At 45.0% G+C, this 71,500-nt stretch overlaps 2 protein-coding genes across 2 annotated transcripts in view; one reads left to right on the plus strand and one right to left on the minus strand.

Moving 5' to 3' along the window:
* The first annotated feature begins 13,130 nt into the window (after positions 1–13,130).
* On the plus strand, positions 13,131–43,773 carry SAXO1 (stabilizer of axonemal microtubules 1). The gene is made up of 4 exons (XM_052645277.1): positions 13,131–13,144; positions 13,834–14,013; positions 27,539–27,741; positions 42,773–43,773. The coding sequence occupies exons 1-4, from the start codon at positions 13,131–13,133 to the stop codon at positions 43,771–43,773; spliced, it is 1,398 nt and encodes a 465-aa protein (XP_052501237.1).
* Positions 43,774–64,598: 20,825 nt separating this feature from the next.
* ADAMTSL1 (ADAMTS like 1) overlaps positions 64,599–71,500 on the minus strand; it is a 1,100,541-nt gene continuing 1,093,639 nt past the window's right edge. The window contains exons 28-30 of the mRNA XM_052645042.1: positions 67,318–67,427; positions 66,331–66,551; positions 64,599–64,705 (exon numbers count right to left, since the gene is read on the minus strand). Of these exons, the coding sequence (XP_052501002.1) occupies positions 64,599–64,705; positions 66,331–66,551; positions 67,318–67,427 (438 nt within the window). The remainder of the gene's footprint in view (positions 64,706–66,330; positions 66,552–67,317; positions 67,428–71,500) is intronic.

Below are 71,500 nucleotides of genomic sequence, written 5' to 3' on the forward strand. Positions count from 1 at the left end.
GTATCTGTTCAGATTTTTTTCTGTTATTTTTGTGACTTTCTTATTGAGTTATGGGGTTATCTATCTTTATATACCCTGGCTACCAGTCCTTTGCTAGGTATCTGTTTTGCAAGTATTATTTACAAATGTGTGGCTTGCTTATTTTCATAGTTGTATCTTTTGATGAGCAGAAGCTTTTGACTTTGTCTAAATAACTCAACCAATTCCTTCCTTTATGGTTATTATTTCCTGTTAACTCAGAAATCTGCCTTCTACTCTTCAAAAGGTATTTGTCTGTGTTTTCCTCTAAGAACTTTATAATTCTAGCTTTCACATTAAGGTTTGTTGTGATCCATCTTAAATTATGTATATATGTGACTTGAGATTGGGTTCAAGAATTTGTTTTTTAAAATCAATATCTAGGCTTTGTTTACCTAGGAAGTGCCATGGAACATGGCTAAACTGCTAAAATATGAGTCTAAGCTGCTTTTTTTTTTTTTTTTTTTAACAGTTGTAAGTGGTCTGCTGGGTCAGACCACAATGGACACAGCTTAGCCACATGGAGTACTTGTTGCTTGTTCTTCTTGAGTGCCCACCATATGCTGGGCACTGAGGCATTGATAGCCAAGACTCACCTCTCAGGGTGTTGAACCAAGCAAGATGCTGCCAGCATGTGATGCGTGAATCGGGGGAGGAGCAGAGTGAACATGATCTGATCAGGGATCTGGGAAGTCCTCCTGGCAGGAGAGGTTTTTGAGCTGAAATCTGAAGGACATGAAGGGGGTTAAGTGGGAGTAGGGTCTTGGCAGTGTTTCCAGAGCTGATGGGGAGGAGATGTGCCAAGTTAGAACAGCTCAGGTGGCATCTGCCTTCCCCTGGAGGGTTGATTGTTAAAGAAATGGAAAGAGAAGGTGCCTTGGTGACTGGCATGCTTATTTCTGCTTGTCTCTTCAAGACTCTGCTGCTGCTAAGTTGCCTCAGTCGTGTCCGACTCTGTGTGACCCCACAGACAGCAGCCCACCAGGCTCCACTGTCCCTGGGATCCTCCAGGCAAGAACACTGGAGTGGGTTGCCATTTCCTTTCTCCAATGCATGAAAGTGAAAAATGAAAGTGAAGTCACTCAGTCATGTCAGACTCTTTGCAACCCCATGGACTGCAGCCTACTAGGCTCCTCCATCCATGGGATTTTCCAGGCAAGAGTACTGGAGTGGGGTGCCATTGCCTTCTCCAGTTGTTGGGGCCATTGCTGCAATGACTGCCCTACATCTCTTGTGGATACCTTAACCAGTTGTACCTCCTCCTCCTTTTTTTTTTGACTAATTTTATTAAAAAATTATTTTTAATTGGAGGATAATTGCTTTACAGTGTTGTGTTGGTTTCTGCCATACAGCAAGAATCAGCCATAGGTATGCATATGTTCTCTCTCTTGAATCTCCCTTCCACCTGCCACCCCTCTAGGTTGTCACAGAGCACTGGGTTAGAGCTCCCTGTGTTACATAGCAAATTCCCATTAGCTATCTGTTTTATTTATGGTAATGTATATATTTCAGTGCTACTCTCAATTTATCCCATCCTCTCCTCCCCCTTCTGTGTCTTAAGTCTGTTCTCTATGTATGAGTCTCTATTTCTGCCTTGTAAATAGGTTCATGAGTACCATTTTCCTAGATTCCACATATATGCATTAAAATACAATACTTGTTTTTCTCTTTCTCACTTACTTCACTCTGTATAACAGGCTCTAGGTTCCAACTGCACCTCGTTGAAGAGATTTCCTCAATTCACCTAACTTTTTTTTCCACAAAAGAAACTCTTCTTTCTTTCCTCTGCCAAGGAGGAATGGGCAAGGAGAGCCTCTGGGATCCCCCCCATGGCTCTGAATGTATTCTCTGTCACTCTCTCCAGGGTCTTGATTTCCCCATGGACCACAGGTTCTCACTGACTGCCTTCCTGCCCACTCAGTCTGATGGCTGCATATCCCAGCAGAGCTCCTCTTGTTGGTGCCTGCCACCCCACAAACCCTCTGCCTCCCACTGTGCTGAAGCAGAGTATCTTCTCCCAGAACTTCTGAGCCTCGCTACACCATGTCCTGGTTGGGCCCTTCTCCCTCGGCATCGCTAGTCCTTGGAATCAAGTTGGCTTTCTTTCTGGTTGCTGCTTTAGCACCCTCCCTAGGCTGCCCTATGGATGCTTTGAGCCTTCCGCCTCCTCTGTTTGCTTTGTCTTGATGCCTTTGTGCCTTGCATCAAGGCCTCCAGACTGGTGCTGCTCAGATTCACATCTCTCCTTTCAAATTGTCCCTTGCCTTGAACCCCACCCACCTCCCCACTGGGTGCCCTCCCCAACCTTAATCGTATCTGCCATAATCATATCTCTCCCTGCCATGCTGCCCCGCCCCCCAACTTAATCATATCTCCTTCATTATATCCAGGCTCTGGCTTCTTCAGTTGTTTTTGCTCATCAAAGAATCCCTGACGGATACTCTGTTTCTCTACCTGCAGAGAAGACCTGCTTTCACTTCTGTTACCCAGTACCCCATGATGATAATCACAGCTTACAATTCTTGTGCCTGTCTTGTGTAATTTCTAGAGCTCCTAGTGGACTTTTTTGTTGGTTTTGTCACCAGAGTTTTCAATATGGCCTCCCTGCCCTCCTCCACTTTGTCAGCAGCATCCATTCCTGGGTTCCTGCCCAGCTGCTCTGCTAAAGCTGCTTTCTAGTCACCATACGAGATTTTTCTGTGGTATTTAACTGCTAAAGATTTAAAATCCTTTATTTGGCCTGTCCCTGAATTGTCTTCTCTTTGTCAGCGTTTTCCTCCTGAACTTTGCTTTGCATCCTAAATTTGGTGTTCTTCAAAACGTTGGCCTTGTTTTCAGTCCTCTTTTCTCGTCTTGGCAACTGCTTTCATATTTGTATGCTTTGTCATTTCTAGATGTTTTCCAAAGTTTGATTCCTATATGTCACCATTTTCAACAGTTGGGGGACATTTCCACCAGAATTCTTTCCCTCTCTTTCCTCCTTTCTCATTGATAGGTTCATTCATACATTTACCCCCTACCCCCACTTCCCTAACCCAGCAACCTTGACAGACACAGTTGCCTGGCAAGATGGGCATTCTCACTCACTTGGTTGAGATGTGTAGCTTTTTAGTGTGGCTCCTAGGGAGTCACTGCTAGTTGGTGCATCAGTTGTATCTATTCATCGAATTTGTACCAGATGGCCCTGCTTTCTCTTACCAAGAATCTGGTCCCCTGAAGGATTCAGTTCAGTCACTCAGTCGTGTCCGACTCTTTGCAACCCCATGGACTACAGCACGCCAGGCCTCCCTGTCCATCACCAACTCTCGGAGTTTACTCAAACTCATGTCCATTGAGTCAGTGATGTCCTCCAATCATATTATCCTCTGTCATCCCCTTCTCCTCCTGCCTTCAATCTTTCCCAGCATCAGACTCTTCAAATGAGTCAGTTCTTCATATCAGGTGGCCAAAGTATTGGAGTTTTAGCTTCAGCATCAGTCCTTCCAATGAATATTCAGGACTAATTTCCTTTTGGATGGACTGGTTGGATCTCCTTGCAGTCCAAGGGACTCTCAAGAGCCTTCTCCAACACCACAGTTCAAAAGCGTCAGTTCTTCGGTGCTCAGCTTTCTTTATAGTCCAACTCTCACATCCATACATGACTACTGGAAAAACCATAGCTTTGACTAGATGGACCTTTGTTGGCAAAGTAATGTGTCTGCTTTTTAATATGCTATCTAGGTTGGTCATAACTTTTCTTCCAAGGAGTAAGTGTCTCTTAATTTCATGGCTGCAGTCACCATCTGCAGTGATTTTGCAGACCCCCAAAATAAAGTCTGCCACTGTTTCCATTGTTTCCTCATCTATTTGCCATGAACTGATGGAACCAGATGCCGTGATCTTAGTTTTCTGAATGTTGAGCTTTAAGCCAACTTTTTCCCTCTCCTCTTTCACTTTCATCAAGAAGCTCTTAGTTCTTCTTCACTTTCTGCCGTAAGGGTGGTGTCATCTGTATATCTGAGGTTATTGATATTTCTCCTGGCAATCTTGATTCCAGCTTGTGCTTCTTCCAGCACAGCCTTTCTCATGATGTACTCTGCATATACGTTAAATAAGCAGGGTGACAATATACAGCCTTGACATACTCCTTTTCCTATTTGGAACCGGTCTGTTGTTCCATGTCCAGTTCTAACTGTTGCTTCCTGACCTGCATACAGATTTCTCAAGAGGCAGTCAGGTGGTCTGTTATTCCCATCTCTCAGAATTTTCCAGTTTGTAGTGATCCACAGTCAGTGGCTTTGGCATAGTCAATACAGTAGAAATAGATGTTTCTCTTGCTTTTTTGATGATCTAGCAGATGTTGGCAATTTGATCTCTGGTTCCTCTGCCTTTTCTAAAACCAGCTTGAACATCTGGAAGTTCACAGTTCATGTACTGCTGAAGCCTGGCTTGGAGAAGTTTGAGCTTTACTAGCATGTGAGATTAGTGCAATTGTGCGGTAGTTTGAACATTATTTGGCATTGCCTTTCTTTGGGATTGGAATGAAATCTGACCTTTTCCAGTCCTGTGGCCACAGCTGAGTTTTCCAAATTCGCTGGCATACTGAGTGCAGCACTTTCACAGCATCATCTTCTAGGATTTGAAATAGCTCAACTGGAATTCCATCATCTCCACTATCTTAGTTCGTAGTGATACTTCCTAAGGCCCACTTGACTTCATGTTCCAGGATGTCTGGCTCTAGCTGAGTGATCATACCATCATGGGTTGTGAAGATCTTTTTTGTATAGTTGTTCTGTGTATTCTTGCCACCTCTTCTTAATATCTTCTGCTTCTGTTAGGTCCATGGAGAAGGAAATGGCAACCCACTCCAGTGTTCTTGCCTGGAGAATCCCAGGGACGGGAGAGCCTGGTGGGCTGCCGTCTATGGGAGAGTTGGACATGACTAAAGCGTCTTAGCAGCAGCAGCTGTTAGGGGTCGCACAGAGCTGGACATGACTGAAGCGTCTTAGCAGCAGCAGCTGTTAGGTCCATACCATTTCTGTCCTTTATCGAGCCCATCTTTGCATGAAATTTTCCCTTGGTATTAGTCATTACCAAAGGTTTACTTTATAATCACTGTTCAATTCCCTAACACCACAGGCAGGATAAAGGCGTGAGTAATTCAGATTTCTTCCACCACTATGTTTCTCTATAGATCTGTGTAGAAGAGGAAATGTGAGTCATCTTAAGATTGGTATGAAATACATGTATCTTCAACAGTGGTCTTATTTTTCAGTTCATAAAAGCATTTTCATTTCTCCCTTTGCCTCTGGGTATGTTATAGATATGAGAGAACAAATTTTAGAAAATATTTTAAAAGTTTATAAACAACTGCAAGTAGATACAGATGCACTTTGGTAAAAGCACTGGCTTTGTCCATGCTTGGAGGCTAACTAGGTTGGCTTTGTGAACTGTCCAGGAGAAGACCATTCAAAGATGTAGGTCCTCCTCTGAGAGGACCTGCCTCTAGGGTCTCAGAGTTCTTGTTAACTCTAGATACCTTGTTGTTGTTCAGTCGCTAACAACTGTTGTTGTTTGTCACCCTATGGACTGTAGCACGCCAGGCTTCCCTGTCCTTCACCATCTCCTGGAGTTTGCTCTACCTTGGAATCATTCTAAACCATCGGTATAGAATGAGGACTTTTTGACCTGAGATTTGGTGATGGTTGGCACCTTCCCCTCTCCTAGAACAAAGAACACATCTTCTGCTTGAAACATTTCCTCCCTTGCACAGCAGCTGTGACAGGTCACAGGCTCCCAACTACTGGGCAAGGGGGGAAATGTGCTGCAAATCCTCTAAGAGCCTGCATTTTGAGTTTTAAATCAGGTTGTAAATGGAAGTCAATGATGTGGGAGTTGATATGTGACCTGGAGCGGATATTGCTGCTGACCGGCTGTGTGACCTTGGGCAGAAGCTTGGTATGTCTAATTCTCAGTGGCCACATCTGACCGATGAAGCCAAAGGGGTTGGCTGATCTCAAGCATCCTTCTAGACCCAGTGTTCTGTGTTCTTTGTTTTCCTGGTTGTTACTGTTATTTTATGTAATGAGACTGTTTTTTAGACAGTAAAAAAAAAAAAAAAAGAGTTCTGTGGAGAGATCAGAGTCTTAAAAAGCACTTGGAATTGCATCTATTTTTGGTTTGTATTTGAAAGGTTTTGGGAAAGGGGAGTGCATTCTTTCTTGGAAGGCTGAGGGTAGCTAAGACAACAGGGAGCCAGGAAACAGAGGTGTTTGGTACAGGCTGGCATCCCACTAAGCCACACAGTAGATATGGCTGTGGTTAAGAGTACAGGCTTTGGAATCAGGCAAAAGGCCTGAGGTTCTAGTCCTGACTTTGTTACCTTCTGGCTATGTGACCTTGAGTGAGATAATCCTCAATTTTCATGTTTGTAAAATGGGGAAAATAAGAGAGCTTCCATTATGGCACTGCTGTGAGGGTTAGACAGGATGAGACGTAGAACTCTTAGCCCATGTGATGTGTAATAATTGCTCAATTAACATAGCCTATTAATCACAGAGTGCTTGCCTTAGGCTGGGCTAGACGTTTTCCTTCCAGTTATCTGCTTTAATCCACACAATCACACTAAGTAGAAGTTGTTATCCTCATACCGTAGGGGAGGAAATCAAAGTTCAGAAGAGTTAAGTAATTTTCTCATTATACAAGCAGGCAGTGGCAGAGCTAGGACTGGAAAACAGTCTTCCTTCTTCCAAAGTCCCTTTCTGCCATGCTGTCTGCACCGTGGAGTAGAGAGTCCTCCTCACTGTCCACAGGGAATCTCTTAGCAAGAGATTCTAAAAGACCACAGTAGAGGCCAGATGAGTCACTGGTACCCACCAAATGCTGACCTGCTTACAAACAGATTGGGTTCTAAAGAACTATTAGAAGTTCATTTGTTTGAAAAGTCTAAAGTTACAGCAGCTACGATTCATGACGCCTCTTTTTCTTTATTCAAACTTGAAACTTTTTATTTTGTACTGAGGTATAGCCGATTAACAATATTGTGATAGTTACAGATGGACAACGAAGGGACTCAGCCATGCATATACATGTTTCCATTCTCCCCCCAACCCCCCTCCCATCCAGGCTGTGACATAACATTGAGTAGAGTCCCCTGTGCCACGCAGGTTCTTGCCGGTTATCCACTTTGAATATCATGCTGCCTCTTGGTGGCAAGAAGAATTGCCATACTTTCTCCCTGATGAACAGCTTTGTTTGCAACCGTGAAAATTCTTAACGTCAAAATTTTTAAGTGGAGAAGCATGGAAGGCAGAGCAGACAGTAATGGGGTCCTCAAAGAGGTAGGGACACAACACCAGGCACAGAGATAGAAAGTGATGGCCTGCGGCAGAGTGCAGCGGGATCATCGGTAGCTCCCTGTGGTGGCGGCGGGGGTGGTGATGGGGTGGTAGAAGTAGCATTCATGATTGGCCCTGAAGGAAGGGGAGCATTTTGAAAGAGTGGAGGTGGGAGGAAAGAGGTTAGCTTAGGGTGCCTAAAACTGGAGATAGCTCTGTGGAGTGAGGAGATAATGAAAAAATCTGCCTATTAATTTTTCATGTCTTTTAATATATGCCTTGATTCTGTTACATGAAGGCAGGCCAGAGAGTCTAAGAGGCAGATACCCTATTTGTCAACAGAAGTATTTCTAGGCATTTGTCAGGAGAGCTTCCAGCACCCAAGTGCTTGCAGTTCTTTTGTCTGTACCTTCAGATTCTAGACCTGCCCTTCTCGGCAGGGAAGCCACCACCACATGTGGCTTGAGCCCTGGAAATGTGGTGGTCCTGATATGTGCTGTCAATGTGAGACACACATTAGATTTTGAGAATGTAGTAAGGAAGTTCAGTTCAGTTCAGTCACTCAATCATGTCCAACTCTGTGACCCCATGAACTGCAGCACACCAGGCCTTCCTGTCCATCACCAACTGCTGGAGCTTGCTCAAACTCATGTCCATCGAGTCAGTGATGCCATCCAACCATCTCATCTTCTGTCGTCTCCTTCTCCTCCCACCTTCAATTTTTCCCAGCATCAGGGTCTTTTCTAGTGAGTCAGTTCTTTGCATCAGGTGGCCAAAGTATTGGAGTTTCAGCTTCAACATCAGTCTTTCCAATGAATATTCAAAGGACTGATTTCCTTTTGGATGGACTGGTTGGATCTCCTTGCAGTCCAAGGGACTCTGTCTTCTCCAACACCACAGTTCAAAAGCATCATTTCTTTGGCACTCAGCTTTCTTTATAGTCCAACCCTCACATCCATACATGACTACTGGAAAAACCATAGCCTTGACTAGACGGACCTTTGTTGGCAAAGTAATGTCTTTGCTTTTTAATATGTTGTCTAGGTTCTCTCTCTGGCTAGGTTGCATGGTTCTCTGAGCTTCAGATTTTTCATCTGCATAGGGAGGATGTTGGATCAGATGTTTTCCATTTAAAAATTTAAAAATTCTATGATTCTAATTTGGAATCAACTGTTGTTAACAACTTTGTTTTTCTGGGTTCTGTTGAAAGGTCTCTATTGTCCCTTTACCAATGCAGAAAATATTAGGATTATTTCCTTTTATTGCTGGTCCTTTAGTAATTCTCGGAGTGGAAAAACTTCAAAGTTCTGATAGATTAAGGAGACCTTACTCTCTCTCTCTCTTCTTGGTCTGCTGGCCTATCTAGGCTTGTTTGAATGTTCTCCTGAGCTGGGCGACTGAGGTAATTGGTACAGGTATCAGAGAGCTAGAACGAAGGGTTGTGTTTCTTTGGTTCATGATTGTTAAGCCCACTTTGAAATAAACCATGCATTGTGATCCCACTCTCTGTATTTAGACACTAGGTCCATAAAAACAGAATCTGCTCTGCCTTTTCCCTTTTGGCTCTACTAATATTATTAACACAAATCAGTCGTGTCTTTGTCCATATCTTTCTCCAGTAGTTTATCCTCCTATACATTGTCCATCCAGCTCTTAAAATATCTGAAATATCAGGCTAGCTAGTTTCCAGAACACACATGTGTAAGACTTGGTTTTTATCTCTGAGGAACTCCCGATAAAGACCAATAAGGTGAAGACACAGTACTTGGGGTCTTGAGAGGGACTTTCAGTTTGGAGTGGGTACAGATGAGGAAAGAAGGTCGCTGCATGAGCACACTCAGGTGATGAAACATTGAGTTTCTGAGAGTCTTTGATATTTCAAAGTGAAACAAGGTCTTAGTTAATTAAAGAAGGTGAAAGTGAAGTCGCTCAGTCTATCTGACTCTTTGCGACCCCATGAACTGTAGCCTACCACGCTCCTCTGTCCATGGGATTTTCCAGGCAAGACTACTGTAGTGGGTTGCCTTTTCTTTTTCCAAAGGATCTTCCTGAGCCAGGGATTGAACCCTGGTCTCCTGCATTGTAGGCACACACTTTATCGTCTGAGCCACCAGGGAAGTCTTAGTTAACCTAGCAACATCTCAAATAAAATCTTCCCTGTAAATATATAAAGTCCATTTAATGGAACATCAATGCCTGGAGGCAAGTGTATTGCTATACTGAAATCCTCTCTCTTGATGCCAGTTATAATGTATTTTTTGCCATTGAATTTATTTTTCTGTAGTAATGAACCTTTACGACATGTTACAATTTGAAAAAAAACAATATGGAAAGGAGGTTATATAAAAGCAAAGTTTTACTGGTTTAAAAAGCAAGAGCACTAGAGAGGGAAAATTCTTTTAAGTCTGGAGTTAACTTAGATTCAGGCACTTGCAATAAAGTAACCCTTAATAAAATCTTGATTTTTCTCTCCAAAGTGTGGGTGAATAAAATATATCTGCAGAGATATTTTTGGGTAGCCAACACTTCTTGGCTTTTGATTTGAGGTTTGTAGGAATCCCAAAATGATAGGGTACTAATTGGCTTAAACTGAAATTTCAGATAATTGGACTGATTTTGAGCCTAGTAATGCTAACAATTTCTAACATATACTGTGGGAACTGTATTTCATAGTAAACAAAACAAAATAGAGCACTCATTTCTGTGCCTATACTGAAGAGATACTTGCAGATTCTTTACTATCTGAGCTATCAGGGAAGCCCTATTAAATACATATAAAATATAAATATGCATCTTCATATGTTAAATACCAGTAATGTACTTTTTTTTTTAATGTACAGTTTTAAAAGAGGAAACTTTTGGGACTTCCCAGGTGGTGCAGTGGGTAAGAATCTGCCTGCCAATGCAGTAGACACAAGTCTGAACCCCGATTTTGGGACGATTCCACATGCTGCAGAGCAGCTAAGCCCATGTGCCACAACTACTGAGTCTGTGAGTTGCAACTACTGATGCCTGCGTGCCTAAAGCTTGTGCTCCACAAGAAGAGTAGCCACAGCAATGAGAAGCCCTCCAACTACAGTGAAGAATAACCCTGCTCTCTGCAGCTAGAAAAAGCCAGTACAAAGCAACAAGGACCCAGTGCAGCCAAATAATTAATTAAAAGAGAAACTTTTGAATGTATTTAACACTGAAATTCAGATATTCATACTATCAGTTCAGTTCAGTCACTCAGTTGTGTCTGACTCTTTGTGACCCCATGGACTGGAGCACGCCAGGCTTTCCTGTCCATCACCAGCTCCCAGAATTTACTCAGACTCCTGTCCGTTGAGTTGGTGATGCCATCCACCAAACCATCTCATACTCTGTCATCCCCTCCTCCTCCTGCCTTCAATCTTTGCCAGCATCACGGTCTCTTCCAATGAGTCAGTTCTTCACATCAGGTGGCCAAAGTATTGGAGTTTCAGCTTCAGCATCAGTCCTTCCAATGAATATTCAGGACTAATTTTCTTTAGGATGGACTGGTTTGATTTCCTTGCAGTTCAAGGGACTCTCAAGAGTCTCCTCCAACACCGCAGTTCAAAAGCATCAGTTCTTCGGTGCTCAGCTTTCTTTATAGTCCAACTCTCACATCCATACACGACTGCTGGAAAAGCCATAGCTTTGACTATACAGACTTTTGTCAGCAAAGTAATGTTTCTGCTTTTTAATATGCTGTCTAGGTTGGTCATAGTTTTTCTTCCAGGAACTAGCATGTTTTAGAACCAATAGTACTCTTACAACAGAAGTGAAAACGTAAATATGGTAAGTTTGTACCCTCTTAAGTTACCCTTAGTAATATATTGATTTTTTTCCCCTCAGAGTGTGGGTAAATAAAATATATCTGCAGAAATATTTTTGAGTAACCAGCACTTCTTGGCTTTTGATTTGAGGTTTGAGGGAGTCCTAATCTGATAGACAAATCTACATGTGAAATAAAAATAGGGCCATTTCTAGGGATACTTGTCCATGTGCAGTTCTAGCCATATCAACAATACAGGTGTTGATCATTTTCCCTGGGGGTTGGAGGTTGAGAGGCACACAGTAGCTATAGTGATGGCAGCAATGTTTATGTAGAGGGTTGCACTTATTAACAACAGGAGCAGCATGCTAACTGTTGCCTGGAAACCAGCTTTTGGCTGGAGCAGTAATGAGTTCTCTGTATGTCTGTTTCCTTTTTCTCTGATGTGATGCCCCAGAGTACTGTGTATTTTAGTTTCTGTAATTAGAATTCAGTTCAGTTCAGTCGTTCAGTTGTGTCTGACTCTTTGCCACCCCGTGGACTGCAGCATGCCAGGCTTCCCTGTCCATCACCAGTTCCTGGAGTTTACTCAACTCACGTCCATTGAGTCGGTGATGCCATCCAACCATCTCGTCCTCTGTCGTCTCCTTCTCCTCCTACCCTCAGTCTTTCCCAGCATCAGGGTCTTTTCCAATGAGTCAGCTCTTCGCATGAGGTGGCCAAAGTACTGGAGTTTCAGCTTCATCATCAGTCCTTCCAATGAACACCCAGGACTGATCTCCTTTAGGATGGATTGGTTGGATCTCCTTGCAGTCCAAGGGATTCTCAAGAGTCTTCTCCAACACCACAGTGCAAAAACGTCAGTTCTTTGGCGCTCAGCTTTCTTTATAGTCCAGCTCTCACATCCACACGTGACTACTGGAAAAACTATAGCTTTGACTAGACAGACCTTTGTTGGCAAAGTAATGTCTCTGCTTTTTAATATGCTGTCTAGGTTGGTCATAACTTTTCTTCCAAGAAGTAAGCGTCTTTTAATTTCATGGCTGCAGGCACCATCTGCAGTGGTTTTGGAGCCCCAAAAATAGTCTGTCACTGTTTGCACTATTTCCCCACCTTTTTGCCATGAAGTGATGGGACCAGATGCCATGATCTTAGAATTGGTTTAGTATAAAAAAGTTATTAAAAAAATTTGATGTAATTTCTGGATATACATTCTGGATGTCATTTCTGATCTCTAAGTTTGGAGATCACTAATATGGAGCTTTGTTGATGTATTGGTGTCTGATGATAGAGATACCCAGCTGGTTTGTAAGGATTGTGTGTGGGTGTACAAATAATTGATATACTACTTAGCTTTGACAGCTCAAATAGCTGCCCTTTATTCACCTGTAAGTAGAATAATATGATTGTTTCTTAAGGTGCTTATGGTAATAGAATAACTCACTATAAACTGTAAATGGAAGTAATAATAAATGGAAAAACTCACTATACACTATAAATTCAAGTTATTATCTATTAGTCATCAACCTGGATAATGAGGCATAACGTTTATTTAATAATTCATTCATATGTCCAATATTTGTGTTTAAAATTTATTTGTTGTTTTTGGCTGTGCTGGGTCTTTTTGCTGTGTGGGCTTTTCTCTGGTTGGGGAGAGCGAGGCCTACTCTCTGGTTGCGGTGCATGGGCTGCTCCTGGGCTCCAGAGCATAGGCCCAGTTGTTGTGGCACATGGCCTTAGTTGCTCCACAGCATGTGGGATCTTCCCGGACCAGGGATCGAACCCATGTCTCCTGCATTGGCAGGTGATTCTTTACCACTGAGCCACCAGGGAAGCCCCAGTATTTGCTTAATAAATGTTATTTTGAGTGCCTGCTATATGGCAGGCAGGATACGAGGGGAACTAGAGATGTAGCAGTGAACAAGACAGAACATGGTGCTGAGCTTGATAGATAATAAACTCATCAACAGAAGTGCAAGTTACAGATAATAGTAAGTGATGGGAAAGTCATACCCGTGATGCGAGAAGCTCTGTGAGTGATGGGAGGGGCGGCTGGGGTGTCTTTTAGGTTAAGATGATCAACGAAGTCTAAGGAGGCAACAACTGAAATGAGACCTGAGAGAAGAAAGGAACCAGACTTTCAATGCAAAAATGTTTTCACGTAGTCAGTGGTGTATACTCAGAACTGAGGTGGTTCTGCTCTGTGTGATGCCACTTGTGTGTGAGGGTGATATTCTCAATTGACCCAGGAACCAATGAGGAAAGATAGTAACCTGGCCCTTGAGCATAGCCTTGGAGCCCCCTGTTAGGTCAGATGTTAAGCCTTTAATTGCTGGGTGGCTGGGAGGTGAAGTGGGGTCTTGGGAGGGACTGGGTTGGCACTCAGATGCCTCGGGGGCCACAACCATTTCCCTATAGTATGTGAGTGTTTCAGTATTTAAATGAGAAGCATGATGCATGTGAGGGCTGGTCATCAGCTATGCTTTGTAACTTTATGATCCAGGGAATTTTGACAATTAACCAATTGCAGTTACAGATCATTTAAAAAATTCTGGCCACTTCATATAGTTGAGTAGAGAAAAAGAAGGGTTAAACTCCTGCTTTCAGTGTTGGCTGTCATGATTCTATACTCTGGGTCACATTTTGAGTAGGTAGTGGCCTTGAATGTATTCTTCGCAAGAAGGTAACCAACCTCATGTTCCATTTTTCTTTTTTAACTAGGCGGCATCATTGTCCACACCTCCCTACCAAGATTTATGACAAAACAGAGAAACCGTGTCTTCTCTCCGAATATACCGAGAACTACCCTGTCTATCACTCTTACCTGCCCAGAGAGTCCTTCAAGCCCAAGATGGATTACCAGAGAGCGTGCACGCCGATGGAAGGCCTGACCACATCGAGGTGAGGGCACGGTGTGAATGTATGAGTGCACAGCGCTGATGGAGTAACGCACATTAACCTAATGTTCAATATTACATTAATGTGCACTGCCAATACATGCTATTAACACCTTAATGTTAATTTACTCAGAGAATCTCTGAAAGAGAATCCTGCATTTATTAGCCAGTTTAGTTTTCCCCATCACTCTTTTAGTGAGCAAGGATTCTTGCTTGGGGCTGGGGCAGGGGTGGGACCATGGGGCAGGAATTGCAAATTGACCTGCATGGAAAGGCTTAAAGTATTAAAGGGAAATAATAACTTGAAAGGGGTGAGGGCTGCTGCAGAAAAAGGAGTTTTGGGCTTTTGCACATAAGCTCTAGTTCAGCTTGGGTGGTGGTAGTGATGTTGGTAGTGATGAAAGAGAACTTGAGCGTTTTTGAAGTTATGCTATAGATTTTGAATTGAGGTCCCCTTGACCATACATCAAGAATATAAACAAAGAATATTTCCTTTTTAGTTACTCTTGACTCAGAAACTCTGATTCTTGAGGCCCAGCTCTGTACAGAGACTGAGCCCTTGTGGGTCAACGTATCAGGGCCACAGGGTTATCTGTATTGAGGGGGTGGGGACACATGGTCAATCTCAGGATTGTTCTACACATTGTGTTGCAAGGCTCTCACAGAATCAGGCTGTTGACAACTCATTGAATGACATCTGACCTGTGACTGATGACCCAGAGGAGTACCAACACCTTGGAGTTACTTGGGCGGTGTTTCAGGTTATACAGCTTAGTCCCCAGATAAGACCTGAGAGCTGGATGCCTTCTCTGCCTCTGATGATCCTCATCCCTAAGGGGCAGCATTGCTGTGCAGTAGAGATGAAATAGTCCTAGTATGATGCCCTCATATTATAGGTTTTCAAGATCTGGTAAATGTTCTTCCTATTGCATGCTGCCCCCACTTTTGCCTTGCAATTTTGTGCTCTTTTGATAAAGGTCCCAGATGGACCAGACTAAGCAGAACACCATTCCTTCTGCCTCCGAGTTTCCTCCAGGATAGGCCTGGAAACATCTTCTGTTGAGAACATGGGTTGGAGGCATGCACTATATGCTGCTTATCTTGTATATCCAAAGAAGTCCATGTCTGGGTGATGGGGTAGAAAAGACCCACAAGGCAAGGTCAAAGCCAAGTGATCCCTGGACTTAGTGGGAACTGGTGGACAGAGGCAGTTTGAGAATGGGAGGGAGTCAAGGGTCCTGTCTGATTCTTGAATCAGGCCACCTTTATGCTGAGTAGTTGTATTAAATGATTTGATTTAAGCACAGGGTTTCTGGGTCCTGATTCATGAAAAAAAAATGTAATCTATGCAACCTGCTTACTAAACAACTTAAGGTTTGGGCTTCATTTTACCAAGAAAACAGCATCCTTTGTTTCTAAGAATCTAAAGACCTCAACAAGAGAGAGAAGTGGAACATTCTCAAATGTTGCTTTTCATTTGAAAAATCTACGGTTGATGCTCATGAAAAGAACTAGGCTTGTGTATAACAGACATGTAGTTGGTAGGAAAAGATAAGAGCAGTATGGAGAAATGGCTTGTGAACATCACATTTGGTTTTAAGACGCTAGTCTTCACTTCTCTTTATACCCAAGTATAAAGAGTGCCTCATGGAATGTAGAGTGCAGAGTGGCTTCAGATACTGTCCTGGAAATATTTGAATCCTTGGAGGGCTGGATGTTGAAGGATGCTTTTTGTTTGTTACCCACAAGCTCAGGAGATTGAGGACAAACCTTTTCTCTGGAGCAGTAGTCCTGCCCCATGCCTGAGCTATGAGCCCCCAGTGGAACCCTACATTCCCTCTCTCCTCCCCATCATGCCCCCCTCCCCCATATGCTCTCCTTCTTTGCAAAACAAAAACTAGCCCTTTGACCTGTTCTAAATTATCCTTGCCTGTGTCACTTACAACAATAAACATATCACCCAGAAATCCTCTCTGTCCCTGCCAAGGCCAGAATAATAAAATCATTCATGTGAAGATGTGGCCAAAGCGGAGGAAGGCAGGTAGTAAAAGAATTTCCAAAACAACTTATTAATGATCATAAAGACCTTAAAAACAAGAAGTGGCAGGATCATGGTTAACTATGGGAAGGAAAAAGAACGGAAATACCTCTCTCCTCTCCTTTATTTTCTTCCCCAGAAAGAGGACTAAGGTGGAGATGAGCAGAAGGCATCTCTTCTCTCTCCTGTCCCTCAGTTTCCTCATTTCTCAGTCCCATGCCTGCCCTGCTGAGCACATTTTTATAGAATGAAAAACACAAACAAAACAACCATGCCACTATCAGGATGCCTTTTTTTTTTTTTAGCTTTGGTGGGATTTTACTGACATAAATCAATAAAAATCAAGATTTTACTAACCATCTTTTCTGAACCTTGTAAACTCAGCCGAGACTCTGGTCCATATCTCTGAATACATAAAACTATTCCCCGCAGGGAAATGTGGAGATGTTGTCATCTAGGTGCTCCACCAGAGGCTGGCGAGGAAGGGGTGGGTCGGCCTTGTGTCTGCACACCTCTGCGTCTGTGAAGGTTGTCATCCTTCTGCTCTTGGAATCTGGTGGTCAGAATGTCCGGCCCACTTTGCTATGTAAAGGCAGACCTGGCTTAGTTTCTGAAGTTGGACCTGGGACTGCTTGACATGCCACCTGCTGCATGACAAAGTCATATGGCCCGAGGCTTGGCTGGGTCTGGTGATGAAGCCCAGACACAAAAAACACCTGGTTTCTAGAACCGTTATCATCCCAGCATGAGGCATGATTGCAGCTGCACACCACTCTTACTGACTGTAAATCTTGGGGATTTACAGCAGGTGCCGTGAGGCAAATATTCGTTTTTGCTTTTCAGCCCTTCTTGATATTGAGTAGTTTCTTGCAGCCCTTTGGTAATTCTCTCACAGAGGATCTGCCTTTAGTCTGGATAGACCTGAGATCAATTTATGAACAAAGGTTTGTACTTCAAGCGTTGTTTCCTCTTAGGCATGTCACCACGTTAGACACTTGGGCCGCACTTTTGGACATTGTTTTGTTAGCTAAGGGAGATCCCTGGAGACGAGCAAAGTGAAAAGCCTCAGAAGAAAGAGGTGGGTCTTCAAGGTGGTATAAGACCTTTATTCTAAAGGGAGTGGGGCTGTGGGTACGGGGAGATAGAGGTGCAAGGGGGTGGGTGAAATTGAGTTCACATGATGAATTTGGCTGCAGGGAAAAGGGTAGGAAGTGGTATGGATTCCTTTGTTTACTGACAAGACTCCTTAGCAAGTGGAAGAGTAAAGAGAAAGAGCTAAAAGGGAAAGATCTTATGTTTACTTATTTTTGATAGCACTGGGTCTTTGTTGCTGTGTGCAGGCTTTCTCTAGTTGCAGAGACCGGGGGCTACTCTCTAGCTGTGGTGCATGGGTTCTCATTGTGGTGGCTTCTCTTGCTGTGGACACAGGCTCTAGGCCCATAGGCTCAGTGGTTGTGGCACCTGGGCCTAGTTGTTCCGCGGCATGTGGAATCTTCCTGGACCAGGGATCTAACCCATGTCCCCTGCACTAGCAGGTAGATTCTTATCCACTGTGCCGTCAGGGAAGTCTGGGGCAGGGCTTTTGGAATCTGTTCCGAGAAGCAGTAAGTTGGTAGTAGGCTTGTGTCTTTTCCTACCTATTGAATATTACACACTTCCTGTTCATATATGTATTTCTTTACCCAGAGTTATCCCAATGGGGATACACTTTCTCACCTCTATAGACAAAAGATATACCCATTTGAATGCAAAGTTCCAAAGAATAGAAAGGAGAGATGAGAAAGCCTTCCTCAGTGAACAGGGCAAAGAAATAGAAGAAAACAGTAGAATGGGAAAGACTAGAGATCTCTTCAAGAAAACTAGAGATACCAAGGGAACATTTCATGAAAGATGGGTGCAAAAAAGGACAGAAATAGTATGGACCTAACAGAAGCAGAAGATATTAAGAAAAAGTGGCAAGAATACACAGAAGAGCTATGCAAAAAAATCTTTATGACCCAAATAACCACCATGGTATGATCACTCACCTATAGCCAGACACCTGGAATGTGAAGTCAAATGGGCCTTAGGAAGCATCACTACACACAAAGCTAGTGGAGGTGATAGAATTCCAGTTGCACTATTTCAAATTCTGAAAGATGATGCTGTGAAAGTGCTGCACTCAGTATGCCAGCAAATTTGGAAAACTCAGCAGTGGCCACAGGACTGGAAAAGGTCAGTTTTCATTCCAATCCCAAAGAAAAGCAATGCCAAAGAATGCTCAAACTACCCCACAGTTGCACTCATCTCACACGCTAGTAAAGTAATACTAAAAATTCTCCAAGCCAGGCTTCAGCAATATGTGAACCCTTAACATCCAGATGTTCAAGCTGGTTTTCGAAAAGGCAGAGGAACCAGAAATCAAATTGCCAACATCTGCTGGACCATGGAAAAAGCGAGAGAGTTTCAGAAAAACATCTACTTCTGCTTTGTTGACTATGCCAAAGCCTTTGACTGTGTGGATCACAATAAACTGTGGAAAATTCTGAAAGAGATGGGAATACCAGACCACCTGATCTGCCTCTTGAGAAATCTGTATGCAGGTCAGGAAGCAACAGTTAGAACTGGACATGGAACAACAGACTGGTTCCAAATAGGAAAAGCAGTACGTCAAGGCTGTATATTGTCGCCCTGCTTATTTAACTTCTATGCAGAGTACATCATGAGAAACGCTGGGCTGGAAGAAGCACAAGCTGGGATCAAGATTGCTGGGAGAAAATATCAATAACCTCAGATATGCAGATGACACCAGCCTTATGGCAGAAAGTGAAGAAGAACTAAAGAGCCTCTTGATGAAAGTGAAAGAGGAGAGTGAAAAAGCTGGCTTAAAGCTCAACATTTAGCAAACTAAGATCATGGTATCCAGTCCCATCACTTCATGGGAAATAGATGGGGAAACAGTGGAAACAGTGTCAGACTTTATTTTTCTGGGCTCCAAAATGACTGCAGATGGTGACTGCAGCCATGAAATTAAAAGATGCTTACTTCTTAGAAGGAAAGTTATGACCAACCTAGACAGCGTATTAAAAAGCAGAGACATTACTTTGCCAACAGAGGTCCGTCTAGTCAAGGCTATGGTTTTTCCAGTGGTCATGTATGGATGTGAGAGTTGGACTGTGAAGAAGGCTGAGCACCGAAGAATTGATGCTTTTGAACTGTGGTGTTGGAGAAGACTCTTGAGAGTCCCTTGGAATGCAAGGAGATCCAACCAGTCTATCCTAAAGGAGATCAGTCCTGGGTGTTCATTAGAAGGACTGATGTTGAAGCTCAAACTCCAATACTTTGGCCACCTGATGTGAAGAACTGACTCATTTGAAAAGACCCTGGTGCTGGCAAAGATTGAGGGTAGGAGGAGAAGGGGACGACAGAGGATGAGATGATTGGATGGCATCACTGACTCGATGGACATGGGTTTGGGTGGACTCCAGGAGTTGGTGATGGACAGGGAGGCCTGGTTCATGGGGTTGCAAAGAGTCGGACATGACTGAGCGACTGAACTGAATTGTCAGCAAATCTGGATGACCCAGGAGTGGCCACAGGACTGGAAAAGGTCAGTCCTCATTATACTTCCCAAGAATGGTAGTACCAAAGAATGTGCTAACCACTGGACAGTTGCACTCATTTCCTAGGCTAGTACTACTACTACTAAGTCGCTTCAGTTGTGTCTGACTCTCTGCGACCCCATAGATGGCAGCCCACAAGGCTCCCCCGTCCCTGGGATTCTCTAAGCTAGGATAGTAAGGTCATGCTTAAAATCTTGCATGCTAGACTTCAGCATAATGTGAACCAAGAGCTTCTAGATGTCCAAGATGGGTTTAGAAAAGGAAGAGGAACTGGAAATCAAATTGCCAGCATTTGCTGGATTATAGAAAAAGCAAAGAAATTTCAGAAAAACATCTATCTCTTTCATCGACTACACTAAAGCCTTTGACTGTGTGGATCATGGCAAACTGTGGAAAGCTCTTAAAGAGATGGGAATTCCAGACCATCCTACCTGTCTCCTGAGAAACCTGTATATGGGTCAAGAAGCAACAGTTAGAGCTTGATATGGAACAATTGATTGGTTCAAGATCAAGAAAGGAGTATGAAAGGGCTGTCTGCTGTTACCCTGTTTGTTTAACTTACATGCTGAGCACATTATGAGAAATGCCGGGCAGGATGAGTTATAAGCTGGAATCAAGATAGGCAGGAGAAACATGAACAACCTCAGGTATGTGGATGATACCACTCGAATGGCAGAAAGCAAAGAGGAGCTAAAAAGCCTCTTGATGAGGGTGAAGGAGGAGAGTAAAAAAGCCAACTTAAGACTAAGAATTAAAAAAACTAAGATCATGGCATCCGACTCCATTACTGGATGGCAAATTGAAGGGGAAAAGGTAGAAGTAGCGACCGATTTCCTATTCTTGGGCTCCAAAATCCCTGCAGATGGTGTCTGTAGCCATGCCATCAGAAGACAATTGCTTCTTGGCAGAAAAGTTATGACAAACCTAGACAGTACTTGTGAGAGCTGAACCGTAAAGAAGGCAGAACACCAAAGAACTGATGCTTTTGAACTGTGGTGCTGGAGAAGACTCTTGAAAGTCCCTTAGACAGCTAGGAGATCAAACCAGTCAGTCTTAAGGGAGATCAGCCCTGAATACTCATGGAAGGACTGATGCAGAAACTCCAGTAGTTTGGTTATCTGATGCGAACAGACGACTCATTAGAAAAGTCCCTGATGCTGGGAAAGATCACGAGCAGAAGGAGAAGAGGTCATCAGAGGATGAGATGACTGGATGACATCACTGATGCAATGAACATGAACTTGGGCAAACTCCAGGAGACGGTGAGGGACAGGGAGGCCTGGCTGCCTCCCTGGGGTTGCGAAGAGTTGGACATGACTGGGCAATGGAACAACAACATTTCTCTAGAGGGGTCTTCCCTGGTGACTCAGCAGTAAAGAATCTGCCTGCTAATGCAGGAGACATGGATTCGATCCCTGACTGGAGAAAACCTCACATGCCTCTGAACATAACCTGCAATTATGCTGTGGTTAGTGATGGGTTTCAGTAAATGTTCTGAACATAAAAACATAATGAGGAAACATATAATTTTAATTCAATTCACTCTAAAGCCACAGTAAATATTTTTGGGTGGAGGATAAATGACTTAAACTTTAAGCTTCTTTCCTCTCTTTGGAGGCAGATCACTGCCCCCCTCCCCAAGATCATTTGTCTTGGTTATAACTAATCAGTAAATTCAATTCATAGATATTCTTTCACAAACTAACTTGAATTTTGCGTTGGGGTTGCTAAAGATTGGACAGGATTTAGCAGCTAACCAACAATGATAACTGTCTAGAGGAGAGACGCGGAGTGGACTGCAATGAGGGTTGTTTATTGTTTTTCTTTGAAAATGGGGAAGACTGAAGAATGTTTAAATACTGACAGAAAGCAGCCAGTAAGAGGAAAAGGTGAAACCACTGATCCTTGAGAAAGAGGGAGGAGATTTAGGGTGGGATGAAAGGATTGCCTTTGGGCCAAGAGGAGGAGCTTTGTTTTTTTCCCTGAATTGAAGTGTAGTTGATGTATACTATTAAATAGGTTATAAGTCTACAATGTAGTGATTCACAACTTTTTAAAAAGAATTCTCTGTTTGTCTGGCTGCACTCTGTCTTCCTTGCTGAGCATGGGCTTTTCTCTAGTTGTGGTGAGAGGGGTCTGCTCCCTGGTTGTGGTGAGCGGGGTCTGCTCCCTGGCTGTGGTGAGCGGGGTCTGCTCTCTGGCTGTGGTGAGTGGCCTTCTCGTTGCAGTGGCTTCTCTTGCTGCAGAGCGCAGGCTCTAGAGTGCGGGCCCAGCAGTTGTGGCACACGGGCTTAGTTGCTCCGAGGCATGTGAGATCTTCCAGGACCAGGGACAGAAGCTGTGTCCCCTGCATCGCAAGGCAGATTCTTAACCACTGGACCACCAGGGAAGTGTGAGTCACAACTTTTAAAGGTTATACTTCATGATAGCTATTGTAAAATATTAGCTTTACTGTATTGTATACCCTTGTAGCTTTCTATGCATAATAGTTTATGCCTCTTAATCCCCTACTTTTTATTTATAATGTAATCCTCTACTTTTTATTTATATTGCCCCTCCCTCTTTCTCGCCACTGGTTACCCCTGGTCTGAGTCTGCTTCTTTTTTGTTATGTTCACTAGTTTGTTGTATTTTTTAGATTCTACATGTAAGTGATATCACACAGTATTTCTCTTTTTCTGTTTTATTTCTCTTAGAATAATAGCCTCCAAGTCTGTCCATGTTATTGCAAACGGCAAAACTTTATTCTTTTTTATGTCTGAGTAGTAGTCCATTGTGTGTGTGTATCAGAAAAGGTGTGGTATACCCCCACCACACAATTTCTGCTCATTAGTTAATGAACACTTCAGTTGCTTCCACATCTTGCCAGTTGTTTAAGTAGTGCCGCAGTGAACCTAGAAGTGCATGTATCATTTTGAATTAGGGTTTTTGTTTCTTTCAGATCTATACCCAGGAGTGGAATTGCTGGGCCATATGGTAGTTCTGTTTTTAGCTTTCTGAGAAGCCTTCATACCGTTTTCCACAGTGGCTGCACCAATTTACATTCCTACCAACAGTGTACGAGAGCTCGCTTTATTCTACTTCCCCTCCAACACTTGTTATTTGTATTCTTTTTGATAATAGTCATTCTGACAGGTCTGATGTGATATCTCATTGTGGTTTTTATTTGTGTTTTCCTGATCATTAGCAATGTTGAGCATATTTCTCTGTGCCTGTTGGCCATCTGCCTGTCTTCTTTGGAAAAATTTTGACTGTTCAGCTCCTCTGTTTTACAATAAATTTTTTTTCTGTTGTATGAGCTGTTTATATATGTTGGATATTAACCCCTTACTGCTCATATCATTTGCAAATATTTTCTCCCTTATTGTAGGTTGTCTTTTCATTTCATTGAACTGTATAAAAGCTTTCAACTTTAGTTAGGTCCCATTTGTTTATTTCTGTTTTTATTTCCTTTGCTTTAGGAGATATTGAAAGCAGGTTGAAAAAAACTATTGGTATGATTTATGTCAGAGTATTCTGTTTTCTTCTAGGATGTTACAGTTTCTGGTCTTACATTTAGGTCTTTAATCCATTTTGAGTTTATTTTTGTATGTATTGTTAGAGAATGTTCTAACTTCATTCTTTTGTATGTGTGTGTCCAGTTTTCCCAGTACCACTTACTGAAGAGACTGTCTTTTCTTCATTGTATATATCCTGGGTTCCTTTGTTGTTGATTAATTGATCATAAGTACATGGGTTAATTTCTGGGCAGGAGCTCTTAAAATTATTTCTGCTTATTAATATGATCAACTGGGCATATTAACAAATTCTGAAGTTTGCACAGCTAAACATTAAAAATAGGGACTTCCTGGTGGTCCAGTGGTTAAGACTCTACTTTTCCAGTGCAGGGGCTACAGGTTTGATCCCTGGTTGGGATCCCACATGCAAATTGGGATGGCCAGATTAAAAAAAAATTCTCTAGCATGCCAAGTTTATACAAATATTAAGCATTTTTAAAAAAATTAAAAAGATTGAACAAAGTATTGTGTAGCTCTTTTATCATAATGAAAATATCCTTTTCCCTCTTCCAGGCTCATGACCCTGGTTAGCTGTTATGTTATGGTTTCTTCCTTTTGCCAGACTCTTGTCAAATGCCTTCCTTTAACTCTGCCTAATGATGGGAAGTCAAATTGTTTTGGCTTCCCAGCAGTTTCTCTTTAACCTTTACTTAACTCAGAGTTTAACTCAGGGCTTTCCATACTAGATAACTTTTATGACTATACACCTAAAAGAAACTTAACATCTTTGACCATTTTTTTTCTTGGTTCAGAGTCAAAATGGGCACAGGAGCTAGGAAATGTACCCCAGGAAGAGAAGGGAGTATTATTAAAAAAAAAACACCAACCTACTAAATTTGAGCAATTTCTGGGAAGGATAAAATATTTTTCTTTTACGTGAACTTAAAGGCTGTAAGATTATGAGAGGTTGGGGACCTGCAGTTATGTGGCGGTTAACGATAGATTTCAGTAAATGTTCTGAACATAAAAACATAATGAGGAAACACATAAATTCTGATTCAATTCATTCTTAAGCCATGATAAATAATTTTGGGTCGAGGATAAATGAATTAAAGTTTAAGCTACTTTCCTCTCTTCAGGGGTAGATCATTGCCCCCCTCCCCAAGATTGTTTGTCTTGGTTATAACTGATCAGTAAATTCAATCCATTGATGTTATTTCATAAACTGTCTTGAATTTTGTGTTGGAGAGGAAGATTCAGTTAACAGTTTCGTTCCTCGAGCATGGTAAATGATGATTTTGCTGCATCACCTTTTGCTATTGAGAAACCAGCTTCAGGAAAAGTCCATGAATTGGTGAAGTTAGTTGTAGGCAATCATCTGTGCTTTTCTGTTTAAAAATTTATTTTTGGCTGTGTTGGGTCTTCACTGCCATGCACAGGCTTTCTCTTGTTGCAGAACACGGGCTCTAGAAAGCAAGGGCTTCAGTTAGGCATGGTGCATGGGCTTAGCTGCTGAGGCATGTAGAATCTTCCTGGACCAGGGATTGAACGTGTACTCTCTGTGTTGTCAGGTGGATTCTTATCCACTGCGCCACCAGGGAAGTCCTGTTTTTCTTTTTTTTTCCTCTTATAGCAGCAGGAAATGGGGGCATTAAGTACCTTTTAGTTATCATAGAGCCTGGCAGCCCTTGCAGGAAGGTTTTCACAGCACCTCTGAGGGGAAGTTGGTTCCCTCAGTAGAAGTATCAGCAGAAGAGAATGTCTCATGTTCTGTGTGCAGGTTCCAGGTTGCGACGGGCCCATGGCAAGAGGGCACCCCTGGCTGCTCTGGGCTGGGGAGGGCTCTGCGGGGCAGCGTGGGCATTCAGCTTTGTTCCTCATCACCTGCCGCCTGGTATCTTCTGATGCACGTTCTTGGAGTGAACAGGGCTGAACTCTTGGGTAGCCATCAGTGAACACAGGTTTGTGTGGAGGCTGCCTCCAACCCCACTCCAGTCCTCTGGGGAGTAAGGAGACCACCTCCCCTTGGGAGCCCTCCTCGAGAACACAAGAAAGCCACTTTGCAGTTAACTGGTTATCAGCCAGTGTTTTCTGGGCCTTCCCATTTCTCTTGGCAGCCTGGGGGCCTGACTGTCCTAGTTCCCTGCTGCAGCTGGTTTAGCTTTGAACAGATATCAGTGTGAGGTACTTGCACACTTAGAAGAGTAGGAGCAGGGAGCTGATCCCTGGGTTCTTATTCAGCCCATTCCCTCCATAAACCCTGACTTAACTGTCAGCTTTCAGCTGCCTCAGGTCTTTGGCTTCCTCTTGCTATTTGCCAACATGGGGTCCCTGGGGACAGAGCCCAGGCTGCAGGCCCGGTAACTGCTGCTGAGATATATTTTTAAACCTACCCAGAGGGTGTTACAGGGAATTCAACTGAAGCATCTCCTGTTTCCCCTTTGGAGCCCTAGGGAAACTAATTCTCCGGCTTCCTAACTCTTTCCTCCCCTCCCACCAAGCACTTTCAGTCCCTGGTTTGGGTTTATTGACAACCATACGTATAATTCATGCAAGACAGGTTACAGTGGAGCGTGTTGCCTCTGCTAGTCAAGCGTGGCTCACTAACACTGCTCCAGATTTCGGCGGGGAAGTAGGTTTTTACTGGTGTTTGGGCCCAATGTCTTCCTGTCCGGAAGCCTTCCCCTTCCTTTGGTGAGGTCGTTTTGGAAGTGCCATTAGGGAAAAGCCACCTTCCCCCTGTCCAGTTGGATAAATGAGTTTCAGGCAAGAACAGCCTGTTGTGTGAAGCAGAAGTTCTTGGAGGAAGGGGGGAATGTATGCTGGAGAGAGTTTGCCCCGGGCAGCTGGTGGGCAGTGGGCGCCCAGGCTGAGCCAGGGTACTTCGTGCTACAGTGTCTTGGTCTTTGTAGAACTGTGGGGTGCTTTGGGAAGGGAGTGTATAGTAACGAGTGTCATGCTTTGTAAGTTGGGAGTATAAACTGCTTTACAATGTTGCATTTAGTTTCTACTGTACAACAAAGTGAATCAACTATATGTATACATTTATCGCCTCCTTCTCGAGCTTCTGTTCCCACCCCTCTGCATCATCACAGAGCATCGAGCTGAGCTCATTGTGGTTACACACCCAGCGTCTCACTAGCCATCTGTTTTACACGTGGGCTCCCCTGGTGGCTCAGAAGATAAAGAATCTGCCTGCAGTGTAGGAGATCCAGGTTCAATCCCTGGGCTGAGAAGATCCCTTGGAGAAGGGAATGGCACCCACTTCAGTATTCTTGCCTCTGCAGTTCACGGGGTTGCAAAGAGTCGAACATGACTGAGACAGACAGACAGACAGACAGACAGACAGACACACACACACACACACACACACACACACACAGAGTATATGTAGGTCAGTGCCACTCTCCCAGTTCGTGCCCCCCTCCCCTTCCCTCTCTGCCGTGTGTCTACATGTCTGTTTTCTAAGTTGGTGACTTTATTCCTGCCTGCGAACAGGTTCATCTGTACCATTTTTCTTGATTCCATATATATGCATTTGTATATGATACTTGTTTTTCATAGAATATGTTGATTTTTCTATTCCATTGTTTCCATATTCCCTGAAATAATGGGAGTGCGGATGCCAGAGAGCTGAGAAGTGAAAGGTTCATTGTCTGCATTTTTTGGCCTTTTCTTCTGGGTTTTCTATGAAGTTAAGTAGAGGAAGAAAATAACTATTAGCATGAGCTATTGGGAGCATAGAGAAGGAGGTGGTGGGACCTGAAAAATAGAAGTCAGCTCCACAGTGAACAGGTTGGGTGGGAAGGTGGAGGTAGCAGGCGCAGGAGAGACCTCAGTGGTCCTGGGTGGCTGCAGTGGGATGGTGGTGAGATGAGGGGGAAGAGGAGGGGGTGATGTGGCCAGGGAGGAAGGCCGAGGCGGGTCCAGGAAGGTTTACATCCCGTGCTAGAACGTTGGGCTTTATCTGGAAGATTTTTAAGCCAGGGAATAAAAGGGTAAGATTTGGGGTTCAGACAAGTTGATTTTGGCTCTCTAGGACAGAAGAGTGGCAGGTGGTAGGGGTAATTCAGGAAGCCCAGGTTATAGGTTATAACATGACCCACATGAGAAATGGTCAGGGTCTGAACTGAGGAGGAAAGAGGAACCGATGAGCTGCAGGGTGGAGGTAGGGAGCACGCACCTGGTGAATGGCTGGCCCTTGACGGTATATAACTTGAGTGAGAAGCGGAAGGCAGTGTCTTTGTCAAAAGTGGGAAACAGGAGGCAGAGCAGTGAAAGCAGAGAGGAGAGGATGGCTTCTCAGCAAGCGCCTATAGAATTGGGTTGAATGGAAACCATGAGCCTTATTCTGAGGCAAGGGCTCCCAAGGCATGTGCTTATTTTCCTACAGGAGAGACTTTGGGCCTCACAAAGTGTTACCAGTGAAGATCCACCAGCCCAACCCGTTCATCCCAAGTGAAGAGAACATGGATCTGCAGACCACGTATAAACAAGATTACAACCCTTACCCCCTCTGTCGAGTGGATCCCATCAAACCTCGGGACAGTAAATACCCTTGTGGGGACAAGATGGAGAGCCTGCCTACTTACAAAGGTGGGAGAGGGCTGGAGGGGCAGGGTTGGGGGAGGATGGGCTGAGCCTAGGTGCTGACTGGGAAATGGGTTTTATGCACACACGCCCTCAGTGCACAGGCTGGGCAGTCTTTCCTGTGGCCAAATCTGGCCTTCAGCCTGTTTCTGTGCAGCTGGAGAGGTAAGGATGGTTTTTAAATTTTTGAATGATTAAAAAAATGAGAAAGACTATTACTTTAGGGCATGTGAATATTAAATGAAATTCAGAGTTCAGCATCATAAGTATGTTTTATTGGAACACGGCCACTCCCATTGGGTTTCTATATTATCTATGGCTAAGTTTGTGCTTCGGCAGCAAAGTTGAATAGCTGTGGTAGAAATCATATGGCATGCAAGGCCTAAGACATTTAATATCGGGCCTCCTACAGAAAATATTTGCCAGTGCCTGCCTCAGCTTGCCATTCCCATCCTGTATTGGGCAAGCAGTTCAAGTTTAAGCTAAGTTGGGTTTCTCCACTGATTGATTCATTCATTTGTTAAAAAATTATGGAAATGTAACATACAGAAAAATGTGCAAATATATAATGATAGAGACTAGTGAATTTTTAAAATTGTATTGTTTTTTAATGGGCTGAGTACCTCCCCCTGAATAACTATTTTGCTATATACATCAATCCTTTTAATCTTTAAAAATTTTTTAATTTTACATTGGAGTGCAGTTGATTAACAATGTTGTGTTAGTTTCAGGTGTACAGAAAAGTGATTCAGTTATATGTATACTTCAGTCAGTTCAGTCACTCAGTCGTGTCTGACTCTTTGCGACCCCATGAGTCGCAGCACGCCAGGACTCCCTGTCCATCACCATCTCCTGGAGTTCACTTAAACTCACGTCCATTGAGTCAGTGATGCCATCCAGCCATCTCATCCTCTGTCGTCCCCTTTTCCTCCTGCTCCCAATCCCTACCAGCATCAGAGTCTTTTCCAATGAGTCAACTCTTAGCATGAGGTGGCCAAAGTACTGGAGTTTCAGCTTTAGCATCATTCCTTCCAAAGAACACCCAGGGTGTTCTTTAGAATACCTTTAGGATGGACTGGTTGGATCTCCTTGCAGTCCAAGGGACTCTCAAGAGTCTTCTCCAACACCACAGTTCAAAAGCATCAATTCTTCGGCACTCAGCTTTCTTCACAGTCCAACTCTCACATCCATACATGACCACAGGAAAAACCATAGCCTTGACTAGACGGACGTTTGTTGGCAAAATAATGTCTCTGCTTTTCAATATGCTATCTAGGTTGGTCATAACTTTTCTTCCAAGGAGTAAGCGTCTTTTAATTTCATGGCTGCAGTCACCATCTGCAGTGATTTTGGAGTCCCCAAAAGTAAAGTCTGACACTGTTTCCACTGTTTCCCCATCTATTTGCCATGAAGTGATGGGAACAGATGCCATGATCTTCGTTTTCTGAATGTTGAGCTTTAAGCCAACTTTTTCACTCTCCTCTTTCACTTTTATCAAGAGGCTTTTTAGTTCCTCTTCACTTTCTGCCACAAGGGTGGTGTCATTTGCATATCTGAGGTTATTGATATTTCTCCTGGCAATCTTGATTCCAGCTTGTGCTTCTTCTATCTGTTCTTTTTCAATTTTTTTCCCATTTAGGTATTATAAAATATTGAATAGATTTCTTTGTGCTGTATTTGCTATAGATAAAATAGATAACCAGCAAGGACCTGTTCGTCTTTAATACCTATTGGACTGCAAAAGTTTTAGCAAAGTCCTAGAGGAAAGTGAGAATCCCTTGGGGAGTTGCCGGATAGCTGACAGTACAAAGGCAAATTAGACCAATGAATTTTGAGTGAATACATATGGAAACAGGATGCAGATTGAAATGTATAGCATCGATACTCCCTTCTAGTTACCGTCCCCACCCAGAAGAGAACCACTGTGCTGACTCTGAACTTCGTAAATTAGTTTTGCTAGTTTTGAACTTCATTTTAATGAGATGGGTTCCTCCTTTATTGGGCATTTTCTGCATTCCAGGCATGGTATCAGGACCCATGAGGGAAGCATAATGACCTGCCCTTGACTTTGTAGTCTGGTAGGAGAGACAGGATATCGGGTGGTGTGTGTAGCAGGTGGCAGTCACTGACTCTGTGGAGCATGAGCCACAGGACTGACGTCATGGGGACGGAGGCCAGGTTTGTGATCATTAACTGTGCTGCTTATGATGTACATGGTTGCCCTAAGAATATGCGCAAAACTGTCCCTGTCACATGTCTGTGATGTCTGCATGCCTGTGGTGATAGTGGCTTTAAAAAATTATTATTTTAAAAGTCTGGCTGCATCAAGCAGCACATGGGATCTTAGCTCCCTGTGAAAGTGAAAATCGCTCAGTCGCGTCTGACTCTGCAACCTCACGGACTATACAGTCCATGGAATTCTCCAGGCCAGAATACTGGAGTTGGGTGGCCTTTCCCTTCTCCAGGGGATCTTCCCTGGAGATCGAACCCTGGTCTCCCACATTGCAGGCAGATTATCTACCGGCTGATCCACAAGGCAAGCCTAAGAATACTGGAGTGGGTAGCCTATCCCTTCTCCAGTGAATCTTCCCAACCCAGGAATCAAACGGGGGTCTCCTGCAATGCAGATGGATTCTTTACCAGCTGAGCTATCAGAGAAGCCCCTTAGTTCCCTAACCAGTGATCTAACCTGCAGCGCTGCATTGGAAGCATGGAGTCTTAACCATTGGACCACCAGGGAAGTCCCCAGTAGTGGCTTATTTGGTCAAGCTTAACACTTGGCCATGGGGAGGTGGAGAGGCTGGAGGGGATGTAGGAATCGTCCTGAAGCCCTTCCAGGAGCTGTTAATCTATCATTCTGGAAGATTCTAAATGTGGCTGAGTATCTCTGCTTTTTCTTTTCTTTTGTCCTTTGACTTTCTTTAGTGTCACCTATTATCTTTTACTCTTCCATAGCCACCTTCTGCCAAGCCACATTCTGGACGTTGTCAAGTCCCCAGACAGCTCCACCTTCATACCTTCCACCATCCGGTCCTTTTGGCTCTTGTATTTACTCCCACCGTGACAGTCTTTGGCCTCACTGGGACCTCCAGCCCACTGATGCCTCAACCTTCCTTCTCATCATCATCAGCCCCTCCTGTGTCTGTTCCCATGCAGCTTATTCCACATTGTATCACTGCAGCCCCTCTCTTAACTCCCTCTTTCTTCTCTCCTTCTGTTGCCTCCTCCTGGTAGCAACCAAAACCTGCCTTCTCCATGTCTACCACTGGACGCCTAGCAGCGCATCTCTCCAACCTTATCAGCTCATCTCTGTTGGCCACAGAAAGCAAGCAGAGAGATCTTTTGAAAATGGAAGTCTCAGCTGACCTCTTCTCTACCTAAAACTCATCAAATAATCACTCCAGTTCTTCGGAGAAACTCCTACACCTTTGCCCACTCCTCTGCTGCCTTGAAGATTTGCTCCTCCTCCCTGAGCCCCTCTGCTCTGGCCATGGGAGGTGCGTTCAGTTGCTTTGCTCCACTTCTTTTCTGTCTCAGGGCATGTTGCACTGCCCTTCCCTCTTTAGAGAGCCACTCTCCCGTCCCCTCTCCAGTGCTCATCCTTCTGCAAAGGGCTGAAGCATCACACCTTCCGAAGGTGTGATGCCAGACCAGACACATTCTGTAAGGTGGTTGAAGGCTGACTTGTCCTACCTTGTTTTGTAATTCATTTTGTAATTTAGTTTAACATTTGTCTCTTTGGCTAGACTGCAGGCTCTAAGAGAGCAGGGGTCTGCCTTTTTCTTTGTCTGTTACCCTCAACAAGGCAGGCACCATAGCAGATGTTGTATTAAGGAGTCAGCCCAATGAGGCACGTTGTGGGGTGGCACTTTGGCCTCTGCAGGGCTCCTCTGTTTCCCTTTTCATCCCAGTGTTTGTAGGAAGGCAAAAGATGGACACCGAGCAGGCAGGAAAAAAACAGAGCCCAACTGAGCACTTCCCTTTGATGGGTGAGGAGGCAGGGCTTCTGGTAGGGCTCATCTGACTGCATCCTCTCCTCTCTACATCCTCCTGTGGGCTCCTGGATTTACAAGTCTTGACAGAGTTAGAGACTCCTCAGAACGGCTGTCTGCTCAGCTCAACTTCCCCTCTCCACCTTGCCCTGGGTGCAAGGAGAGAAATACTGGGAAATACTCCCTGCTTTCCTTAATGGTTGACAAGGATAGAGTATCCCAGTGATATTATTTAAAAGGATATCTCCCTCCACTTCTCCCACAAAATAATCCCCACTCAAAATCAACACACAGAAAAAAATATCTAATCTGCCATATTCTTCCCCTTCTCTAAACATTTACATCTCAAATTACCCTCTGCAAACCAGAGGATAGTATTCTACTGCTAAAACTGAGTCATGGCTGACTTTGCCTTACTGAGAAAGTTAGTGTTGAGAAAACCCTATTTTCTTTTTTATAAAGCAGTTATAATAGGTACCAGAAATTTGTCTGCTGACACACTTAAATTTTTTTTTAAATTGAAGTACGGTTGATTTACACTGTTGTATTAGTTTCTGCTGTATAGCAAAGTGAATCAGCTATATATCGACTCCACTCTTTTTTAGATTCTTTTCCCATATAAGCCATTACAGAGTATTGAGTAGAGTTCCCTGTGCTATAAAGTAGGTCCTTCTTTGTTATCTGTTTTATGTATAATAGTGTGTATATGTCAATCCCAATACTCCAGTTTATTCCTTCCCTCTGCCCCCCGGTAACAAGTTTTTCTATATTTGTAATTCTATTTCTATTTTATAGATGAGTTGATTTGTACACTTTCTTTAGATTCCACATATAAGTGATATCATATAGTATTTGTCTGACTTTCTTCACTTAGTGTGATAATCTCTGGGTCCATCCGTGTTGCTGCAGTTGGCATGCTTTTGTTCCTTTTCATGGCTGAGTAATACTCCACTGTATACATGTACCATGTCATCTTTATCCACTCCTCTGTTGATGGACATTTAGGTTGCTTCCATGACCTGGTTATTGTAAACAGTGTTGCAGTGAACACTGAGGGTGCATGTATCTTTTCAAATTGTTTTTTTTTTTTTTTCCAGAGGATATGCCCAGTAGTGAGATTGCTGGATCAAATGGTAGCTCTGTTTTTCATTTTTTTTTTTTCCCCAAAAGATTTGTTCTCATTCTTTTTTTAAAAAGTAATTTAATTTATTTATGTATGACTGTTCTGGGTCTTCACTGCTGTGCAGGCTTTTCTCCAGCTTCAGCAGGCAGGGGCTGCTCTCCAGTTGAGTGTGTGGGCTTCTAATTGCAGCGGCTTCTCTTGTTGTGGAACACAGGCTCTAGGCCCTTGGGCTTCAGGAGCTGCTTCAGGAGCTGTCAGGCTCCAGAGCACAGGCTCAGTGATGTTGGCACACAGTCTTAGTTGCTCAGAGGCATGTGGGATCTTCCCAGATCAGGGATCGCACCCATGTCTCTTGCATTGGCTGGTGGATTCTTTACCACTGAGCCACCAGGGAAGCCCTGTTTTCAGTTTTTTAAAGGAACCTCCATACTGTTCTTCATAGTGGCTGCACCAATTTACATTCCTACCAAACGTGTACTTACCCAGGCTTAATGAAGTAGCAGTAGGACTGTTCTGAACCAGGCATGCTTAGACCTTTTGGGTTTATTCTGGCTCCATCTGTACCTGAGGGTAGGTTTCACAGTTCTCCTCTGAAATTCAGGTTTAAAATCAATTCAGTTTGTAGTCAAAGAAAACATCTGTCATTCGGTGTCAGTTGTAACCTATGTGTAACGTAGTTTTTTGAATAATACTTACCGTATCATATAATCTCTGGTTAATTTTTTCCATTACTCCTCTAGGATATAGTGGCTTCCAAAACTTGGCCTTAAATGCCAAACATTTATTTTCCGCTTTTAGCACAGGGGATGCTGCGGTGAAGATGTGTTTAGTGAGGTAATAAGTGAACGAATAGTTCTAGATCTCTGTTTACAAGGGCTCACGGTGACATGGTTTGGCATTCCAGTTGCACATATTCCCACCAGGTCTGTTTCTCGGTGGGTGCCAGCCAAGGGCAGGAGTGAAGCCTGGGGAAGACCCGGGACATTTGCTCTTTGCCTCCTGCACAGCCTCATGCATATTTGAGGGGCCACATCCTTGCCTTATCTGTTGGCTGATCGCTCATGTGATGACTTGTTTCTCTTATGGAAATAGTATTGCCTTAATAAGTCTTCTGCAGCAGTGTTTATGATTTTCTGTCTATACATTGATTCTCCTTCCAAAGGGAAGGTGGGGTAGAAACCAAAGATCAAGGCAATTAAATAGATGTATTTCAATGGGTGCATCTCTATTCTGTCTATATGCTCTGCTTGCTATTGTTGCATAGGAAAAATATGCAGACTTTTCTCTTACTGCTCTATGGCCAGTGCCTTTACTGGCCTCCAGAAAACCACTAGTAAAATTTGCTCCAGCAGCATTTGGTTGTAATTTTAACATTTTCAAAACACTGTGCAATTGGAAAGATTGAGAATGTAATTACTTGATGCTCAGCTTTAGGTTTAGCTTTTCTTTTCTTTCTTTCTTTTTTTTTTTTAAGACACATTATTGAATGGAATCCCTTTTAAAGAGGTTCTTGCCAATTATGCACATGACACCCTGGCCCTGAAGGGCTTTTATTGATGGCTTTTCAGGCATGTGAATAGTTTGTCATGTGGAATTCTGAGGTTTTTTTGTAATATACGCTGGGTGGAGGAAGTTAGGAGGTTGGATAATAATGTGGTTTCCACTGTATTGTTGGGTATCAGAAATCATATGAGGCAACTCTCAGTTTAGGAACCTGTTTTCTTAACACTTCATCCATCACAGGAGAGGGCCAGAAAACCCTGTCCTACCCACTCCCATGTACCTTGAGGCAGTGTATAGGCATCTACAGGTAGATACCCTCATTTCAGTGAGGCTTGAAGTCTGAGGGGGGGAAACATGTGGTTTATATTCAGCAAGATGGTTCCCTCTAAGGCCTCCTAATGCTTTCAAGATGCTGATAGAGCCATTAATAGCTCTTGGAGAAAGATTAGATTTTCAATTAAAATGAAGCCAATTTAAAATAAATAGTTGGTAGTATTATTAGCCTGAAATAAGCTTAAGAGTGTGCCTGGGGGTGGGGATGTCAGGACTTACAGCATGGCAGAGTGAGGAACTTGACAAATTCTCTCCCCAAAAAAGCAACAATAAAACTGGACGAAACAGTAAAAACCAACAATTTTAGGGTTCAGGAACTCAACCCAAGGGGTACAACAAATTGAGAACCATTTATTCAAGAAAAACTACTAAACCATGTTATGAACAGTGGGAGTGTGTGGTGTTTTATCCTGGGGCTGCTTCCATCACCCCTCCCTCAAGTTCCATCTGTGTGGTAGTTCTGCTTTGGGCAGGCTAGGCTGCGAAAACCAGCAACTTTGCTGCCAGTGGGGGCTGATTGGAGAAAAGTGCGTACTCAGGCAATTCAGTGAAAACAATAGTGACATTAATGGCAAAAAAATTAGGGAAGACAGCTTCTGCGGTTAGTTTGAGGTTGCAGTACTACTTGAAACAAGCAACAGACCAGTAGATCAGTCAGAAATTTACCAGAGACTCAGAATGAGACAGACTCAGAGGTGGGCCTTGATAAGCTCATACATATTCCTGATGGTCTGGAAGACTGTGCATATGGGCAAGGCCGTGTGAAGGCTCAAGAGATCAGAGGAAGGGTCTAGTTATTCACTCATCTTTCCTGGCTGAACATGATGCCTGGTGCATATGCAGAGGAGATATGAAACAGCCTGGCAGAAAATAAAAGCTGGGAAAAAGTTGCAAACTGTACAATCTTTGACTATATTCTCCAACTCACACACAGATTCATTAGCAAATGGTGAAAACCTTAGTGGCTTAAGGTGCCTAAGTATGTGTGCTTAGTCACTCTTTCGTGTCCAAGTCTGTGATCTCATGGACTGTAGCCCACTAGGATCCTCTGTCCATGGGAATTCTCTAGGCAAGAATACCAGAGTGGGTTGCCATGCCCTCCTCCAGGGGATCTTTCCCACCCAGGGACTGAACTCAGGTCTCCCACATTGCAGGTGGACTCTTTATCGTCTGAGCCATTAGGAGGAGGGTGCTTACGTATAACTTCTGGTTAATCAGAGGCAGGTTACTAAACTATGCTGTGATAGAGGGTAGCTCAGGAATTTAGGCCTAAAAGTAAGATCAATTAAAAAGAAAAAACTGCCAATACCATACTATAGTGATTACTGTAGCTTTGTAGTATAGTCTGAAGGCTTCCTAGGTGGCTCTATTGGTAAAGAACCCTCCTGCCAATGCAGGAGACATAAGAGACATGAGTTTGATCCTTGGGTTGGGAAGATCCCCTGGAGGAGGGCATGGCAACCAACTCCAGTATTCTTGCCTGGAAAATCCTATGGACAGAAAAGCCTGCAATCCGTGGCATCACAAAGATTTGGATATGACTTAGAAACTAAGCAATAACCACAGTCTGAAGTCCGGGAGCCTGATTCTTCCAGCTCCATTTTTCTTTCTCAAGATTGTTTTGGCTGTTTGTGGTCTTCTGTGTTTCCGTACAAATTATAAATTTTTTTGTCCCAGCTCTGTGAAAAATACCACTGGTAATTTTGATAGGGATTGCACTGAATCCGTAATTTGCTGTGGGTAGTATAGTCATTTTCACAGTATTGATTTTTCCAGTCTAAGAACATGGTGTCTCTCTCCGCTGTTTTTGTCATCTTTGATTTCTCTCATCAGTGTCTATAGTTTTCTGTAAATAGCTCTTTTGTCTTAGGTAGGTTTATTCCTAGGTATTTTACTTTTTTTGTTGCAGTGATAAATGGGATTGTTTCCTTAACTTCTCTTTCTGATTTTGTTGTTGTTAGTGTATAAGTATGCAAGAGATTTCTGTGTATTTATTTTGTGTTTTGTGACTTTACTAAATTTTTTATTGAAATAGATCTAGTAGTTTTCTGGTGGCATCTTTAGGATTTTCTATGTGTAGTATCATGTCATCTGCAAACAGTGAGCATTTTACCTCTTCTTTTCCAGTTTGGATTCCCTTTATTTCTTTTTCTTTGGTTGCTGTGGATAGAATTTCCAAAACTATGTTGAATAATAGTGGTGAGAGTGGGCACCCTCATCTTGTTCCTGATGTTAAAGAAATGCTTTCAGTTTTTCAAAAATTGAGAATAATGTTTGCTGTGGGTTTGTTGTATCTGGCCTTTATTATATTGAGAATAGGTTCCCCCATGCCTACTTTCTGGAAAGTTTTTCTTTTTTTTAATCATAAATTGGTTTAATTTTGTTGAAAATTTTTTCTACATTGATTGAGATTATCATATGGTTTTTATCCTTTAGTTTGTTAATGTGGTATATCACATTGATTGGTTTTCATATACTGAAGTATCAGTATATGCATTGCATCCCTGGGATAAACCTCACTTGATCATGGTATATGATCCTTTTACTGGGTTGTTGGATTCTGTTTGCTAGTATTTTGTTGAGGATTTTAGCATCTATGTTTATCAGTGATATTGGTATCACTGTAATTTCCTTTTTGGCAAATGGCAATCCACTCCAGTACTATTGCTTGGAAAATCCCATGGACAGAGGAGCCTGGTAGGCTACAGTCCATGGGGTCGCAAAGAGTCAGACATGACTGAGCGACTTTACTTTCTCTTTCGCTTTGTCTGGTTTTGGTTATCTGGTTATCAGGGTAATGGTAGCCTTGTAGAATGAGAAATAGTATCAAAATACGTAGTGAGAATCCATGTTTGTAGATTGAAGATTCAATGCAGTTTAAGGTGCAGTTCCACCCAAATTTATTTATAGATTCAGTGCTATTCCTATTAAAATTTCAGCAGGTTTTTTGTTGTTGCAGAAATTGGCATGGTATGATTCTAAATTTTATTTATGAAAGTCAAACCAAAGTAGCTGAAAATTTGTCTTTTTCACAAATGGTGCTGAGATAATTCGATATCCACTTGCAGAAACATGAACTTAGACCTTACTTCACACCATACTAAAAATTTAACTCAAAAAGGATCAGAGATCTAAATGTAAGAGCTAAAAATTTAAATCTTTTAAACTAAGACATAGGGAAAAAAAGTAAATTTTATAAAAATTCAAAATCTCCATGTGTTTTAAAAGATACTAGCGAGAAAACGAAAAGATAAGTGACAGACTGGGAAAAAATATTTACAAATCGCTTATCTGGCATTGGATTTGTAGTCTAGAATACAAAAATAACTCATAACTCAAAAATAAGACAAACAACTGTATTAAAAAATGGACAAAAGATTTGGGTAGATATTTTACCAAAAAGACAAATGAGTGGCTAACAAGCACAAACAGTTCAGTTCCGTTCAGTTGCTCAGTCGTGTCCGACTCTTTGCGACCCCATGAATCGCAGCACGCCAGGCCTCCCTGTCCATCACCAACTCCCAGAGTTCACTCAGACTTGCGTCCATCGAGTCAGTGATGCCATCCAGACATCTCAAACTCTGTCATCCCCTTCTTCCCCTGCCCCCAATCCCTCCCAGCATCAGAGTCTTTTCCAATGAGTCAACTCTTCGCATGAGGTGCCCAAAGTACTGGAGTTTCAGCTTTAGCATCATTCCTTCCAAAGAAATCCCAGGGCTGATCTCATTCAGAATGGACTGGTTGGATCTCCTTGAAGTCCAAGGGACTCTCAAGAGTCTTCTCCAACACCACAGTTCAAAAGCATCAATTCTTCGGCGCTCAGCCTTCTTCACAGTTCAACTCTCACATCCATACATGACCACAGGAAAAACCATAGCCTTGACTACATGGACCTTAGTCAGGCAAGTAATGTCTCTGCTTTTTAATATGCTACGTAGGTTGGTCATAACTTTTCTTCCAAGGAGTTAAGCGTCTTTTAATTTCACGGCTGCAGTCACCATCTGCAGTGATTTTGGAACCCCCCCAAATAAAGTCTGACACTGTTTCCCCATGGAGTGATGGGACCGGATGCCATGATCTTCGTTTTCTGAATGTTGAGCTTTAAGCCAACTTTTCACTCTCCCTTTTTAGTTTCATCAAGAGGCTTTTTAGTTCCTCTTCACTTTCTGCCATAAGGGTGGTGTCATCTGCATATCTGAGGTTATTGATATTTCTTCCGACAATCTTGATTCCAGCTTGTGCTTCTTCCAGCCCAGCGTTTCTCGTGATGTACTCTGCATATAAGTTAAATAAGCAGGGTGAGAATATACAGCCTTGACGTACTGCTTTTCCTATTTGGAACCAGTCTGTTGTTCCATGTCCAGTTCTAACGGTTGCTTCCTGACCTGCATACAGATTTCTCAAGAGGCAGTCAGGTGGTCTGTTATTCCCATCTGTTTCAGAATTTTCCACAGTTTATTGTGATCCACACAGTCAAAGGCTTTGGCATAGTCAATAAAGCAGAAGTAGATGTTTTTCTGGAACTCTCTTGCTTTTTCCATGATCCAGTGAAGGTTGGCAATTTGATTTCTGGTTCCTCTGACTTTTCTAAAACCAGCTTGAACATCAGGAAGTTCACGGTTCACGTATTGCTAAAGCTTGGCTTGGAGAATTTTGAGCATTACTTTACTAGCATGTGAGATGAGTGCAATTGTTCGGTAGTTTGAGCATTCTTTGGCATTGCCTTTCTCTGGGATTGGAATGAAAACTGACCTTTTCCAGTCCTGTGGCCACTGCTGAGTTTTCCCAATTTGCTGGCATATTGAGTGCAGCACTTTCACAGCATCATCTTTCAGGATTTGAAATAGCTCAACTAGAATTCCATCACCTCCACTAGCTTTGTTCTTAGTGATGCTTTCTAAGGCCCACTTGACTTCACATTCCAGGATGTCTGGCTCTAGATGAGTGATCACACCATTGTGATTATCCAGGTTGTGAAGAGCTTTTTTGTACAGTTGTTCTGTGTATTCTTGCCACCTCTTCTTAATATCTTCTGCTTCTGTTAGGTCCATACCATTTCCGTCCTTTATCGAGCCCATCTTTGCATGAAATGTTCCCTTAGTATCTCTAATTTTTTTGAAGAGATCTCTAGTCTTTCCCATTCTGTTGTTTTCCTCTATTTCTTTGCATTGATCGCTGAAGAAGGCTTTCTTATCTCTTCTTGCTATTCTTTGGAACTCTGCATTCAGATGCTTATATCTTTCCTTTTCTCCTTGGCTTTTCGCTTCTCTTCTTTTCACAGCTATTTGTAAGGCTTCCCCAGACAGCCATTTTGCTTTTTTGCATTTCTTTTCCATGGGGATGGTCTTAATCCCTGTCTCCTGTACAATGTCACGAACCTCATTCCATAGTTCATCAGGCACTCTATCTATCAGATCTAGGCCCTTAAATCTATTTCTCACTTGCACTGTATAATCGTAAGGAATTTGATTTAGGTCATACCTGAATGGTCTAGCGGTTTTCCCTGCTTTCTTCAATTTGAGTCTGAATTTGGTAATAAGGAGTTCATGATCTGAGCCATAGTCAGCTCCTGGTCTCATTTTTGTTGACTGTATAGAGCTTCTCCATCTTTTGCTGCAGAGAATATAATCAATCTGATTTCGGTGTTGACCATCTGGTGATGTCCCATGCTGTAAAGAGCAATATTGCATAGGAACCTGGAACGTCAGGTCCATGAATCAAGGAAAATTGGAAGTGGTCAAACAGGAGATGGCAAGGGTGAACGTCGACATTCTAGGAATCAGCGAACTAAAACCGACTGGAATGGTTGAATTTAACTCATATGAGCATTATATCTACTACTGCAGGCAGGAATTCCTCAGAAGAAATGGAGTAGCCATCATGGTCAACAGAAGAGTCCGAAACGTGGTACTTGGATGCAATCTCAAAAACGACAGAATGATCTCTATTCATTTCCAAGGCAAACCATTCAGTATCACAGTAATCCAAGTCTATGCCCCAACCAGTAATGCTGAAGAAGCTGAAGTTGAACGGTTCTATGAAGACCTACAAGACCTTTTAGAACACCCAAAAAAGATGTCCTTTTCATTATAGGGGACTGGAAAGCAAAAGTAGGGAGTCAAGAAACACCTGGAGTAACAGGCAAATTTGGCCTTGAAATGTGGAATGAAGCAGGGCAAAGACTAATAGAGTTTTGCCAAGAAAATGCACTGGTCATAGCAAACACCTTCTTCCAACAACACAGGAGAAGACTCTACACATGGACATCACCAGATGTTCAACACCTAAATCAGATTGATTATATTCTCTGCAGCAAAAGATGGAGAAGCTCTATACAGTCAAAAAGAAGCACATACACAGATACTCAAAAATTTTAATCATTAGGGCAAAGTAAATTAAAATACAATGAGATACCACTAAAACACCCACTATAGAATGCCTATAATTAAAAAACAAATCGTAATAACAAGTGTTGATGTGGAGAAATGAGAACTTTCATACATTGCTTGGTGGGAATGTGAAGTGACACGCACCACTTTGGAAAAGTTTGCGGTATGTGGAAAAGTTAAACATAAATTAAACATATAGCCTAGCAATTTTGCTTCTTGGTATCTACCTAAGGAAAATGAAAAGATGTAGCCTCACAAACACTTGTCTATAAATGTTCCTAGCAGAAATTTTCATAACAACGAAATGATGACAACAATCCAAATGCCCATCAAATGAAGAATGGATAAACAAAATTTACTCTAATACTATTCAACAATAAAAGGGAGTCAACTGGTGCATGCTATGACAGGGATGAACTTCCTTTACATTATGCTTAGTGGAGGAAGCCAATACAAAACACTATATATTGTGCAATTCCATTTATAGAAAATGTCCAGAAAAGGCACATTTAGAGTGACCAAGAAATGATTAATTATTGCCCAGGGATGAGAATGAAGATTGCAAATTGGCTTGATTAGATTTTTAGGGTGGTGATGGAAATGTTCCATAACTAGATTAAAAAAATTTTTTTTATTAAAGTATAGTTGATTTACGATGTTTTGTTAATTTATGTGGTACAGCAAGGGATTCAGCATAACTAGATTTTGATTATAAATTGTTGCACAACTCTGTAGAAATTATTATGTGTGTAAGATGGTGCATTTTATATTTATATTTCTATAAATATAAATGGTACATTTACATTTATACGAATTATACCTCAAGAAAGCTGTTTAAAAAAAGTGTGCCTGTGGACTCCACTGGTATTGGCTATATACCTCAAAGACTACTTTTGTTCTCTTTGTAAAGTTGTAGGCAAGAGAATTCCCTGTGGATTCAGAATTGGTTAGCCAGCGCAGTGCCCCTTATTCCCCTGGAGTGCCATATTTGATGTATGTGGAGTGTATGTGTGATGATAGCAACATAATGGCAATTGCCTCATGGATGACCAGGAGGCCTAGCAGGTCTGGCTGGTGGCCCAGTCACTCTTTGCTGATTCACAGAGGGCACCTTCCCTTAGAGGAATGGAACTGTTCTTGGATAAGGGAAAACCAGCAGTTGGACTCCTCTGTTGGAGTCCATTCCATGGGTCCACTCATGGCCCTGGACCCTCTACAGTCCCCACATGCAGCACTGTGGGTGTGATGAGACTCCTATAAATTAGTCTCTTCTGCATGTGTGTGCGTGCTAAGTCACTTCAGTCGTGTCTGACTCTTTGTGATCCCATGGACTGTAGCCCACCAGGCTCCTCTGTCCATGGGGATTCTCCAGGCAAGAATAGTGGAGTGGGCTGCCTTGCCCTCCTCCAGGAGACCTTCCTGACCCAGGGAGCGAACCTGCACCTCTTACATCTTCTGCATTGGCAGGCGGGTTCTTTACCACTAGCACCACTTGGGAAGCCTTCTGCTGCACAATAATCTGCAAATACCACAAAGCTGAAACATCAAACCCTTGGTTGAGGTGGTGGCAGGGATCTAGTCTGGTTTTCCTCTGTCTCCTGAAACATCTCCCTGAAGACTGGCTTGTGGCTTCTGGGAATACATGCAGGTTGAGTGATGGGATTTATGAATAATCACCGCTTCTGCTTTATTTTCAGCTGACTATTTACCCTGGAACCAACCAAGACGAGAGCTGCTTCGTCCACCTCACCACTACCGGCCGGCATCAACCAAGTTTGATAGTCGCACCACACAGCAGGACGACTATTCCATGAAGGGCCTGGTGAACACCAGGAGCTGTAAGCCTCCAGCTGTGCCCAAGCTCTGTAACATCCCCCTGGAGGATCTGACAAACTACAAGATGAGCTATGTGCCCCACCCCTTGGAGAAGCGCTTTGTGCATGAGTCAGAGAAGTTCAGACCCTGTGAAATCCCCTTTGAAAGCCTCACCACCCACAAAGAGTCATACCGGGGTCTGATGGGGGAGCCAGCCAAGAGCTTGAAACCTGCCAGGCCTTGTGGGCTCGACACGCCATTTTCCAACACCACTGAGTTTCGAGATAAGTACCAAGCCTGGCCGACGCCCCAGGTGTTCTCCAAACCTCCTGCCATGTATGTCCCTCCTGAAGAGAAGATGGACCTTTTGACAACTGTGCAAGCCCACTACACGTACCCTAAGGGTGCCCCAGCTGAGTCCTGCCGACCTGTGCTCTCGGTCAAGAAGGGTGGCCGCTTTGAAGGCTCCACCACGACCAAAGAGGACTACAAGCAGTGGGCCAGCACGCGGACAGAGCCAGTCAAGCCCATCCCCCAGCTGAACCTTCCCACTGAGCCCTTGGACTGCCTGACCACCACACGAACCCACTATGTGCCCCACCTGCCCATGATGACCAAAAGCTGCAAGCCCGTCTGGTCTGGGCCCCGAGGAAATATCCCTGTGGAGGGCCAGACCACATACACCATCAGCTTTACTCCTAAGGAAATGAGTAGGTGCCTGGCTTCATACCCTGAGCCTCCTGGCTACATCTTTGAGGAAATAGATGCTTTGGGGCACAGAATATACCGGCCCGTTTCTCAGACAGGCTCTCGGCGGAGCAGCCGTTTTTCTGTAGGTGATTCAGAAAATCCCAACCAGCAGGAGTTGACAGTGTCAGCCTGATTTTTAAAGGCTGTAATTTAGGAATTGCGCAATACTTATAAAACCATATGGTTGAGCTATTCATTGGACCAAAAGAGGAAAAAAAAAAAAAGAATTCCCCAAAAATGAAAAAAAAAAAAATTTCATCGTTGTTTCCTGGACACTTGAATAAAACAAGAATCACTTGACTCAAGAAAAATGACATTTAATCACTGGCTAATCAGTCCCCTAACCCTCCCTCTGCTGTTTCCCCATCTTGGGCCCTTTACCTTGTGCTCGTGGAATCAAAGCTGGTCTCTGAGGTTTCCTTCCCATCCAGATGTATTTTACTAGTTTAATCATTGTGTAAATTGACATCATGATCATCCCTTGCCAAGCATGAAGTGCCAAAGAATAAACTTCATTTTGGGGGGTTTGAATCTGCAGGTCTGTGTGTTCACGCCATGTGCTGTCTACGCAGAGAGCAGGCCGTGTTTCTTGCGACCTCTGGGGAGATTTCAGCCTAAGTCTCTTGTTGTCTCCTCATCCTGGTAGGGGTGCCTCAGGCCTGATCTGGAGTCTTGTTTTGGGGCCTCTCTGCCCAGGGCTGCTTCACAGGGCATCTTTCTACCTCTTTGCATCATGACATACCAGTAAGAGCAGTGTTGTCTGATGGGGTATGAGTCTTGTCGTGAGTCTTGCCCATGAACTGGGCACTGAACTGAAGTTTCCTCTCCGCTCCACGCTGTTCCCCAGTTCTCTGCTACCATGGAGTATATTTTAGGGTTCTACAGACTCAAAAGAGAGACAGATGGCGGGAAAGGACAAGGTTCTATGGCAGTGCTAGGAAAGCGTGGACTGCCAGACCTCTCTCATTCCCAAACCAGTGCAGGCTCTGAGTCCGGGGAGCGGGGGTGGCGGCGGGGAGAAAGGGAGCCCTTGGCAACCAGGCAGTTGGCAGCTGGCCCTTAAGCTATGAGCTCTCCTAAGTGCTCAGAACCTGGAAAAAATGGCCGCACATTGGGCTGATTCCTGGGAAGCCTGGACCCGCTTGTCCTAAAATGACAGCTATGACCAGGCCTCTCACAAAGTGTGACATAGTGATAATGGAGAAAGGGTTGGAGGTTCCTCGTTGGGGCCTAAGGTTTGATCCTAGGGTTAAGTAATTTGGAGATTTTTTTTTTTTTTTAATTAGGAAGAATCAAGGAGGGACTTTGTTCAAGATGGTCCAGGCAAGGATCAGATGGGTTCAAGGTCTGTGTGAGCCTCATCCAGGGGGATGCAGATTGACGCTTGGGTTATCTGCCTCTCTTTTGAGTCTGTAGAATCCTAAAATATACTCCATGGTATCAGAGAACTGGGGAACAGCATGGAGGGGAGAGGAACCAGTTCAGTGCCTGGTTCACGGGCAAGAAGCCTGTATCTCTTATTCAAGTCTGTCTTTCCATGGCTCTCGCCTCCCTGGCCCAGATTTTCAGGTCCCCACTCATTGTCTTCTTACCATGAGGTTAGTTTGCGTCACTGGATTGGGATTTATGGCATTTAATCCTCTTGGCTGTATCAGGTGTGGATGACTGCCCTTATGGGATAAAGAAGCTCGGAGAAACGATGCACCTTGCCTAAGGCCACAGAGCTTGGAGCACCAAGGCCAAGACTGGAACCCAGGTCTTCTGTTTCAAGATCCAGGGCTCTTGACTCAACACCAGGCACCTCCCATCTGCAGTGACTCAGATCTCATGGCTCCACCAACCACATCAAATTGTACTGTCTCTGTCTGAACTCCTTTCTGGAGGCCATTAAGCTAAAGGAGGCCACTTAGGAGGGTAGGTTTTATTATTTTTGTTTCATCATTTTTCACAGATCAAAGGAATATTGGCATTTGATTTGAAAAACTAAATGGTATTAAAATGCTTATAAAACGGCAGCACTCTCTTTAGCAGCCACCCCTTAGTCTCTATTATAACTTCCCCAGGGAACAACTGTAAATAATTGGATCTGTTTCTGCTAATATTTTCCCTCAAATTCCTTAATAATGTTGTTTTAGTTGCTAAGTTGTGTCCGACTCTCTTGTGACCCCATGGGCTGTAACCCGCCAGGCTCTTCTGTCCGTGGGATTTCCCAGACAAAAATACTGGAGTGAATTTCCATTTCGTCCTCTAGAGGATCTTCCCAACCTAGGAACTGAACTTGCATCTCCTTCTTGGCAGACATATTCTTTACCATTGAGCCACCAGGGAAGTCCATAGTATATATACTAATATATTAGTATGAAAGTGAAAATCGCTCAGTCGTGTCTCTTTGAGACCCCGTGGACTGTAGCCTGCCAGACTCCTCTGTCCATGGAATTCTCCAGGGAAGAATACTGGAGAGGGTAGCCATTCCCTTTTCCAGGGGATCTTCCCAACCCAGGGATCAAGCCTGAGTCTCCTGCATTGCAGGTGGATTCTTCACCTTCTGAGCCACCAGGGAAGCCCCCGTATGAGAGACAGAGACGGAGAGAGAGAGAGAGTGAGAGAGAGTGTGTGTGTGTGTGTGTGTGTTATACTGGTGTCTGTTGACTCATTGATTTTAGACCTAGTCTGTTTTGGTAGATTAGGTATTTTAATTCTTTTACACCCCTTCCTTCTCTCCCCCTTTTTAATATAGTTATATGAGAGTGGATGGTAATGTCAAAACTAATAAGCTTTTCTGATGAGTAGGAAGGGAAGAAACTGAAGAAAGATCGATAGATCTGACTCTTTTAGGAGCACTGAGTCCCCTTAGGGTGAGAGATTTCCTCTAAGCCCTTTCTCTGCGACATTTGGGATCATCTCCGTGGTGACTCCAGGCTAGGTGACCCACCCAGGGCAGCTATGCCTTATCTGTCTCTCTAGGACTTGAGGAATTGGCTCTCCCCTACTCTCACTCCTTCTTATGACAGTAGTTAATACAAATAAGTTCATAAAATACATAAAGAAGGACACAAGTGGCTTTCATGGGTGCTCGTGGAGCGCAATGGCTAAGAGCATATGCGGAGAGTCCAGCAGACCTCAGTTTGCATCTTGGTCCTTGTCACCCACTAGCTATGGGGCCTTGGTCAAATTCTTTACTATGTGGATAATACTGGTCTCATGGTTTTGTGGTTTGGATCGAATGATTGAGTATATATCAATCACTTAGGCATGGCTTATCTTTCACTTATTAAATGTAGATGAGGCTGACAACAATGGTGGTGATGATGAAGATGACGATGGCTGAATTCTGCCTGCTGAAACTACCTGTGATTTTATTGGTCAGTGTTTACAAGTGTGCAGGTAAGGACAGCTGCTCATGTTTTATTTACTTATTTTTAAAATAGTTGTTCATTTGTGGCTGCATTGGTGCTTCACTGCTGCACACAGGCTTTCTCTAGCTGCAGCGAGCAGGCTCTGTCCTCTGGGTCTGAGGCTCAGGCTTCTCATTGCCGCAGTTTCTCTTGTTGTGGAGCGTGGGCTCAGAGTGCAGACTCAGTAGTTGTGGCTCATGGGCTCAGCGGCTCTGCAGCATGTGGGATCTTCCCAGAACAGGGGTAGAACCTGTGTCCCCTCCACTGGCAGGTGGATTCTTAACTATTGGACCACCAGGAAAGTCCCATGGCTCATATTTTAAATTTTGTATATTTTATATAGTTTTAAATACCTCCTTTTTTTCTTATAGTTCATTTAGTTGTTCTGAGTTGAGGTTGATAAGTGTGCTGCCTGGAAATGTCATTTAAGAACATTGCTTGGGCCACAAGAAAGGAAAAGACAGTGATCTGAGCTGATGGGGCCTTGATTCCCCTCCCAGGCTCTGCCGTGGCAGCTTCTTGTAATCAGTTCTATGTATTGGGCTCCCATATAAGAGACTGTTGGAAAAAGATTCTTTTACAGTTATGGAAACCCATGCATATGTGTGCGCACACTGCTCTAAGACCCCATAGCATCCTATTCAACACACTCTGATGATGGAAGACTTCAAACACATTGTCTTCTCTTGAAATACACACACATAATTTATTTCATGCCTTTCTCACTTGTGGGAATGAAGTGGGAGCTTAATCACCTACCACATTCCAGGGTTTCCAAGGCTTTCAGCATGTTATAAAAGAAAAATTATTAGAGACCAGAAATCAAATGCAAACAGAAAAGTATGGCCAAGCAGGGAACCTGCTCCAGTGCACAATCCAGTATGCTCTGGGCTGAGACTCTGGAGAAGCAAACAGGCGGGGCTATAAAGTTCAAAGATGGGAAAGCTCTATTCTGTTCGAAGAAAGTGGGATCTCAAGGTGAGGCTGATGGGCTGGAGGTGGTGGGGTTAGTTGGTGTGGAGACTCTGGTGGAGTGAGTGTGGCCTGCTGGTTTGTGATATGGTGACCGGGGGCATCTACTGGGATGTGCCACTCCCAGTGATGGTGTCTTCCTGTCTGTGCTTTGCACAGGGCAGCCTCGTGTCAGCAGCCTAGGTGGCCAGGGCACCTCTCATTCCCTGGTTCACCTTACAATGAGGACTGCCTGTGTGGTTAAAGACTCTGGCACATCCCTTGTATTTTTTGAAGATCAGGACCCCCCCTTTCCAGTTGGCCTCCCAATTATGATAGAAACACAGCACCAAGGATAGCTTGAAGAATCTCCAATCTACTGCTTGTTGCATTTCCACAGGAGTCAATGTCTTTGAAGATGGGCCCCCCCTTTTTTTCTCCTTGGCCCCAAGATCTTAGGCCAGACAGTGACTAGAGGCTGGGGAAGGCAGGGCCCATTGTCAGCGATTCTTTCAGCAGTCCCCACTTTTACACCATTTGTCCCTCTGCTCTCTATGGTTCCTGCTATTTCAGGTCCTGAGCTCCTGCCAGACTCTGCCTGTCAGGCCCACTCCTTATCAGCCCCGACATTCCTGCGGCGTTTTTATTCTGGGCTTGTCCTCTCCGCACTTGTCAGTCATTGTTTTACTGTCTCTCTCCTGTCTTCTTCCATTTCCTTGAAAACCCTTGTTCACTGATGACCCTCCTCCCGTCTTCTTCACTAAGGTATTTTATAATTTCATTATTGCTTGAAGGAGTTGAACGGTGTATGTGAGGGGCATGCTGGAGATGAGCTCGAGTTGGCAGCCCCCACTTGCCTGGGCAGAGAGCCCACTGAAGGTGGAGCAAGACTAAGGGCCTTTCTTGGGGTCCTCTCCACTGGAAAGCGCACCTGGAGGGTGACTTCCGCTGAAGGGACTGAAAGGTAAGCGTGGGCAGTCAGCATCGAGTAAGTACCAGGTCAACTAGTATTTGCAGCGAAGAGAGTCCTGGATCTTGGGCCGCTACCTTCTAAACCCCAGGCTGTTCCCCAAGGCTGTGCATATGGCTTTGGACAGTGTTCTCCCACTCCATCCTCGGCCCCAGCTGCTGTCCTTCTTCCCCCTTTCAGACATCACCAGCGGTTTCATGGAGGAGGGTCTGGGGGCTCAGAGAGAGCCCTTTACTGAAGCTGAAACCACAGCCCAGTTCTGACACCAGGAGCATCAGTCCTGGCCAGGGCCTTGCTTGGGGGTGGCGAGGGAGCCAGTACTCCCTGCTCTGTCTCCAAACACCTTTTCATTTGTAGTCACACTGCCCTAAAAGTATTTGCAGGAATGTACACAGAGCAGCTGTCCTCCCCACCCTCTTCCACACTTCTACCTGTAACGCAGGAGGGAAGCAGATTGCTCAAAGGCAATAGGATCAGCACAACAGACCCTTCCCAGAGGGGTGCTCTCTTTTGGCGAACTGGTCATTTAGGGCTTGAAGATGCACCGAGAGATCCATATTCTCCCAAAGGGCTTTTTAGCGGTGCAGCTGTCGCGAGGAAGTAGCTGGCCTGGTGGGTGTGTATAGGTCCTAATTGAGGATTAAATGGCCCCCTGGCTCCTCAGACCTGCCAGGCCATCACCCAGGCACACATCTGGTCCTCAGACCTTGAAGCGGAGGACAGAGGCCCTTCTGAGCATACGCGCTGGGGGTGGGGGCCAGCAGAGGCGTTTCCTTTGGCCGGACAAGCTCAGAGTTTCCACGTGGCTGGCTGAGCAGGTGTTTGTCCGCTCCCCACTTTGAGGGTGCCCTGGGGGAGCCTAGGAGACTGTGAACCTTTCAGAACATGTGCTCTGGATTCTGGAAAAGGCATCAGGGTAGCGCTAAGCTGGGCTCCTCTTTGAGTCGTACTTCTGGGCCACAGGTGCCTGGGTCCCTGCCTCTGGGCCCTGATGCTGCTAAGTCGCTTCAGTCGTGTCCGACTCTGTGTGACCCCATAGACGGCAGCCCACCAGGCTCCCCCGTCCCTGGGATTCTCCAGGCAAGAACACTGGAGTGGGTTGCCATTTCCTTTTCCAATGCATGAAAGTGAAAAGTGAAAGGGAAGTCGCTCAGTCATGTCCGACTCTTCGCGACCCCATGGACCACAGCCCACCAGGCTCCTCCGTCCATGGGATTTTCCAGGCAAGAAAATGCCTGGAAAGGAAAGGAGTGGGGTGCCACTGCCTTCTCCCCTCTGGGCCCTAGGATGCTGATATGAGATGTACTGATGGTTTTTCCTTGTCAGGTCTCAAGGCGTGGCAGCAAACACAGCTTGATGCTAACTGAAAGGATTCAGGAACTTTCCACTCCTGTGGCTGAATCTCAAACACTAATTTTCTTGGGCTTTTGCTGCCCAAAGCAAACAGCCTGTCTGTATACCTGTGACCTGCCTACCTCATCAGGACCAAGGTTGTTCTTTCGATGATGGGGTGACGCTTGGTTTCTTCTGTGTGACCCCAATGCAGACATGTTACGTCACTTCAGTCATGTCCAACTCTCTGCGACCCCATGGACTGTACCCATCAGGCTCCTCTGTTCATGGGATTCTCCAGGCAAGAATATGGGAGTGGGTTGCCATGCACTCCTCCAGGGATCTTCCCGACTTGGGGATCGAACTGGCATCTCTTGCGTCTCCCACATTAGCAGGCAGGTTCTTTACCACTAGTGCCATCTGGGAAGGCCATTTCATGTTACGGGAGCAGAAAATGGAGGAGCCTACAAACACCCTTTAAACAGGCAAGCAGCTACTTAAGGCAGACAAAATGCCTGTAAAATGACTGCAGTTTGACACATCTATGCCAGTGAATGACTTATAAACTAAGAAATGGAATTTTTTGGACAATAGGCTCTCTTGGGCTTAAAAAAACAACAAAACTTTTCACTTGAAAGTTTCTAAGCAGGGCACAGTGCTTACTGTTGACTTGGAGGGACTCTCTTCTTGGCTAAACATTGTAACACCTCTTAACATTCAGAGGTCAGTTATTTGGAAACTTCAGCTGTCCAAAACTGAGGCAAGACCTGGAAATAAGCATCTTGTAAGCTGCCAAAGTCATTGACATGCATTTCATGTGTGGAAACTCAGGTACTTCACACAACGCTCACTCAGCATATTGGCCCCTCTCCTCCACTTTTTTTTTTTTTAATCACACAGACTTCCAATGAGTTTTTTTCCCTGTTTACTAGCCCACAGAAGAGTATGAAAGACTGCTGCTGGTACGACACATTTAGAACAGAAAGCTCTGACAACTAATAGCTTGGCACTGGGACTAGCGGCCAAAAAAAAAAAAAAGACTATTGAAAAATGCAGTATTCAAAAGCATGGCAGCTCATGAATCATCCCAGTATAATACACATACACATATGTGCATACATATGTTATTGAGTCTGGAAAATATACCACAGTTTGTGCATATGACCCCAATTTAGTAAAAAATCATACACATTTTTAAAGTCTGGGTAAATGCATCAACAATGTTGGAAAAATAAATTCCCATTTGTCTCAGAATAATAAGGGAATGGGGATTTGGAGTATTTTAATATAAGGTTAACCTTCAGGTAATGTGTATCAGCCCAATGTCTTTTCTGTAGAATACCAGCCCTGGGATATGGTCTTCAAATATGTTCATTGGACATGTAGATCAGGGAGAGGCTGCCTATTATGTCCTCCTGTTGGAGATGCATGATGCATTTTGATCCTTTGAAGTCTTTGTGAAGCCCTATAAATGGCACCCCGCTCCAGTACTCTTGCCTGGAAAATCCCATGGACGGAGAAGTCTGCAGGCTACAGTCCACGGGGTCGCAAAGAGTCGGACTTGACTGAGTGACTTCACTTTCACTTTCTTTCACTTTCTATAGTAAAGGCACCTTGTTTAACTTTGTGTGTTCCAGGCTGTGAATTAGCATTCTTGTAGTTACAAGTACGCAAACTAAAAAAGAGTATTTGTTGAGCCGTCTAGAGCTTTGTCTGTCGCCTTCAGGCATAGCTGGATCCAGGGGCTTGAATGCTGTGATAGGAGCGTTCTTTTCCTCTGCATCACCTTCTCAGGCAGAGGCCCTTTCTACATGGCAGTTTCCAGCAATTGTGAGTTTACAGCATCATTTTAGCTAAAGTGCTTCTCCTTTCCAGTGGTTCTAGTAAACTTCCTTGAATTGAGTCTCTTTTGCTTGGCTGAGTCTCATGCTGATCCCTGAACTGATGGCCCTAGCCAGGGAGATGGAAAATACTCATTCTCTGGGCCAGGCTCACCCTGGCACCCCTGGTCTGAGCAGTGTATGCACGTGTGGGGTCAATCCCATGCAAACTACACGAACTGTAGGAGGGCTGGGGTGAGGAGGCTGCCCCAAAGAAAACTGGGATGTGGTTTCCAGGGAGCAAGGGATGGATGCTGAGCAGGAAACAACAGTTTCCAACTCTGACAACAGAGTCCTTTTGTTGTGCAAGACCCATTCGAGCATCCATGGAGAAACACTGCCAAGAGATCATTGTACATTTTTTTTCAAAGAAGTTTAGCATGTAGTAAAACACACACTTGCAAACATGTGGTTGGACCTTTTTTTGATGATGCAGAAACCCAGTGGATTCTGCCGGGCCTCGGGGTCAGCTCTGAGTGCTGAAATATCCTGCTTACCATCCACTGAGGTTGTTTGGCTTCTTGATAAATAGGAGGTTATGGCACAGCCAAGTGCAAGGGCCAAGGAACCTGGGAAAGTTCACGCATGGGACAGTGGACCTAAGTGTGTGTCTCCTGTGTCGATTTCCCACAGCACCAGCACACACCACCTCATTTTATCCACACACAACCCTTCTGTTTGTTATTCTCCTGGCCAGGGAGTTGAGGCTCAGAGAGGTTAAGCAATTTGGCGAATTACTCACAGCCTTGCTCAGGACATTGGAGGAAATGACATTTGTAAAAAAAAAAACCTTGTGAACAGCAAAGATGTTTTTGAATGATGCCTTGGATTTGGAGGAAAGAGGATGCTAGCTAGATAGAGGCAAGAGACTCTGGAGGGTGAGAGGAAAGAACACAATTTGGAATGCTTTATGTAAAAAAAGTTTTTATTTGCCTGTACTGTGTAGCGTGTGGGACCTTAGTTCCCTCACCAGGGATCAAATTCATGCTCTCCTGTGTTGGAAGTGAGGAAACAGCCACTGGACTGCCAGGGAGGCCCCTGGAATGTTTTTAAGGGGCAATTCAGTTTGCAGGTGTGTGGCTTCTGAAAGAATAAGGTTGAAAGAACTATGTCTGTATGAGTGATTCTTCACTGTACCTAGTACTGAGTTAGCATTCAGAGTTACGAATTATTTCTGGACACACACCACACACACACACACACACACACACACGCACACACACAGATATAAAAATATGGATTAAGTTGCAATAGGACTTCTTTCCATGATGCTCGCTTGCTTTACAAGTCAAATATATAAAAAGGAATGATTACATCCAGAGGTAAAGGTTATTTGCAGAGACTTTTTACATTTTAAACTTTCGGTCTAAAATAATCACTTTAGACTCTAGAAAAAGATCCCTTGGGATTTTCCAAGGAAAAAGATATTTTCGTCTTGTGATCTGCTAACATACAGTCCATCTACTGTGTCGGTTTTGTTACAAGCTCTCAAAGGGAGGCAGTGTCCTGGCCTCTGGTGATGGTTGTGTGTCCTGCCTCTGCTTGCCCGGCTGCCCCAGGGGTCCATCTGACTTGAGGTTATGACAGTGTTTGTGCAGCCCTTTCCCCAGACTCCTGGGTCAGCCGCAGTTCTCACCACCTTCCTGCCCTGGGGGCACCTCCAGGGGACCCAACCAGACAGCCTGTAGGCGTTCTCCAGTTTCTCAATGAGCTTGCGTCCAGTGAGTCCCTTGTCTGGTGGGTGGTTGCTCAGGAACCTTGCCTTCTCCCTCCACACGTCACATCATATGCGCCTCCTCTCCCTAGATACGCCTCCCTCTCCCCTCCGCCCCACAACCGCTGTCTTAGCTCCAGCACCAGGAGGGACAGGATGCCCCATCTGTCACAGCATTGGCCACACTTCTCCTCCTTTTCCTGCCCTCTGTACATACGTGCATACATAGATTTATTCATTCCTTCAGAAAATACTTATTAGATGCTTTGGGCTGGTTTAGTAAACAGAGAAGATGCAGATCCTACCCTTTGTGGGGCTTATTGTCTACTTGGGGAGAGACACTCAGGAATAAATATATTGTACAACTAACATGGGCTTCCGTGGCGGCTCACTGGTAAAGAGTCTGCCGCCAATGGAGGGGATGTGGGTTTGACCTCTGGGTTGGAAAGATTCCCTGGAGAAGAAAATGGTAACCCACTCCAGAATTCTTGCCTGGGAAATCCCATGGACAGAGGAACCTGGCAGCCTATAGTCCACGGGGGTTGCGAAAGAGTTGGACATGACTTAGTGACTAAACGACAACAAATATCTAAGTGTATCTAATAATGTATAATATATAATGCAATAATAAACACATGGTAAGTATCATATGTATGGTAACTTAGAAGGTTGATCAGAGACATGGTGAAAGGAAAAGGTCATCAGGATTAAGAGGACCTGGGAGTTCTGGGAGGCCCAGGGTGTCTTGAATGGAGTAGTTGGGGTGGGTCTCACTGAGAAGGGAGACTTGAGAGCCTCAAAGGAAGAGAGGAGGGTGTTTAGGAAGAGCTGGAGCGCAGGCCCTGACATGAGCATCTCTCAGTCCAGGTGTGTCCAGGGAGTGGTCCTGAGGCCAGCGCCAGGCCAGTGCAGAGACCGCTGCTGGGAATCGGGCTTTTACGCCAAGGCGAGCCAGTGTTGAACCTGCAACTGGGAGGTGCCTGCATCAGGTTTCTATTACAGTTGTCACTGTGGTCACCCTGTCGCGTGCTTTGAGGGGGCAGCAGTGGGCCAGGCTAACAGCAGGCTTGGTAGGGGGCTTCTTACCTAGAGAAAGATGCCTGGCTGGTGGAGCTGGGGGCAGTGAGAAAAGTGGCCCATCCTGGCACGTTCCAAAGGTAGACCACGTGGAGTGGCTGACTGAAGGTAGAGTGAGATGAAGAGGGCATCAAGCATGGCTCCAAACCTGCGATCTGAGTGACTGGAAGGATGGAGCTGCCATCCACTGAGGTCGAGGAGGCTGGGCTGGGACGTCTGAGTGCGGGACCATCATTCACAGGGGCAGTGAGGTGTAGTGGGGCCCTTGCAGCCAGGCGGGCCTGGCACTTCCACTCACCACTGTGGACCCAGTATGGCCCAGGGGTGACTGGAGCATCCTAGGGTTTTCTAGAAATGTGTCCTCTGCCCTCCTTTCTCCCCTATAACTTTTAGGGAGATTGGGTTCTTTCCTGAAGTACAGAAAGAAAGGTCTTCTGAGTTCCCAGGCACTGGGATTGGACAGGTAATTATAATTGTGTTGGGTGCTGTGAGGGAGGAGGAGGATGGGAGTCAGCTTGGAAGATGGTGATGGCTCCCTGGAGCTTGTGACTATCTTGATGATGTGGGACTCCCCTCACCTCCCACTTCGCTCCGCTGTCTCCTCTTCCCCAGCCTCTCCAGCCACAGTCCCCCAGATCTTGTCTTTCAGGATTTATTCATCCTTTTATAGGGCTACACAGTGTCATCTTCTCTTGGTTGTGGTCTTTATTTTCGCCCATTATCATCTTTTCAGTGAAACAAGAAGCATTTGTGGGCAGCCACTCTATTTAGAAGAAGGGGGTATGGTAAATAATCGTCATTTCATTTTTTTCAGCCACAAGTCCAAACTTGGCCCTGAAATAAGTGGATGTGTGTGACGAAGGAAGAGAAGAGGGGCAGAGCGGGGAGAGATGCTTTGTGAACACAGGGTTCCTACCTTTGGCCCTGACTTTGTATCTGTGGGCTGACAAAGGACTGAGAGCCTTAGCTTTCTACCTTGGCAGCAAGGCAGTGGGGGAAAGTACCATAAAATTAGGAAGTCTTTAAGAAGCAAACATCTTAAAGCCTCTGTATTTTCCCTGCCCTGGGTGCCAAGACAACTCACAAGTGAAGAGTAAGTGGTGGTGGCTGTGGTGGTTGGCATTCCGTGGCTCATGGAAGGTGAGAAGGGGAAGGAAGATGGAACATGGAGTCTCCTGGGAGCTGAGGTCAGTCACACGGAGATGAGGCGGGGCTGCTGCAGGGCGCCTCGGGGCATTTCACCGAGTCTCTTCCTTATCCTGACGACCATAGGAAGGTGTAGAAGGCTTTAGAACAGAGGACTGGTGTAACCCAAATCGTCTTTTGAGATTTCTTGGTCAGTGAATTTAAGCCATTTGCCTGACCAATAATTTCTAAGTTATCTTGGGAAAATAGGAGCTCCATCAGGAGAGGCTGGAGGGCTTCCCTAGTGGCTCAGTGGTGAAGAATCACCTGCCAGTGCAGGAGACACGGGTTCGATCCCTGATCTGGGAAGATCCCACGTGCTGCCGAGCAGCTAAGCCCATGCACCACAACTGTTGAGCCTGTGCTCCAGAGCCTGGGAGCTGCGGCGACTGAGCGCACACGCCCTAGAGCCAGTTCTCCGCAACAAGAGAAGCCACTGCGAGGGGAAGCTCGAGCACCGCAACTAGAGAGAAGCCGGTGAAGTAACCAAGACCCAGCACCGCTAAAAATAAAATTATTAGAAAAAAAAAAGGCTGGAGCTCTGAGTTTCCACCTACACCGCCTCATTTCTTAAGGTGGTATGTTTCAGTGGAAACAACCTCACACCAAATTCTGATATTAGGCTTGTGTGTTAGTCTCTCAGTCGTGTCTGACTCTGTGACCCCATGGACTGTAGCCCGCCAGGCTCTTCTGTCCATGGGATTTCCCAGGCAAGAATACTGCAGTGGGTAGCCACTCCCTTTTCCCGGGATCTTCCTGACCCAGGGGTTGAACCCAGGTCTCCTGGATTGCAGGCGGATTCTTTACCATCTGAGCCACCAGGGAGGCAGATCAGGTATGAGCATAAATGCCCACAAACTGGCCCAGTGCTCTGTGAACTTGAGTAAGTCCTGTTGTTCCAGCTCTAGGCACTCTGACAGTTATTCCAAGGTGGATGTCCTTACGGTTCAGTTCAGTCGCTCAGTCGTGTCCGATTCTTTGCAACCCCATGAATCGCAGCACGCCAGGCCTCCCTATCCATCACCAACTCCCAGAGTTCACTCAAACTCATGTCCATCAACTGGGTGATGTTCTTATGGTAAGATTAGCCAAAACCTTCTCTGGTTAGATCAAGCAAGACTTGGGTGGGAGTTGGGGGGTAGACTTGGAGCTCCAGGCTGTTGGGTTTACTGGATACTTAGACTATTTATATAAGGGCTGTGGTGCTTGTGTGCCCTTTCCAATCTGCCAATACAACTAATTTCACTGATGTGTAATTAATGAACTTTGTGTAATTAACATACCCTCTGGTGCAGATTAAGGTAACAATATTTGAAATGCTTGCAGTGGTCACTTTTGGAGAATAGATTTATGATTAGCTAGCTGGCCTTAGGGTGTGATTTAAGCCTATTTCGCACACAGCCATCAGTTTATGTTGATGTGTTTGTAGGCAATATTACATTAGTTCTGGCTGCTATATGGGTAGTGAATTGGAGGAGACAGAACAGATTTAAGGATGCCTTTGCAAAAGCCCCAGTGGGAGAGTCAGGAATAAAAGCAGCAGCCCCTGACTGCTGACTGTGGAAAGAACCAAATGAGGAAGAAAACCGGCTGGAGAGTTCCCCAAACGTGGAGGAGCAGGATGCACTGGCATCTGTGGTGGGATGTATGTGCTTTCCTGGTTGGACTCTGAGCTCCTTCGGGCTCAACACGGGGAGGAGGCTCTCACCCCTGTGTTTTCAGGGTTTGGCCTGGGCCTGGCACAGAGCTGGTGTGTAGCCAGAGTTGGTCAGACTCTGAGGGAAAGGAAAGGTATGTAATGCGAAAAGAGATGAGGGAGAAGGAGATGAGATGAGACGAGACAGGACTGCCTGGTGGGGGCTAGCAGAGTGAGGCCCGCTAGGCCTGGATGGACAGGTCGATGGTTTTCCATCCCAGCTGGGCCTGGGAACTTCACAGTGCAGAAGGGTCCAGGTCGAGGGGGTGTGCTCTCAGCTGGTGACCTTGCCTGTGTTCGCGCCGGTAGGGAGGGCCAGTGCAGGTGAAGAAAGGCGGCTCAGGAGTGACTGGCCACGAGCCCGGCGCCTGCTTTGTGTCTGGCACTGTGATGGGCTGAGCTCCGGCTGCGGGGCCGGGCCACCTGGATGACCGACGACCGACTTCACCATCCTTCAGCTGACCTCAGCCAGGTCATTTCCTGGCCCTTTCACTGTTATTTAAAAAATGGTGGTGGGAATTGAGGGAAGAAACCAAGCTCATGACTCACTTGCCTCCCTGCCTTGACCATTCAAGCTTTCCTAGAGTTGCTCACCAGGCAACTAGGTTGTTCACAGCTTGTCTACTCTCTTTTGTGGGATTTGGAACGAGGTCACCCCTGGCCATCACAGAGGCCTGGAGGAGGGCTGTTTATGTCATCTCGGAGAGGCGGGCAGGTTTCCCAGGCATGCTTTCTGGTCTGAACGCTGACCGTGTGATCTCTCAGGCCCTCCTCAACATTCTGCTTAAGCAAACATTATTTATGTTCGGCAGGAGAACCATTCCCCACTGTCTGCTTTCTCTTCACTCACATAAAAACTACACATTTAATTTCTGTTTATACATATATAAACCACATCTGTAGGAGCAGCCTGGGAAATGGTCGGTTGAAGATGGATTTTGCCTTTGGAAAATGCAGAGGTGAGTGACATCTGTATATTGTGTTATCAGAAGCGTGACACACGTGGTTGATGGGGACCAGGTGCTTCACAGAATCCATCTGATTGAAGATGTAAACTTCCTGCTGATGGAGGAGGTGGCGGCTCAGTTCTTCTTAGCAGAGGCTTGGTTGCAAATACCTGCCTTCCAGTTTTGGGGGTGGCAACAAACAGTTGAAAACCTTGGGGTGCTATGAGGAAGAAGCTAAGGTTTGGCTCATCAGCTCACACAAATGTGACCTGTGAAAGCATCTTCAGGTGGACAGGAGGGCTATGTGAGGGGCAGACAGTAATTTTAGATTAACCTTAGAGGATTGGTAGAACTCATTGGTTATTCAGCTGTTCATTATTTACTTCAAGGCTTGCATCAACACCGATGTTTTCCTAATTGGCAGTATAGGACATACGTAACCTTCCCTGCTTTCACTCACATTTAACGCATTCTGACTGAATCTTGAAGTCCTTAAATCACAGCTCATTCATTGAACAAAATGAGGGACACAGACTGAAAACACCAAGGGGGTGCCACCTTGCTTTGTTTCCTCATTTATTCTTCTGTGGGTTATTTTGCCAAACAGATCAAGCTTTTCATTGGGTTATTTCTCCACAGCTTCATCCTTCTCTCTACCTCAGTCTTCCCTTGCTCTTTGTAGATGAATTTGCCTATTTGGGGGAGTCTCACAGATAGGTAATTGAGGTCTGTTTTGTCTCATTTTAGCTGAGAAGCATTAATAAAATTGGATTATTTCCTTTGATCTTATTTGCAGGATGAAGTGAGAGAATACCATGCTGTCTATGGCCCTCAGCTTGGTAAGTAAGATATCCTTAATTTTATACAACTTGTATATTTTCTTATGAATGACTATCTCTCCATTTTTTTAAACTGAAGGAAATGGCAATTATATGCACATTTGAGTATTTTGAATTGAGACTAGGTTGTCCATTGGGATTATAAAGTCATATCTGTCTTGGGAAGTTTTTCTGGAAGTTTGTCAGTATTTTGGTGAATCACTGAGTTTGCTATGTGGAGGGATTGGTTTTCTTCCATGATACAGAGCTTGATTCCCTAATACCTCTCTTGTTTACACTATTGTCTGGTATTGAACTTTGAAGGAATGGATGATATCTTTCTCAGTTGAAAATGAAAACATAGGCGAGAGTCTTTGAAAGCTGACAATGGGAAGTAATGTGAAATAAACCTTCTGCCAGCCCTGCCCTTCATCTCCACATCTCTCTAAGGTAGTTTGGATGATGGTAATAGCAGTTAACATTTGATGAATGTGTCAGTGATAGGCTAGGCACCCTTCTGTTTCCTCAACAGGAATTAACCAGTTCCTTACAACAACCTGTCACGTGAGGTATCTTCTCTTTAAAGGTGAGGAAGCTGGGATGCAAGAGAGTTCTGATGATTGTTGATCATTCTGGTCTTGATGGGTACACAGGTTTTCTGAGCTCATCCTGTGAAAGATGGAAACTTCTGAGGCCAAGCAGGGGGCCCTTGCATGAGGAGTTACAATCCCAGGACTGGGTCGTGGTTAAGATTCTAAACTTTTACACTGTGGTTGGTGGCATCTTGGTCAGGATCTCTTTTTTTCCCCCTGCTGAGCTTTATGATTTTGGCAGGAAAGTTTTCCATACATTCTGTCTGAGCCCTCCCCACTCTTTGTGAGCCGTCCTAGGTTTTCTCTCTGGCAACTCTCCTTCCCCCTACCCTCCATGGGGGTCTCTGGGGGACATTGTTTGGTTGCTGGTATGTGAGTATTTATTGTGCTAGCATTGGTCTTCTCTTTAAAGCAAAACCCACAACTCCTTAGAAAATAATTGGAATTTCAAAAAGAGCTTGCTGGCATACTTTTATGCTGCAGAACAGATTGTCACATGCTGGGTTGAGTGGCTGAAACAGGCTGGAGCGGGGCTTTCAGGCTGGGGTCCCCTGGAGTGTCTCTCACAAAGGTCCCTGTGTGGGCATCATCTGGGCCTGGGGACACGCTGCCCTTTCACCAGAGCCTGTTTATAAAGAACTCTACAAGCAGGCTTTTGTTTTCTTTTGCACTTTCTCTAGTAGCTTTATTAAAATGCTTTAAAAAGAGGGGGAGCTAGGAGCCCTCGAATGCCAGGAGCATTGGTTTTAGAGGGTGCAAAAGCAATGTCTCTATTAAAAGTTGCACCATTGGCTTCTGCCGGCCTCCAAGCAGCAGGAGAGAACGATGCCTGCGCCAGGGTGGCCACACAGGTTGGCTCTCGCACAGAGGAGCTGGGGTCGGCCTCATGGGGAAGGGCAGGGCTCTGGCTAAAAGGCTAACTGCTCAGGTTTGACTCCTGGGTGACCTTGGGCTTCTCTGGGCCTCTGTCTGCCCATAAGTCAGTGGAGATAATCATAGGGTTCATGTGAGGATTGAAATGTGGTAATGATCTTTAGATGGGAGCCCTGATGAGGGTGTACACCCAGGAGTTCAGCATGTAGTCACTACACACTGTGCACGCCCCTGGGGGCAGGAAGCCTGACCAGGAGTGAGGCTCCTCCTGCACCCGAGTCTGCATACACCCCAGGGACGCCTGTGCTTGCTCTTCTTCAGGAAGGTGCTGTGGCTCCCATCTTCCCTCTGCAGACATACCATGCTTTATTGTGCTTCGCTCTGTGGTGGTTTGCAGATACCCTGTTTTACGAGTTGGAGGTCTGTGGCAACCCCACCCTGAGCAGGCCTGTTGGCACCAGTTTTCAAACATTTGCTCACTTGTGTCTTTTGAGTTACCTTTTGATAGTTCTCACAATGTTTCAGGATTTTCATCATTACTTGTTAGGGTGCTCTGGGATCTGTGATCTTTGTTGCTAGGATGACTTGCTGAAGGCTCACCTGATCTTTAGCATTTTCTAGCAAAAGGGGATTTATCATTAAGGTGTGTACATTGTTTTTAAAGATATAATGCTATTATACACTTCACAGACTACAGGATAGCATAAATATAACTTTTATATGCACTGGGAAACCAAAAAATTCATGTGAACTCCTTTTTTGTGTGTTTGATATTTGCTTTATTGCAGTGGTCTGGAACAAAATCCTAAATCTCTCTGAGGGTATACCTATCCACAGGGCTGTAAATGAGCTGATTGTGAAAGGCAGCACTCGTCTCAATTTGTGGATATTTAGCTCCTTTGGGTTCACTTACAGGACTGACTCTTCCAGGCATGGGCCCCCAAGCTTTCTAGGCAAAGCTGAAAACTGCAATTCTTCCATTTTGGCCAAACTCACATTAGTGGCTGGGAACCAGCCTCACCCCATTCCCCTCCTGCCCAAAACAAGATAGGAAGGCTGAGCTTAATAGAGACTCAGGACGACAAGATTTAAATAAATAAGCTGTATTATCTGTACACACAAAAAATATAAATACAGTTTTGTGTTTTAGAGGAGGAGGTGCCTCCTCCCACATTCTTCAGCAGCCCTAGTAATCTTGTGGTGCTGCCGAGTCACGATTCACAGGACAAACAGTAAATGTACATTCATCTCATGCAAGGAGCACGCTGCTTCCCACTTCCTCTGGGCTCGCTCTGAAAGCCGTCTTCACCTGCTACAGCCTGACACGTGGACAAGCTAGAGGACCTCCGCTGTTCAGGAACTGTAAATATTGGCCACTGGCTTTCCAGAACTATTGAACTAGAAAGAACCAACCGCATTAGTACCAGCATGGAACCTGTCTTCCGCATTCCGTGCATGACTGTTGTGTCACAAACGAGTCCCCTCTTATTGCCCCATCATCCCGTGCCACTATTACAATGTATTCTGTACACAGTGGGTGGATCCAGAGTTAAACATCAGCTTCTTCTAAAATAGGAACAATACAACAATTGCCACTGAGTTTACAGGAACACAGCTGCAGGAAGTTAATAAAAAAATCCCCCAAATATTTTATTTTTTTTTTTCTGGAAGACAATGTACAATTATTCATATTGCACTTTTTTTATACAAGAAATCCTAATAAATATTCACAAAAGATATACAGACATAGAAAACATTCTCTTTTATTTTAAATAAAAATTACACTGATTTTTAGTAACATGATTTCTCAGAGCCCATTACTATTGTGAGGAAATCACCTTAACTGCCCACAGCTCACCTGGGGAGGACACAAAGCACATTGCCTTCCCCCTACCCCAACTTTTGTTTCCTGGCTGGCTGGAAAACGCAGCCCTGATGGCAGTGGTGGCCTCTGAGGTGAGTGACATTTTGCGAGTCTGTATATGTGGCGTGGGGCAGTCTGTGTGTGGGGGGGTGAGTGACTCTGGCCACCCTGCTCTGCTCTAGCTGCTGCTAAATGGTGGCCATTGTGGTGGGGGGCAGCCCCAAATCACTCACCCCAAACCACTCTGCTGAACGAGCAATTTGCCAAAATGTCCCAGATTTTCAGTTTTGCCACTTGACTTGCTACAGCCTCTCTACCATAGCTGATGGCATGACTAGGCTGCTTTGCCCACACTGAATTAGCAAAGCCGAGGTATATTAATTCTGATAGAGTATATCATATTTCCCTGTATGGAGGGTATTCGGCTTCGCTGCTGTGCCCCTTGGCCCTACCCACACCTCTTGCCTGAATACAGGGGCAGCTGTCATGGGGCTGCGGTCCCACCCATTACCTGGTCAGCTCTGGAAGGAAGTGGCTGCTCTGATCTAATGGATGCTCTGACAGGTTGATTAATGGCTTGGTTTTTGACAAGTTGACCCTAGTCCCTGGCCCTTCAGTGAAGCATTAAAAACCTTACAGGTAGGAAACCCAGTCTATTCATGATCAAAACACCTTGGCCTGTGTCAGCAGTTAGTTCTGGGCTGGGGGACTCTTGATTTAGAGACGCCAGGGGTGGCATGACTGCACAGCTAGACCCTGCTGTCTCACCAGCTTTGCCCTAGGGGTGTGGGTAGAAAGTTCACTGAGCCGCCTCAGGGGCTCCTCTCCACCCTGGGGAGGGCATGGCCCCTGCATGCGGCCTGGGCCCGAGGGCAGAAGAGCTCTGGGCCCCATAGCCTCCCCTGACCCCACAGAGGTCCACCAGGCATGTGCGCTTGGGGTTCAGACCCTCACCAGCTGCCTGCTTATTCCCTGCTGTCCCCTTCTCTCAGGAACACACACCGCTTTCTTTGTGCTTCTGTCCCTGCCCTCCCTACTTCATTTTCTGCATCACCGTGCACTTCAGCTACTTGGATTGGTTTCCCTTTACCCTACAGCGTTTTGAGTTCTTGTTGCGCTGACCCCCTCGCCACCACCCCGAAGAGCTGAGTTCTGGGCTGGGTCTTTAGCATGGCTGGTGTTTCCCCTTCCTGGTCTTGACCATCCCTGGCCAGGAGAGACGCCTTGGTTGTCCAGAGTCAATACTAATGCTTTACAAACTCTCAGGCGCCTGCCCTTCTGCCCCTCTCTCTCATCTGCTGTTGGCTCTGGCTCCCTGCTCTCCCAAGGGCTACGCTGGCCTCTTCCTGGGTCTCTCTGGGACCCAGGTTGGGAGGGAGCTGGCTGGCCAGGGGGCTTTGCTGTCTGGCCCATTCTGCTCTGCAGCCTCCTCAGACCTCCGTCCTTGTCCTGTCCCCTCATTCTGTCCTCCAGCCAACTGAGAGCAGACATGCTGGGGGCCTCACATCTGGGGAGGGGGCAAGGAAGGAGGTCGAAGAGGGTGTGTGTGTAGGGGTGGGGAGGGGCAAATAAATAAATAAAACAAAGAAAGCTTAAGTTCTGTCCAAGCTGGTTGCGTGAGTCCTCTGTGCGGCCAGGGTAGTGTTCTCACCTCACCCTGTCTTCATGCTTTGGCACAGGTTCCACAGCAGCGAGATTTGAACTGGTTGAGTTGGCAGAGTTTCAGCTGTTTCACCTTCTCGCAGTACCTGGTGGTGTCTCTGCATTCCGCTGGGAAAGGGGACAGAAAGGAGATGTGAAACAGACTCAGTCGTGGCCGTGGCCACCAGCTGCCTTCTGGGGTCAGACCCTTGTGCTGGAAGGGCCACCACTGTCCGGCACCTCTGAACTAGCCTTGCTCTGGCGGAGCTTGGCCATCTGCTCCCCAGGCTGCAGCTGGGCACTGAATGCTGGGGCTCTGGGCCTTTCTGATGGCCCCCTTCCTTCCTGAGGGTGGGCGGGACTGCCTCACCTCCTAGGCAAGGTGCCCTTTTCCCATGGCATTTGAGTATCTGAAGCTCTTCCTCCTTGAGATGGTTCCCAGAAGGACTAAGTTCTGCTCCACTTCGGGGTGGGCGGGGCATGCAAGTGAGGCCTGCGTGTGGTGGCAGGCCTGAAGTGTGACTCTTCCCTTGCCTGTGAAGCTTTGGTTGCTGCTTCTCTACTCTTTCCCTACTCATTCCTCTCTACTCTTTCCCGACACTGTGGTGTCCTAGTTCAGTACCAGCACAGGCTACATGGTTCTTCAATACTGATGTGGATTGGGGCTGCACACATCAGCGGTTAACACAGTAAGTCTGAACTATTTTCATGGAAAACAGTGGTCCTGAGTGTGGGAGCTGGCAAAGATGGGTCAGGCAATAACCTGCTTGTGTAGAAGAAGCAACAGGACTGTCTGTCTAGAGGATCTCCCTTCAGCATGGGGGATCTGAGACTCAGTGAGGCCCTGACTAAGGAGAAACTGCACAGCAAGCCTTAAACTTTTCCTGTTCTTTGCCTCATGCTTTGTCTCTGTCCCTGGGAGGAAGCATCTCCGATGTATTTTGGGTCCAAAGGAAGAAAAAAATAGGTCCCCACCCAACTGGGATACAAATGTGGTGCTGGGCTGAGGAGGAGGCTCTAGACTTGAGGGAGGGAATGAGTATCAGACTCATGAGTATCAGGAGGGAGGGCGCGGTCGGCAGCTCCTCGTTCTGTGGGCAGCAGACCGCGAGGGCTGCAGTGTCGGCTGAGCGGGAGCAGCTGTTTGCTGCTCAGGTATAAACAGTGCTTTCTCCCCAAGAGCCACTGTTTAGCTGTCCTCTCTGAGTGTCTGTGTGTGTGTGTGTTAGTCACTCAGTCGTGTCCAACTCTTTGTGACCCCATGGACTGTAGCCTGCCAGGCCCCAGGCTCTTCTTTCCATGGAACTTTCCAGGCAACAAGACTGGAGTGGGTTGCCATTCGCTTCTTCAGGATCTTTCTGACCCAGGGATGGAACCGGGTCTCTGGCATTGCAGGCAGACTCTTTACTATCTAAGCCACCAGGGGAGTACCGCAGCCAAACTACTGTAGGTGAGCCGGAGGATGATTTCATCCAGCACTTAGCCAAATGCACCTGGCTCTCTCAGGGGCCAGTATGGAGCCCTTGGGCCACACCCAGCCATCCTCTGTGGCCTAGACACATGTATACACATCCTCGCACACACCTTTGTTTGCCTGCATGCACCCTTCTGAAAATACCTGACTCCGGCCCTGGCTTAGGATCCCTGGGAAGGTGGGACTACGGCCCTGTGTTCAGGCTTAGTCCCTCGGACTGCCCGCTGCACCTGAGGCCTGGTGGGGAGATTGCAGGTGGCTCTGTGGGGTGGGAACATACTGTTTTCGCAGGGGGTGATGTTGCAGCGCTGCCAGTTGGCTGGCCGAGGTCCCCAGGAGCACAGGTGGTCGGGCACTGCCTTGTTGGTGCGGGCGTGCACGCACTCCACGCGCCGGGACTGGAAACCGTAGTTGCCGCAGGTCGCCGTGCAGAGAGTCCATAGGCTGACCCTCCAGTATACGTTGCAGGCTTCTGACCAGCAGTTCTGGGTGCTCACAGGCCTGTGCCAGGGGAGTGGGAGTGGCAGGGTTAGGGTCTGCGCCTCTGGGGGCTGGATCAGGGGAGGCAGATGTGAACACAGTGCTGTAAACCTGAGACTGTCAGGCGTCCATCAGGAACTCCCAGTGCTGCCTGCCCTGGGTTCTGATCTCTTTTTCTGAATTTCAGAAGACCCCTTCCTCTAACTGGGCTGCTGTCTGCTCATCTCTACAGCGTCTCTGTCCCTGCATGATCTGAGAATGAGCTTCACCAGGCTGGCGGCTGGCAGAGCTGTACTCAGGGCCTGGGACCTTAGGGGCGGGGGTGATGAGCCCTCACCCCCAGGGAAGGAAGGAGAGGGGCTGGGGACTGGGTAGGAATGGTAGGCGGAGACCCGGAGACAAGGGGCTCAGTGTAACTTCTAAAGGGAAGTGGACAAGAGGGAGAGGCTGGTGGAGCCCTTGGGCTCTGGTGCCCCCTTTGTGGACCTGACCTCCTGTCCACCCTGGGGCCAGAGCCAGTCTCTTGTGCCAGCTATTCTCCTCAGAAGAACAGCATCCTCTGTGCTCCCATCTCTGAACAAGGAAAGCCGAGCCTGATCCATTCAGTAAGCATGAGGCCACCCCGAGCTGTCTACCTTTAGGAGTCCAGTGGTCTGGAGAGGGTGGAGATGAAAGGGAGGAGCGTCTGACCGCTGTGGGAGGTTGGAGGAGACAGGTTCACTCACCGTCGTCTTTCTGCGCTGTTGACACAGGGCTGGGGAAGGGGTGGTCTGTGGCTTTCTCTTACCTCGGAAGGGCGCTGCACTGCTCTGATGGTAAGGTGATGCCATCCAGCGTCTGGCAGAAGACTTGTCTGTGCTGCACAGAAAGGCGAGGCCCGATGCAAGGCCCATTGCACTGGGAAGCAGAAAAAGGTGACATACATGTTAGCCAGCCATGGGACAGGCCGCCATGCCCAGGCTGCATAGGGCAAAAGATCCCTGTGCAGGGGCTTGTTCGAGGTGGTCAGATCACTGATTTTGCCTCTCTCTAGGCCAATTTAAAGGTTATCCATCATGTTTCCTTTTCCTAGTGCCACAATGGGATGGTTAGCTCTGCTGAATCCTGTGAGCATTCTCACATTGTTGTTGCTGTTTAGTTGCTAAGTCAGGTCTGCCTCTCTTGTGACCCCATGGACTGTAGCCCACCAAGATCCTCGGTCCATTGGATTTCCCAAGCCAGAATTCTGGAGTGAGTTGCCATTTCCTCCTCCAGGGAATCTTCCCAACCTAGGGATTGAACCTTTATCTCTTGCATTGGCAGATGGATTCTTTACCACTGAGCAAATGGCTAATGGTAGTGTGGAGGTGGTCAGAGATGTCAGCTGCCTCCCAGATGAACCGTATGCCAGCTGACTTGGCACAATGTACTAGGGATGTGGTGGTAAACTTGAGAGCTGAAGACCTCTAAGCAAGACCCCCTTCCCTCCTTCAGTCCAGAGGGTAATCTGGTTTATTCTTGCTGAATTCATTAAAGTAATGATCATTTCTTTCCTTTCTCTGGTTTCGTCTCCTCCAGGATAAACCAAAGGTGGCTGAACAAAAGTAGACTTAAGTGTGTCTAACCACTCATGGAGATGGTTAAGCTTTTCCCAGGGTTGGCAGAGCCAGCCTATCACGGCAAATATTCCCACCAACAGTGATGTCTGTACAATGAGAAAGCAGCAGGCAGGCCCTTAGCCAACATCTGCTATTTGAGTAGGGTAAGGGGACAGATACGCCTTGGAGGTCGTTTTAGAACGAAGGCTCTTAACTTGAAAGTATCTGGACTCCTAGGGATTCACAGGGGAGCTGTTAACCCTTAAAATTACAAGCGGAAATCCTGTTTTATTTTAAATTTTATTTTTTCTTTTTAGTCTTTGACCTCCTCACCTATTATTTCCACACTCCACCCCCTGCTTCTGGCAACCACCAATCTGTTCTCTGTATCTGTGAGCTTGCTTAAAAAAAAAAAAAACTATATTCCACATATAAGAGAGATTATATGGTATTTATCTTTCTGTGTGTGTGTGCGTGCGCCATCATGTAATTTTTGTGATTCCATGGACTGTAGCCCACCAGGCTCCTCTGTCCATGGGATCTTCTAGGCAAGCATACTGGAGTGGGTTGCCATTTCCTACTCCAGTCTTTCTCTGTATGACTTATTTAGCTTAGCATGCCCTGAGGTCCATCCATATTGTTGCAAATGGCAAGATTGTAGTCTTTTTTATAGCTGAATAAAATTCCATTGTGTGTGTGTATAAAGAAGATGTGTGTGTACACACACACACACACACACACACATATATATACACACTACGTTGTGTTTATCCATTCAGCCAACAATGGATGCGTAGAGGTTGTTTCTATATGTTGGCTGTTGTAAATTATGCTGCAGTAAAACATAAGGTGGAGATACATTTTCAACTTAGCATTTTCATTTTCTTTAGGTAAATACCCAGGAGTGGAATTGCTGAATCACATGGTAGTTTTAACTTTTTGAGGAATCTTCATATTGTTTTTCATAGTGGCTGCCCCAATTTACATTCTCACCAACAGTGTAGGAGGCCTCCCTTTTTTCCACATCCTCACCAACACTTGTTACTTCTTGGCTTTTTAATAATAACTATTTTGACAGGTATGCAGCTGTATCTCAATGTGTTTCTGATTAGTATTTCTCTGACAATTGATGTTGAGAACCTTTTAATGTACCTTTTGGCCATGTATATGTCTTTGAAAAAATGTATATTCAAATCTTCTGCTTATTTAAAACTGAAAAAAATTTTTTTTGCTATTGAATTATATCAGTTCTTTATATATTTTGGATATTAAACTCTATTGGATATATGATGTGCAAATATTTTCTCACTTAGTAGGTTATCTTCTCATTTCATTGATATTTCCTTTCCTGTGCAGAAACTTTAAGTATGATGTAGTTTCACTTTCACTTTTGTTTTTTGATTTTGGTGTCAGATTTTAAAAACATAAACACCAACACTGATGTCAAGAAGAGTACCACCTACATTTTCTTCTAGGAACTTTACGGTTTCAGGCCTTACATTCAAGTCTTTGCTCCATTTTTAGTTAATTTTTGTGTATGGTATAAGGTAGTGGTCCAATTTTCCAAACTACATTTATTGAGGAGGTTGTCCTTTCCCCATTGTATGTTCTTGGCTCCACTGTTGTAAATTAATTGACCATATATTTGTGGAACTATTTCTGATTGCTTTGCCTTCATTTTACTTAGAACTCTGTGGGTTTCCTGAGCCTGGATGTCTGTTTCTTTCCCCAGGTTTAGAAATTTTTCGGTATTATATCTTAAAACAGGATTTCTGCTCCTTTTTTTCTGGGACCTATATAATGCAAGCCCTTTAATCTAGCTTAACTTTCTTTCCGGCTCTTATTGGATGAGCTCTACTGCCCTGACTTCACATTTACTGACCCTTTCTTTGCTTCATCTAGTCTGTTGCTGAACAGCTCTAATATAATTTTCAGTTAATGTGTTCTTCAGCTCGGTGACTTCTATTCGGTACCTTCTTGTATTTTCTATCATTTTGTTGAATTTCTCATTCGGTTCACACATCTTTTTATTCACCCATGCTGAACTTCTAAAAGCTCTCAGGTGATGCCAATATTATTGGTCCATGAACCTCATGTTAAACAGTAACGAGGCTTATGGCATTACAAAGAATAGGGACCTGCTTGATCTGAAAATCTTTTTAGTAATTTTGCATTGGTGATATTGTTTGGATTGGCGTCAAACCATAGATTCCCACCAAACCTCCATATTCCTCTCCTGTAAGAATGAAAATGGTAAGTTTCTGACAAGAAAATTCTTTTGAAATGGTGTCATGCAAAGATCTATTCCTTCATTTTCCTATCTCTTTGAAGTTTGTGAAAACCATGCTGGTTTTAGTCGAAGTAGAACTAAGACCACCTTCTCAGTTCTAACAACCTGGCTTCATGTATAATTCAACTTTACTCTTTTTATCCAACACATTTATGAGGCACCTGTCGTGGGTAGGGAATGTGTTCCATAAAAGCATGTGTGAAGGAATGATGGCAAAAGCAGCCCTGGAATGTTTACAGGAGAATTATATGAGAGGTGGAATTATAAACGTGGCTGTAAAACACGTGCCACACCGTGAGAAATACTGTCTGCTGTCTGAGGAGTTTGGAGCTTCTTATGAATGCTGCTTTGTTGGGGTGGGGGAAGGGAGGCACCTAAAATGGTTTTTAAGTGGGAGTGTCATGATCAGCGTTACTCTTTAAAAAGATTATTCTGTCAGCAATACAGTAATTGAGTTGAAAAGTCTGGAGAAAGAAATCTAGGTAACAAATTGTGCTGAGCAAAATGAAGGCAATGGAAATGGAGAGGTGATTCCATGGAAGTATGAGTCACATGGCTTCAGGAGTAGCACTCCTTGACTCTCAGGAGTAACAGGGAGCCAGCTGAGTCTCAGGTTTAAGGACTGAAAAACTAGGTAAGAGTTTGTTTTGAAGATGTTTTGTATGAGATGTTTGTGACATATGCAAATATGTATGTTCATTAAGCAGGTGGGTATATAGATCTGTGACTTAAAACTTGAGCTGTACTGAACGCTATCCATTTGAAAGTCATCAGTACACAGGTGGTGCCTAGGAGTCACAAGTAGTATAACCCAAGGGGAGAGAAAGCATGAGATGGAGAAAAGGCTTAGGGCAGAACCTCAAGGGACACTAATTAAACTGCGGGAAGAGGAGAAAAAGAGAACATAGAAAATGTATTCACAGAGACCAATACGGAGAAGGCAATGGCACCCCACTCCAGTGTTCTTGCCTGGAGAATCCCAGGGACAGGGGAGCCTGGTGGGCTGCCATCTATGGGGTCACACAGAGTCGGACACGACTGAAGTGACTTAGCAGAGACCAATAAAGGAGTTTCCAGAAAGGAAAGGGGGTCAGTGGTATCAA

This window comes from Budorcas taxicolor, chromosome 8, assembly GCF_023091745.1.
Source record: "Budorcas taxicolor isolate Tak-1 chromosome 8, Takin1.1, whole genome shotgun sequence".
Taxonomy (NCBI): Eukaryota; Metazoa; Chordata; class Mammalia; order Artiodactyla; family Bovidae; genus Budorcas; species Budorcas taxicolor.

Bases quoted from the DNA above. Each gene is read 5' to 3' on its own strand.
- SAXO1 (XM_052645277.1), top strand. The intron at 14,014-27,538 runs GTGAGGGCACGG...ATTTTCCTACAG, and splicing joins GAAGGCCTGACCACATCGAG to GAGAGACTTTGGGCCTCACA. The intron at 27,742-42,772 runs GTGGGAGAGGGC...CTTTATTTTCAG, and splicing joins GAGCCTGCCTACTTACAAAG to CTGACTATTTACCCTGGAAC.